The following is a 72089-nucleotide window of genomic DNA, read 5'->3' as shown; positions in this document are numbered from 1 at the left end:
GGCCTTTTCAAGATGGCGTGCCCCACGCTTCCGGTCGCCTCCACGGGTCTCAGCTCTGCAGGGACTGTGGATCGGGCAGGTAGAAGGCAGGCAAGCTTGATCTCGTCGATCTCTGTCGCTCGAGTTCCGGCGGGAACTGCAACAAAGCAAGGGTCGAGGGCTGGATGGTGCCTGTTTGCACAGGGTGGTCACTCCTTGACCACAAGGGAGATTCTTCAGTCTTCTCACGTCGTGTAGAAAGTCGAAGGGTCCAGATTTCGTTTCTTATGTTTCTTCAGGATGATCTGAGGTCCGTTGGGACTGCTCCCCCTCTTATTCGAATCTAGGGGGTTGGACATCCTGCTAGGTCCCCTCCTATGGGTGGGACCCAGGAAGGGGGTGGTTACACCCCTCTCCTTTGATCCGGGCCGCGCTGGGACAGGGGCTGGGAGGCCCCAGAACCGGTTTGGCCGGATCCTGCAAGGGGCAGCCTTGTGCTCCCCAGGCAGTGTCTGGTTTCATTGAAACCTCCCTACTCCAATCCACTATCTCCTGTCTGGGGTGGTTTGACACCGCCCTGTGACAGGAAACTCTTTGTCCAGGCCTCCTCTGCCGGGTTTCGGTCAGCAGCAGGAGGTCAGACCCGTGTCTGTGGCAGGGGCATCCATTTTGTGGATCTGAGGCTCATTTTAAATCAACCGCGTTTCAGTAAAGTAACATGTCTTCTCCCTCTAGAAGGGTGGAATGCTATCCCCGTCGCCAGAACTGGCGAGGGGATAGTATTCCAATTCGTATGACACCTTACACGACATGTTTTGATAAAGCCAAACCAAAGTTGCTATATAACCGCGAGGATTATAATGCGCTTAAGAGTATATGGTATGGCATTATCCCGGATCAGCTTAGGGAGTTGTTCCCGACAGCTGCAGACAGGCTCAGCTCACGCCAGAGCACCATCTCACATAAAACCACGCACTCTGCCTCCAGGATTGATGAGGCCTTCCATAGGAGTGGCTTACAGGCTATATATGTGTCCAGATATAGGTTTAGATATAGGTATACGATATCTAAGCAAGGGGTGATTACACCCACTTGCCCCAGCTGAGTGATCAGCCAGTTGTGTCAATTTAGATAGCCAGCCAGGGGTGGCAAAAGATATGCTGCAGCCCCTGGTAGGCCTTGGATGCACCTATGCCCTGGGCACCTATAGTGCTCTGTACAGGGGCTGATAAGGTGACCCAAGCCAATCTAGTTATGCACCTAGGGTACATGGAATCCATTTTACAGAGAGAGCAGATAGCCTGGGGCCCTGATTAGCAGGGAACCAGGCCAACTAAGTCGAAAACCAGCTAAACACAGGGCAAAAAATCTGGGGTAACCATAGTCAGGTAGCCACCTTCCTACACCTGGCCTGACAGAGCCTCTGATGGCAGTGGACCCTTCTCAGGTGGGATCCAGTCGGGAGCAGGTAACCTGCCCCTCTCTACCTTGCCTTAGTCAGCCCAGGGCTGCAGAGGACAAGAAGGACAGTGAGACCCAGAGGGCCCCCTGTCAAATAAAGCACCCCCATCAACAGATTAGGGGCACCAAAACTAGTAGGCCTAGTAAGGTGAAAACTTTAAAAACTCCTGAGGGAGCCCCCTTAAAAACAGTAAGGGACCTCCCACAGATGGATTCTGTTGGGCACAGCCAAACCTGGGACCCAAAGGGCCCAAACCTGAACTGTCCCTCCAGCAAGCCAAACAGAGGGACCCAGCCTCCAGCTTTAGGTAGCCAGAGGTTGACCCTGAGAGCTCAGTGCAACTCAGTTGAAGAAAGAAAGGCACACATGGTGGAAGATAATTGGAGGAAGTTGAGCCCAAAATTAGTGGAGCCTCACTTCAATACTCCATATCCAAACCAGCCTTTAACTTTGCATAAACACACCCAAGGTAGTGATTCCCTATGGTGGAGACCCTCTAATACCCCTAGGGTGAGGGACTGCTTAGTGGACCATGAGACAGGGGGTACCCATGCTAGTGCAGGTACTTCCTTATATGGCCACTCAGGCAATAAAGGCTTACCTGGCCAAGGATAGCCTTATCTCCTTTCGTTTGGGGGGGGGGTTATGTAGGAAGGTGGCTACCTGACTATGGTTACCCCAGATTTTTTGCCTTGTGTTTAGCTGGTTTTCGACTTAGTTGGCCTGGTTCCCTGCTAATCAGGGCCCCAGGCTATCTGCTCTCTCTGTAAAATGGATTCCATGTACCCTAGGTGCATAACTAGATTGGCTTGGGTCACCTTATCAGCCCCTGTACAGAGCACTATAGGTGCCCAGGGCATAGGTGCATCCAAGGCCTACCAGGGGCTGCAGCATATCTTTTGCCACCCCTGGCTGGCTATCTAAATTGACACAACTGGCTGATCACTCAGCTGGGGCAAGTGGGTGTAATCACCCCTTGCTTAGATATAGTATACCTATATCTAAACCTATATCTGGACACATATATAGCCTGTAAGCCACTCCTATGGAAGGCCTCATCAATCCTGGAGGCAGAGTGCGTGGTTTTATGTGAGATGGTGCTCTGGCATGAGCTGAGCCTGTCTGCAGCTGTCGGGAACAACTCCCTAAGCTGATCCGGGATAACGCCATACCATATACTCTTAAGCGCCTTATAATCCTCGCGGTTATATAGCAACTTTGGTTTGGCTTTATCAAAACATGTCGTGTAAGGTGTCATACGAATTGGAATACTATCCCCTCGCCAGTTCTGGCGACGGGGATAGCATTCCACCCTTCTAGAGGGAGAAGACATGTTACTTTACTGAAACGCGGTTGATTTAAAATGAGCCTCAGATCCACAAAATGGATGCCCCTGCCACAGACACGGGTCTGACCTCCTGCTGCTGACCGAAACCCGGCAGAGGAGGCCTGGACAAAGAGTTTCCTGTCACAGGGCGGTGTCAAACCACCCCAGACAGGAGATAGTGGATTGGAGTAGGGAGGTTTCAATGAAACCAGACACTGCCTGGGGAGCACAAGGCTGCCCCTTGCAGGATCCGGCCAAACCGGTTCTGGGGCCTCCCAGCCCCTGTCCCAGCGCGGCCAGGATCAAAGGAGAGGGGTGTAACCACCCCCTTCCTGGGTCCCACCCATAGGAGGGGACCTAGCAGGATGTCCAACCCCCTAGATTCGAATAAGAGGGGGAGCAGTCCCAACGGACCTCAGATCATCCTGAAGAAACATAAGAAACGAAATCTGGACCCTTCGACTTTCTACACGACGTGAGAAGACTGAAGAATCTCCCTTGTGGTCAAGGAGTGACCACCCTGTGCAAACAGGCACCATCCAGCCCTCGACCCTTGCTTTGTTGCAGTTCCCGCCGGAACTCGAGCGACAGAGATCGACGAGATCAAGCTTGCCTGCCTTCTACCTGCCCGATCCACAGTCCCTGCAGAGCTGAGACCCGTGGAGGCGACCGGAAGCGTGGGGCACGCCATCTTGAAAAGGCCACGAGACGCTGACCGTGCGGCCCACGAGTGACCCTCGAAGCTGTACACCGGGGTTTGAGAAGCCCCAGCCCCGAGCTCCACTTGCACCAAAGCTCACCCCTCCACACTCGCTGAGTGCTGCGTGGGGCCCTTCTGCTTGTGTGCGCTCGACGCGTTGGCCCGGTCACTTGCCAGCTGGCTTGTGGCCCCTGTGCCGACGAACTTTGAAATCCGACTTGCTTTTCTGGTTGCTCCAGATCTGCACCAGCTCCTGTGAAAAGGAGCACCCACTCTGACCCTCCTGGTTCGAGTGATAAGCAATCTCCCGGTTCCGCGTGGATTGCTTTTGCCAAGTGCTGTTTGCTACAATCTTCAAGCCGACGGTGCTGACGGCGAGAGCCTACATGGGACAGATCGTGACCTGCTCCTGGACGTCGCAGATGCCCCAGAGCCCACGTGACAGCGGAGAGAAGCCTATCGACAACCGCCTGATTGCGCCCGACATTGCCTGGTTCCGTCCTGGTTCCACCCTGGTCACTGCTGAGTGACCCAGACTCTGTCCCCTCTGCTTTCAGGTACTTTTCTACATCGATCCACCCTTGGATCGCACCGGACACTTCTGCTTCACAGCGCCTGCAGCTGCAACAGCTCCAAGCACCCAGAACCTGCGTGACAGAACCCGACGCCACTTCGACCCTGTGCACCCACGGCCTGTGGGTGAGGTAACTTTGCAACGCCGGTGTCTTTACACTGGTACACACCTCTAGGGTCTGTGTCTAAAGTTTTGTGTTCCTAGGTTCAGCGGAAGTATCTTTTTATTCACTTTAATTGACTTTTACGCACCATTGACAGTGCATTGGTGCGCGCCGCACTTTCCGTGCTGCACCCGTCTCCTGTGGGCTACTCCCGACTTCTTCATTGCTTGTCCTGACTGCTCCCAGCGAATCTCTAGGCCCTAGGCCTAACCATTGTTCGTAAAGTGTTACTTATACCACTTTTTTGATATATGGTCTGAGTGGCCACCCGCCCTCATCCATAAACGTGCAACTTTATATGTGTAACAGTGCTTTTGATTTAACGCTTGTGCCCCTTTCCTCATAAAGAGTACTGGGGAGTAATTTAGAAATAAATACATATATTTTTATAATATATACTTGTGTGGTGTCCTTTCATTTGATTACAGGATTGTATGTGGTAAAACAAGCTCGCTTAACACGACCTCTTAAGTTAAGCCTTTAAGGCTGCTTAGTCCATGCTACCACTAGGATAGCTTGTCTACAAGGTTGACTTACAACCTGACATCTTTGGGGTTTGTTTGGACTGATAACCAGTGGTTCCAGAATTGGAAACACTACCTATCAGGCCAACTTCTCACAACACCAGATGACTCCACATGATACATGACAAAACATGACACCACTTGACACATGATGACACATGACACCACATGACACCACATGACTCCACATGACACCACATGACTCCACAGGACACCACATGACGACAAATGACACCACATGATGACACATGACACCACATGACACCACATTAAACCACATGACACCACATGACACATGACACATAACACATGACACATGATGACACATAACACACGACACCACATAACACCACATGACGACACATGACAACACATGATGACACATGACGACACATGACGACACATGACGACACATGATGACACATGACAACACATGACACATGATGACACATGATGACACATAACACATGACTCCACATGACACCACATGATGACAAATGACACCACATGACACCACATGACACATGAAACCACATGACACCACATGACACATGACACCACATGACACCACATGACACTACATGACACATGACACCACATGACACATGACAACACATGACACCATATGATACATGACACCACATGACACTTGACACCACATGACACCACATGACACCACATGATACCACATGACACCACATGACAACACATGACACCACATGACAACACATGACACCACGACACATGACACCACATGACACATGACAATACATGATGACACATGATTACACATGATGACACATGACACCACATGACCCACATGACCCACATGACACCACATGACCCACTTGACCCACATGACCCACATGACCCACATGACACCACATGACACATGACGCATGATGACACATAACACATGACACCACATGACACCACATGATGACATATGACAACACATGATGACACATGACGACACATGATGACACATGACGATACATTTTGACACATGACAACAGATGACTCCACATGATACATGACAACACATGACACCACTTGACACATGATGGCACATGATGACACATGACACCACATGACAACACATGATGACACATGATGACACATGACACCACTTGATACATGATAACACATGATGACACATAACACATGGCACATTATGACACACACCACATGACACCACATGACACCACTTGGGGACACATGGCGACACATGGCGACACATGATGACACATGATACATAACAACACATGGCAACATATGATGACACATGATGATGCATGGCAAATGACACCACATGACACATGACACCACATGATACATGACACCACATGACGACACATGACACCACATGACTCATGAAACCACATGACACCACATGACACATGACACCACATGACACCACATGACACCACATGACACATGACACTACATGACACATGGCACCACATGACACATGACACATGACACCACATGACACCATATGACACACACCACATGACACCACATGGGGACACATGGCGACACATGGCGACACATGATGACACATGATACATGACAACACATGACAACACATGATGACACATGATGACACATGACACCACATGACACATGAAACCACATGACACCACAAGACACATGACACCACACGACACATGACACTACATGACACCACATGACACATGACACCACATGACACCACATGATGACATATGACAACACATGATGACACATGACGACACATGATGACACATGACAACACATTTTGACACATGACACCAGATGACTCCACATGATACATGACAAAACATGACACCACTTGACACATGATGACACATGACACCACATGACACCACATGACTCCACATGACACCACATGATGACACATGACACCACATGATGACACATGACACCACATGATGACACATGACACCACATGACACCACATTAAACCACATGACACCACATGACACATGACACATAACACATGACACATGATGACACATAACACACGACATCACATAACACCACATGACGACACATGACAACACATGATGACACATGACGACACATGACAACACATGACGACACATGACGACACATGATGACACATGACAACACATGACACATGATGACACATGATGACACATAACACATGACTCCACATGACACCACATGACGACAAATGACACCACATGACACCACATGATGACACATAACACATGACACATGATGACTGTAGGAAGGTGGCTACCTGACTATGGTTACCCCAGATTTTTTTGCCTTGTGTTTAGCTGGTTTTCGACTTAGTTGGCCTGGTTCCCTGCTAATCAGGGCCCCAGGCTATCTGCTCTCTCTGTAAAATGGATTCCATGTACCCTAGGTGCATAACTAGATTGGCTTGGGTCACCTTATCAGCCCCTGTACAGAGCACTATAGGTGCCCAGGGCATAGGTGCATCCAAGGCCTACCAGGGGCTGCAGCATATCTTTTGCCACCCCTGGCTGGCTATCTAAAATTGACACAACTGGCTGATCACTCAGCTGGGGCAAGGTGGTGTAATCACCCCTTGCTTAGATATAGTATGCCTATATCTAAACCTATCTGGACACATATAAACCTGTGAGCCACTCCTATGGCAGGCCTTAACAATCCTGAAGGCAGAGTGCGTGGTTTAATGTGAGATGGTGCTCTAGCATGAGCTGAGCCTGTCTGCAGCTGTCGGGACCAATTCCCTTAGCTGTTCCGGGATAATGCCAAACCATATACTATTAAGTGCATTATAATCCTTGCGGTTATATGTTAACTTTGGTTTGGCTTTATCAAAACATGTCGTGTAAGGTGTCATACGAATTGGAATACTACCCCCTCGCCAGTCCTGGCGACGGGGGTAGCATTCCACCCCTCTAGAGGGGACGACATGTTACTTTTGCTAAAATGCGGTTGATTTTTAAAAGAGCCTCAGATCTACAAAATGGATGCTTCTGCCACAGACACATGTCTGACCTCCTGCTGCTGACCGAAACTCAGCAGAGGAGGACTGGACAAAGGATTTCCTATCACAGGGAGGTGTGACACCACCCCAGACAGGAGATAGTGGATTGTAGCAGGGAGGTTTGAATGAAACCAGACAGTGCCTGGGGAGCACAAGGCTTCCCCTTGCATAATCCTGTCAAACCGGTTCTGGGGCAGCCCAGCCCCAGCTCCAGTGAGACCTGGACAAAGGAAAGGGGGTGTAACCACCCCCCTTCCTGGTCCCACCCATAGGGGAGGGACCTAGCAGGAGATCCACCCCTCAGATTGGAATAAGAGGGGGAGCAGTGCCAATGCAACTCAGATCATCCTGAAATCAACTTTAAACTAAGAAGACGACTGGACTTCGACATTCTGATGACAGAAGACTGAAGAGCATCTCCCTTGTGGCCTAGGAGGGGCCACCCTGTGAACACAGGCATCACCCAGCACCTCGACGTCTGCTTTGCCGCCGCCTCCCGCCGGAGTCCGAGTGCAGAGCCTGACAAGACCCAGCTTCCTAGACTTCTCCCAGCCCGATCCACAGTCCCTGCAAAGAAGGGACCCGTGGAGGCACCGAGAGACGTGGGAGCGGCCATCTTGGAAGACCCCCGAGACGCTGACTGCGCAGCACCCGAGGCACCCTCGACTCTGTGCTTTGGGGTTTGAGAAGCCCCACAACCGAGCAGCATTTGCACCAAAGACCAGCCCTCCAGCATCTCCACGATCTGCGTGGGGCCCTTTTGCTTTTTGCCACTCGACTCGCCATCCCGGCCGCTTGTCACGTGGTCAGCGGCCATCTTGGCGACGAATCCTACGATTTACACTGTGGGTCTGGTTGCTCCAGACCTGCCCTCGCTCCTGTAGAAAGGAGTACCCGCTCTGACCTTGCTGGCCCGAGTAATAAGCCTTTTTCCTTTTCCCCGTGGCTTGCATTAGCCAAGGCTTGTTTGCTTCAATCGAGTTGCCGACACCGCCATCAGCTAGAGCCTTCGAGGGACAGCTCGTGATCGACTCCTGGACGTCCTTGACCTCTTCGTGTCCACGTGGCTGCTGAGAGAAGCAACCCCTGATCACCTGTTTGCACCCGACTTTGCCTGGTTCCAATCTGGTTCCACGGTGGTCACTGGTCAGTGACTTTGAACATTGTCCCCTCTGCTTTCAGGTCTTCACCACTTCAGATCCACCCTTGGATCGCACCGGACACTTCTGCTTCACAGCGCCTGCAGCTGCAACAGCTCCAAGCACCAAGAACCTGCGTGACAGAACCCGACGCCACTTCGACCCTGTGCACCCACGGCCTGTGGGTGAGGTAACTTTGCAACGCCAGTGTCTTTACACTGGTACACACCTCTAGGGTCTGTGTCTAAAGTTTTGTGTTCCTAGGTTCAGCGGAAGTATCTTTTTATTCACTTTAATTGACTTTTACGCACCATTGACAGTGCATTGGTGCGCGCTGCACTTTCCGTGCTGCACCCGTCTCCTGTGGGCTACTCCCGACTTCTTAATTGCTTGTCCTGACTGCTCCCAGCGAATCTCTAGGCCCTAGGCCTAACCATTGTTCGTAAAGTGTTACTTATACCACTTTTTTGATATATGGTCTGAGTGGCCACCCGCCCTCATCCATAAACGTGCAACTTCATATGTGTAACAGTGCTTTTGATTTAACGCTTGTGCCCCTTTCCTCATAAAGAGTACTGGGGAGTAATTTAGTAATAAATACATATATTTTTATAATATATACTTGTGTGGTGTCCTTTCATTTGATTACAGGATTGTATGTGGTAAAACAGCTCGCTTAACACGACCTCTTAAGTTAAGCCTTTAAGGCTGCTTAGTCCATGCTACCACTAGGATAGCTTGTCTACAAGGTTGACTTACAACCTGACATCTTTGGGGTTTGTTTGGACTGATAACCAGTGGTTCCAGAATTGGAAACACTACCTATCAGGCCAACTTCTCACATTGGTGTGCAGCGGTGCGGATTTGAGCTTGCTGTTTGTTTTACCATTGCAATCTTTATCAAATTGAAAGATCACATCAAGTACCTCTAGGTACATATAAATCAAAAGCTTAGCATATTAAGTTCTACTGAACTTAGTAGTTGTAGATTAAAGGGATTAGCACACCCTGACTACAACTCACTAGCAAGGTACAGTAGGAAACCACTTAGTGTAGGTAAGTGCACCACTTACACCTCACTAGCAGTCATGTCTGATACAGGTAGAGCCTCAGGCTCTGCTCCTGTAGAAGTTGATCCTATAGGGACAACATCCAGATATGACAACCTTAGCCACAAAGACCTGAGTGCCTTGTGCACAGCCAGGGGGCTAAAAAAGGGCAGAGGCCCTACCATTCCTTCCCTAGTAGCTCTCCTAGAAAAGGATGACCTAGATAAGGTGAGTCAGGCTCCCTTAGAATCAGGTGAAGGGATACACTCCCCTGAGAATGAGAATCTTCCAGAGGAGGAAGAGGAAGAGGAAGGCTCTGATTTAGAAGAGCCTGAAGATCAGGATCAGAGGGGAAACCAGGTACAGGTTGCCAGGCTTAACCAGGCCAACTTGGACCTACATGAGAATGGAGAGGGCCAGCACCACTCCAGATCTCATAACCAAATTCTCCCAGGTAACAGGAGGGTGAGATCTCAATCAAGGGACTCTCATCTTTCTAGTGCCTCAAGAGAATCTCAAAGAGGGATGACTCCCTCCCAGAGAAAAGAGCATAGGGCCAGGATGAGGGCTGTCCAACTCCAAATAGAAAGGGAAGAGGTAGCCTTGGCTCAAGCTAAACTTGCTTTAGCAAGAGAAAGAAAATTGTGTGGCTTAGATGCCACTGGTGGCAGCAAAGTTCCTAAAGAGAAACCCAGGTCCTATGATAGTAGAAACCTGACAAAGATTGTGCCCCCCTATCAGGAAGGGGATGACATCCACAAATGGATGACTGCTCTGGAGAGAGCCTGCATGGTACAGCAGGTTCCTGAGGAACAGTGGGCAGCAATCTTATGGTACTCCTTTTCAGAGAAAGGGAGGGATAGGCTCCTCACTGTCAGACATGAGGATGCCAGCAATTACAAAATCCTGAAGAGTGTTCTGATAGATGGGTTTGGCTTAACCACTGAACAGTACAGGTTAAAGTTCAGAGATACCCAGAAGACACAGACTCAGGACTGGACTGATTTTGTTGATTGTGCAACTAAGGCTCTGGAGGGTTGGCTGAATGGCAGCAAAGTACATGACTTCACAGGATTGTATAATTTGATTATGAGGGAGCAGATCCTTAGTAATTGTCAGAACCAGCTCTTACATCAGCACCTGGTGGACTCAGATTTGACCTCTCCCCAAGAATTGGGAAAGAGGGCAGATAAGTGGGTCAGAACCAGGATTAGGCCTAAGAATCAGGACAATAACCAGAAGAAGGAGTCTACCAAGCCTCAAGATAAGGGTGGGGATAAAAGTAAAGAAAACACTTCCCCAGGGCCCCAAAACTCCAAGAAGGGGGGTGGGTCCCAAGACACTTCTTCAACAGAGAAAAAGCCTTATTGCCATGCCTGTAAACAGGTTGGGCATTACAAAACAGACAGCTGTTGTCCCAAGAATGGCAATAAAGAAAACATACCTCCAAAGCCAGCTCCAACACCTCCTGTTACTGTCAGCAGTAATCCCCCAGGAAGTGGGAGCACACCCAGGAATCTGGGTGGGTTTACTTTTGGAGCCCAAGGAGACCCTGGCCTATCCAGGTCTCCATCCCCAAATAATCTTGTTTATGAGACTGGCATGGGGTTTGCCAACTTCTCTGTTTGCCCAAATACCTTGAGCAAATATAGACAAGAACCCATCATCAATGGTTTGAAAGTTGAGGCTTTTAGAGACACAGGGGCTAGCATCACCATGGTGGCTGACTGTATAGTCCCCTCTAAGCAACTTTTACCAGGTGCCACATACCAGGTAACAAACATTGATGGTATCCAAACAAATCATCCCATGGCAGTAGTAAGTCTCAGCTGGGGAGGTGTCATTGGCCCAAAGAGAGTGGCAGTGTCACCAAACTTGCCTGTAGACTGTCTACTGGGTAATGATTTGGAAATCTCAGCCTGGGCTGAGGTTGAACAGAAAATCCATTCTAGAATGGTAAATTCCAATGGAAAGGTTAGTGGGGCTGTACTGGCTATAGCCCCAATTCAAGATGTCCTTCCTGAAAAGGTTGGTAGGGCTGAGCAACTCTCTGCCCCATCTTTACCAGAAGCTCTTCCAAGACAGAATAGCAAAGCTGTTATGATAACAGCAGAAACCCAAACTGAGTCTCCTCCTGAAAAGGTTGGTGGGGCTGTGATGGCCACAGCCCAAACTCAAACAGATATGTGTGTTGTGAAGCCTGAAATGATGGATCACTCCACCCAAACTGAGAGCATGGAGGAGGAAGAGAAATCTCCCCCTCACCAGACAGTAGGACAGGATCAGCCTCCTCAGGGAACTGATCTTACCCCTGATGAAGGAACTGCCCCAGAGGTTGTTAGGCCTGGCCTGACAGAGCCTCTGATGGCAGTGGACCCTTCTCAGGTGGGATCCAGTCTGGAGCAGGTAACCTGCCCCTCTCTACCTTGCCTTAGTCAGCCCAGGGCTGCAGAGGACGAGAAGGACAGTGAGACCCAGCGGGCCCCCTGTCAAATAAAGCACCCCCATCAACAGATTAGGGGCACCAAAGCTAGTAGGCCTAGTAAGGTGAAAACTTTAAAAACTCCTGAGGGAGCCCCCTTAAAAACAGTTAGGGACCTCCCACAGATGGATGCTGTTGGGCACAGCCAAACCTGGGACCCAAAGGGCCCAAACCTGAACTGTCCCTCCAGCAAGCCACACAGAGGGACCCAGCCTCCAGCTTTAGGTAGCCAGAGGTTGACCCTGAGAGCACAGTGCAACTCAGTTGAAGAGAGAAGGGCACACATGGTGGAAGATAATTGGAGAAAGCTGAGTCCTAAATTAGTGGAGCCTCACTTCAAAACTCCATATCCAAACCAGCCTTCTAACTTGCAAAGACACACCCAAGGTAGTGATTCCCTATGGTGGAGACCCTCTGATACCCCAAGGGTGAGGGACTGCTTAGTGGACCATGAGACAGGGGGTACCCATGCTAGTGCAGGTACTTCCTTATATGGCCACTCAGGCAATAAAGGCTTACCTGGACAAGGATAGCCTTATCTCCTTTCGTTTGGGGGGGGGGTTATGTAGGAAGGTGGCTACCTGACTATGGTTACCCCAGATTTTTTTGCCTTGTGTTTAGCTGGTTTTCGACTTAGTTGGCCTGGTTCCCTGCTAATCAGGGCCCCAGGCTATCTGCTCTCTCTGTAAAATGGATTCCATGTACCCTAGGTGCATAACTAGATTGGCTTGGGTCACCTTATCAGCCCCTGTACAGAGCACTATAGGTGCCCAGGGCATAGGTGCATCCAAGGCCTACCAGGGGCTGCAGCATATCTTTTGCCACCCCTGGCTGGCTATCTAAAATTGACACAACTGGCTGATCACTCAGCTGGGGCAAGGTGGTGTAATCACCCCTTGCTTAGATATAGTATGCCTATATCTAAACCTATCTGGACACATATAAACCTGTGAGCCACTCCTATGGCAGGCCTTAACAATCCTGAAGGCAGAGTGCGTGGTTTAATGTGAGATGGTGCTCTAGCATGAGCTGAGCCTGTCTGCAGCTGTCGGGACCAATTCCCTTAGCTGTTCCGGGATAATGCCAAACCATATACTATTAAGTGCATTATAATCCTTGCGGTTATATGTTAACTTTGGTTTGGCTTTATCAAAACATGTCGTGTAAGGTGTCATACGAATTGGAATACTACCCCCTCGCCAGTCCTGGCGACGGGGGTAGCATTCCACCCCTCTAGAGGGGACGACATGTTACTTTTGCTAAAATGCGGTTGATTTTTAAAAGAGCCTCAGATCTACAAAATGGATGCTTCTGCCACAGACACATGTCTGACCTCCTGCTGCTGACCGAAACTCAGCAGAGGAGGACTGGACAAAGGATTTCCTATCACAGGGAGGTGTGACACCACCCCAGACAGGAGATAGTGGATTGTAGCAGGGAGGTTTGAATGAAACCAGACAGTGCCTGGGGAGCACAAGGCTTCCCCTTGCATAATCCTGTCAAACCGGTTCTGGGGCAGCCCAGCCCCAGCTCCAGTGAGACCTGGACAAAGGAAAGGGGGTGTAACCACCCCCCTTCCTGGTCCCACCCATAGGGGAGGGACCTAGCAGGAGATCCACCCCTCAGATTGGAATAAGAGGGGGAGCAGTGCCAATGCAACTCAGATCATCCTGAAATCAACTTTAAACTAAGAAGACGACTGGACTTCGACATTCTGATGACAGAAGACTGAAGAGCATCTCCCTTGTGGCCTAGGAGGGGCCACCCTGTGAACACAGGCATCACCCAGCACCTCGACGTCTGCTTTGCCGCCGCCTCCCGCCGGAGTCCGAGTGCAGAGCCTGACAAGACCCAGCTTCCTAGACTTCTCCCAGCCCGATCCACAGTCCCTGCAAAGAAGGGACCCGTGGAGGCACCGAGAGACGTGGGAGCGGCCATCTTGGAAGACCCCCGAGACGCTGACTGCGCAGCACCCGAGGCACCCTCGACTCTGTGCTTTGGGGTTTGAGAAGCCCCACAACCGAGCAGCATTTGCACCAAAGACCAGCCCTCCAGCATCTCCACGATCTGCGTGGGGCCCTTTTGCTTTTTGCCACTCGACTCGCCATCCCGGCCGCTTGTCACGTGGTCAGCGGCCATCTTGGCGACGAATCCTACGATTTACACTGTGGGTCTGGTTGCTCCAGACCTGCCCTCGCTCCTGTAGAAAGGAGTACCCGCTCTGACCTTGCTGGCCCGAGTAATAAGCCTTTTTCCTTTTCCCCGTGGCTTGCATTAGCCAAGGCTTGTTTGCTTCAATCGAGTTGCCGACACCGCCATCAGCTAGAGCCTTCGAGGGACAGCTCGTGATCGACTCCTGGACGTCCTTGACCTCTTCGTGTCCACGTGGCTGCTGAGAGAAGCAACCCCTGATCACCTGTTTGCACCCGACTTTGCCTGGTTCCAATCTGGTTCCACGGTGGTCACTGGTCAGTGACTTTGAACATTGTCCCCTCTGCTTTCAGGTCTTCACCACTTCAGATCCACCCTTGGATCGCACCGGACACTTCTGCTTCACAGCGCCTGCAGCTGCAACAGCTCCAAGCACCAAGAACCTGCGTGACAGAACCCGACGCCACTTCGACCCTGTGCACCCACGGCCTGTGGGTGAGGTAACTTTGCAACGCCAGTGTCTTTACACTGGTACACACCTCTAGGGTCTGTGTCTAAAGTTTTGTGTTCCTAGGTTCAGCGGAAGTATCTTTTTATTCACTTTAATTGACTTTTACGCACCATTGACAGTGCATTGGTGCGCGCTGCACTTTCCGTGCTGCACCCGTCTCCTGTGGGCTACTCCCGACTTCTTAATTGCTTGTCCTGACTGCTCCCAGCGAATCTCTAGGCCCTAGGCCTAACCATTGTTCGTAAAGTGTTACTTATACCACTTTTTTGATATATGGTCTGAGTGGCCACCCGCCCTCATCCATAAACGTGCAACTTCATATGTGTAACAGTGCTTTTGATTTAACGCTTGTGCCCCTTTCCTCATAAAGAGTACTGGGGAGTAATTTAGTAATAAATACATATATTTTTATAATATATACTTGTGTGGTGTCCTTTCATTTGATTACAGGATTGTATGTGGTAAAACAGCTCGCTTAACACGACCTCTTAAGTTAAGCCTTTAAGGCTGCTTAGTCCATGCTACCACTAGGATAGCTTGTCTACAAGGTTGACTTACAACCTGACATCTTTGGGGTTTGTTTGGACTGATAACCAGTGGTTCCAGAATTGGAAACACTACCTATCAGGCCAACTTCTCACAATGACACACACCACATGACACCACATGACACCACATGGTGACACATGGCGACACATGGTGACACATGATGAAACATGACGACACATTATACATGACAACACATGGCAACATATGATGATGCATGGCACATGACACCACATGACACCACATGACACCACATGACACATGACACCACATGATTCCACATGACACCACATGACGACACATGACACCACATGACACCAAATGACACATAACTGATGATACATGATGACACATAACACATGACACCACATGACAACACATGACGACACATGACAACACATGATGACACATGATGACACATGACACCACATGACACATGAAACCACATGACACCACAAGACACATGACACCACATGACACATGACACTACATGACACATGACACCACATGACACCATATGATACATGACACCACATGACACTTGACACCACATGACACTACATGACACCACATGATACCACATGACACCACATGACAACACATGACACCACATGACAACACATGACACCACGACACATGACACCACATGACACATGACAATACATGATGACACATGATTACACATGATGACACATGACATCACATGACCCACATGACCCACATGACCCACATGACACCACATGACCCACATGATCCACATGACCCACATGACACCACATGACACATGACGCATGATGACACATAACACATGACACCACATGACACCACATGATGACATATGACAACACATGATGACACATGACGACACATGATGACACATGACGACACATTTTGACACATGACACCAGATGACTCCACATGATACATGACAACACATGACACCACTTGACACATGATGACACATGACACCACATGACACCACATGACTCCACATGACACCACATAATGACACATGACACCACATGACGACACATGACACCACATGATGACACATGACACCACATGACACCACATTAAACCACATGACACCACATGACACATGACACATAACACATGACACATGATGACACATAACACATGACACCACATGACACCACACAACGACACATGACGACACATGACGACACATGACGACACATGACGACACATGATGACACATGACGACACATGACACATGATGACACATGATGACACATAACACATGACTCCACATGACACCACATGACGACAAATGACACCACATGACACCACATGATGACACATAACACATGACACATGATGACACACGCCACATGACACCACATGACACCATATGGTGACACATGGTGACACATGGTGACACATGATGACACATGACACCACATGACACTTGACACATGATGACACACGACACCACATGACACCACATGATGACATATGACAACACATGATGACACATGATGACACATGACAACACATTTTGACACATGACACCAGATGACTCCACATGATACATGACAAAACATGACACCACTTGACACATGATGACACATGACACCACATGACACCACATGACTCCACATGACACCACATGATGACACATGACACCACATGATGACACATGACACCACATGATGACACATGACACCACATGACACCACATTAAACCACATGACACCACATGACACATGACACATAACACATGACACATGATGACACATAACACACGACATCACATAACACCACATGACGACACATGACAACACATGATGACACATGACGACACATGACAACACATGACGACACATGACGACACATGATGACACATGACAACACATGACACATGATGACACATGATGACACATAACACATGACTCCACATGACACCACATGACGACAAATGACACCACATGACACCACATGATGACACATAACACATGACACATGATGACACACACCACATGACACCACATGACACCACATGGTGACACATGGCGACACATGGTGACACATGATGAAACATGACGACACATTATACATGACAACACATGGCAACATATGATGATGCATGGCACATGACACCACATGACACCACATGACACCACATGACACATGACACCACATGATTCCACATGACACCACATGACGACACATGACACCACATGACACCAAATGACACATAACTGATGATACATGATGACACATAACACATGACACCACATGACAACACATGACGACACATGACAACACATGATGACACATGATGACACATGACACCACATGACACATGAAACCACATGACACCACAAGACACATGACACCACATGACACATGACACTACATGACACATGACACCACATGACACCATATGATACATGACACCACATGACACTTGACACCACATGACACTACATGACACCACATGATACCACATGACACCACATGACAACACATGACACCACATGACAACACATGACACCACGACACATGACACCACATGACACATGACAATACATGATGACACATGATTACACATGATGACACATGACATCACATGACCCACATGACCCACATGACCCACATGACACCACATGACCCACATGATCCACATGACCCACATGACACCACATGACACATGACGCATGATGACACATAACACATGACACCACATGACACCACATGATGACATATGACAACACATGATGACACATGACGACACATGATGACACATGACGACACATTTTGACACATGACACCAGATGACTCCACATGATACATGACAACACATGACACCACTTGACACATGATGACACATGACACCACATGACACCACATGACTCCACATGACACCACATAATGACACATGACACCACATGACGACACATGACACCACATGATGACACATGACACCACATGACACCACATTAAACCACATGACACCACATGACACATGACACATAACACATGACACATGATGACACATAACACATGACACCACATGACACCACACAACGACACATGACGACACATGACGACACATGACGACACATGACGACACATGATGACACATGACGACACATGACACATGATGACACATGATGACACATAACACATGACTCCACATGACACCACATGACGACAAATGACACCACATGACACCACATGATGACACATAACACATGACACATGATGACACACGCCACATGACACCACATGACACCATATGGTGACACATGGTGACACATGGTGACACATGATGACACATGACACCACATGACACTTGACACATGATGACACACGACACCACATGACACCACATGATGACATATGACAACACATGATGACACATGACGACACATGACACATGACACATTTTGACACATGACACCAGATGACTCCACATGATACATGACAAAACATGACACCACTTGACACATGATGACACATGACACCACATGACACCACATGACTCCACATGACACCACATGATGACACATGACACCACATGACGACACATGACACCACATGATGACACATGACACCACATGACACCACATTAAACCACATGACACCACATGACACATGACACATAACACATGACACATGATGACACATAACACACGACACCACATAACACCACATGACGACACATGACAACACATGATGATACATGACGACACATGACGGCACATGACAACACATGATGACACATGACAACACATGACACATGATGACACATGATGACACATAACACATGACTCCACATGACACCACATGACGACAAATGACACCACATGACACCACATGATGACACATAACACATGACACATGATGACACACACCACATGACACCACATGACACCACATGGTGACACATGGCGACACATGGTGACACATGATGACACATGACGACACATGATACATGACAACACATGGCAACATATGATGATGCATGGCACATGACACCACATGACACCACATGACACATAACTGATGATACATGATGACACATAACACATGACACCACATGACAACACATGACGACACATGACAACACATGATGACACATGATGACACATGACACCACATGACACATGAAACCACATGACACCACAAGACACATGACACCACATGACACATGACATTACATGACACCACATGACACATGACACCACATGACACCACATGACACCACATGATGACATATGACAACACATGATGACACATGACGACACATGATGACACATGACGACACATTTTGACACATGACACCAGATGACTCCACATGATACATGACAAAACATGACACCACTTGACACATGATGACACATGACACCACATGACACCACATGACTCCACATGACACCACATGATGACACATGACACCACATGACGACACATGACACCACATGATGACACATGACACCACATGACACCACATTAAACCACATGACACCACATGACACATGACACATAACACATGACACATGATGACACATAACACACGACACCACATAACACCACATGACGACACATGACAACACATGATGACACATGACGACACATGACGACACATGATGACACATGACAACACATGACGCATGATGACACATGATGACACATAACACATGACTCCACATGACACCACATGACGACAAATGACACCACATGACACCACATGATGACACATAACACATGACACATGATGACACACACCACATGACACCACATGACACCACATGGTGACACATGGCGACACATGATGACACATGACGACACATTATACATGACAACACATGGCAACATATGATGATGCATGGCACATGACACCACATGACACCACATGACACCACATGACACATGACACCACATGACAACACATGACGACACATGACAACACATGATGACACATGATGACACATGACACCACATGACACATGAAACCACATGACACCACAAGACACATGACACCACATGACACATGACACTACATGACACATGACACCACATGACACCATATGATACATGACACCACATGACACTTGACACCACATGACACCACATGACACCACATGATACCACATGACACCACATGACAACACATGACACCACATGACACCACGACACATGACACCACATGACACATGACAATACATGATGACACATGATTACACATGATGACACATGACACCACATGACCCACATGACCCACATGACACCACATGACCCACATGATCCACATGACCCACAGGACACCACATGACAGATGACGCATGATGACACATAACACATGACACCACATGACACCACATGATGACATATGACAACACATGATGACACATGACGACACATGATGACACATGACGACACATTTTGACACATGACACCAGATGACTCCACATGATACATGACAACACATGACACCACTTGACACATGATGACACATGACACCACATGACACCACATGACTCCACATGACACCACATGATGACACATGACACCACATGACGACACATGACACCACATGATGACACATGACACCACATGACACCACATTAAACCACATGACACCACATGACACATGACACATAACACATGACACATGATGACACATAACACATGACACCACATGACACCACATGACGACACATGACAACACATGATGACACATGACGACACATGACGACACATGACGACACATGATGACACATGACAACACATGACACATGATGACACATGATGACACATAACACATGACTCCACATGACACCACATTACGACAAATGACACCACATGACACCACATGATGACACATAACACATGACACATGATGACACACACCACATGACACCACATGACACCACATGGTGACACATGGCGACACATGGTGACACATGATGACACATGACGACAATTGATACATGACAACAAATGGCAACATATGATGATGCATGGCACATGACACCACATGACACCACATGACGACACATGACAACACATGATGACACATGACACATGACGCCACTTGACACATGTTGACACATGATGACACATAACACATGGCACATTATGACACACACCACATGACACCACATGGTGACACATGGCGACACATGGCGACACATGACACCACATGACACCACATGATGACATATGACAACACATGATGACACATGACGACACATGATGACACATGATGACACATGTGTCATCATGTGTCATCATGTGTCATGTGGTGTCATGTGTTGTCATATGTCATCATATGTTGCCATGTGTTGTCATGTATCATGTGTCGTCATGTTTCATCATGTGTCGCCATGTGTTGCCATGTGTCACCATGTGGTGTCATGTGGTGTCATGTGGTGTGTGTCATCATGTGTCATGTGTTATGTGTCATCATGTGGTGTCATGTGGTGTCATTTGTCGTCATGTGGTGTCATGTGGAGTCATGTGTTATGTGTCATCATGTGTCATTATGTGTCATCATGTGTCATCATATGCCGTCATGTGTCGTCATGTGTTGTCATGTGTCGTCATGTGTCGTCATGTGTTGTCATGTGTTGTCATGTGGTGTCATGTGTTATGTGTCATCATGTGTCATGTGTTATGTGTCATGTGTCACTTGGTGTCATGTGGTTTAATGTGGTGTCATGTGTCATCATGTGGTGTCATGTGTCATCATGTGGTGTCATGTGTCATCATGTGGTGTCATGTGGAATCATGTGGTGTCATGTGGTGTCATGTGTCATCATGTGCCATCATGTGTCAAGTGGTGACATGTGTTGTCATGTATCATGTGGAGTCATCTGGTGTCATGTGTCACAATGTGTCATCATGTGTCATCATGTGTCGTCATGTGTCATCATGTGTTGTCATAAGTCATCATGTGGTGTCATGTGGTGTCATGTGTTATGTGCCATCATGCGTCATGTGTCATGTGGTGTCATGTGGGTCATGTGGTGTCATGTGCTATGCATCATCATGTGTCATCATATGTTGCCATGTGTTGTCATGTATCATGTGTCATCATGTGTTGTCATGTGTCGCCATGTGTCGCCATGTGTCACCATGTGGTGTCATGTGGTGTGTGTCATAATGTGCCATGTTGTGAGAAGTTGGCCTGATATGTAGTGTTTCCAATTCTGGAACCACTGGGTATCAGTCCAAACAAACCCCAAAGATGTCAGGTTGTAAGTCAACCTTGTTAGACAAGCTATCCTAGTGGTAGCATGGACTAAGCAGCCTTAAAGGCTTAACTTAAGAGGTCGTGTTAAGCGAGCTGTTTTACCACATACAATCCTGTAATCAAATGAAAGGACACCACACAAGTATATATTATAAAAATATATGTATTTATTTCTAAATTACTCCCCAGTACTCTTTATGAGGAAAGGGGCACAAGCGTTAAATCAAAAGCACTGTTAAACATATAAAGTTGCACAATTATGGATGAGGGCGGGTGGCCACTCAGACCATATACTAAAAAAGTGGCATAAGTAACACTTCTCAAACAATGGTTAGGCCTAGGGCCTAGAGATTCGCTGGGAGCAGTCAGGACTAGCAATGCTGAAGTCGGGAGTAGCCCACAGGAGACGGGTGCAACACGGAAAGTGCGGCTCGCACCAATGCAAAGTCAATGGTGCGTAAAAGTTGGATAAAGTGAATTAAAAGATACTTCCGCTGAACCTAGGAACACAAAACTTTAGACACAGACCCTAGAGGTGTGTACCAGTGTAAGGACACCGGCGTTGCAAAGTTACCTCACCCACAGGCCGTGGGTGCACAGGGTCGAAGTGGCGTTGGGTTCTGTCACGCAGGTTCTTGGTGCTTGAAGCTGTTGCAGCTGCAGGCGCTGTGAAGCAGAAGTGTCCGGTGCGATCCAAGGGTGGATCGAAGTAGAAAAGTACCTGAAAGCAGAGGGGACAGAGTCTGGGTCACTCAGCAGTGACCAGGGTGGAACCAGGATGGAACCAGGCAATGTCAGGCGCAATCAGGCGGTTGTTGATAGGCTTCTCTCCGCTGTCACGTGGGCTCTGGGGCATCTGCGACATCCAGGAGCAGGTCACGATCTGTCCCATGTAGGCTCTCACCGTCAGCACCGTCGGCTTCAAGATTGCAGCAAACAGCACTTGGCAAAAGCAATCCACGCGGAACCGGGAGATTGCTTATCACTCGAACCAGGAGGGTCAGAGTGGGGGCTCCTTTTCACAGGAGCTGGTGCAGATCTGGAGCAACCAGAAAAGCAAGTTGTATTTCAAGTTTCGTCGGCACAGGGGCCACAAGCCAGCTGGCAAGTGACCGGGCCAACGCGTCGAGCACACACAGGCAGAAGGGCCCCACGCAGCACTCGTCGAGTGTGGAGGGGTGAGCTTTGATGCAAGTGGAGCTCGGGGCTAGGGCTTCTTAAACCCCGGTGCACAGCTTCGAGGGTCACTCGTGGGCTGCACGGTCAGCGTCTTGTGGCCTTTTCAAGATGGCGTGCCCCACGCTTCCGGTCGCCTCCACGGGTCTCAGCTCTGCAGGGACTGTGGATCGGGCAGGTAGAAGGCAGGCAAGCTTGATCTCGTCGATCTCTGTCGCTCTAGTCCTGGCGGGAACTGCAACAAAGCAAGGGTCGAGGGCTGGATGGTGCCTGTTTGCACAGGGTGGTCACTCCTTGACCACAAGGGAGATTCTTCAGTCTTCTCACGTCGTGTAGAAAGTCGAAGGGTCCAGAATTCGTTTCTTATGTTTCTTCAGGATGATCTGAGTTGCATTGGGACTGCTCCCCCTCTTATTCGAATCTGGGGGGTTGGACATCCTGCTAGGTCCCCTCCTATGGGTGGGACCCAGGAAGGGGGTGGTTACACCCCTCTCCTTTGATCCTGGCCGCGCTGGGACAGGGGCTGGGAGGCCCCAGAACCAGTTTGGCCGGATTATGCAAGGGGCAGCCTTGTGCTCCCCAGGCAGTGTCTGGTTTCTTTGAAACCTCCCTACTCTAATCCACTATCTCCTGTCTGGGGTGGTTTGACACCGCCCTGTGACAGGAAACTCTTTGTCCAGGCCTCCTCTGCCGGGTTTCGGTCAGCAGCAGGAGGCCAGACCCGTGTCTGTGGCAGGGGCATCCATTTTGTGGATCTGAGGCTCATTTTAAATCAACCGCGTTTCAGTAAAGTAACATGTCTTCTCCCTCTAGAAGGGTGGAATGCTACCCCCGTCGCCAGAACTGGCGAGGGGGTAGTATTCCAATTCGTATGACACCTTACACGACATGTTTTGATAAAGCCAAACCAAAGTTGCTATATAACCGCGAGGATTATAAGGCGCTTAAGAGTATATGGTATGGCATTATCCCGGATCAGCTTAGGGAGTTGTTCCCGACAGCTGCAGACAGGCTCAGCTCATGCCAGAGCACCATCTCACATAAAACCACGCACTCTGCCTCCAGGATTGATGAGGCCTTCCATAGGAGTGGCTTACAGGCTATATATGTGTCCAGATATAGGTTTAGATATAGGTATACTATATCTAAGCAAGGGGTGATTACACCCACTTGCCCCAGCTGAGTGATCAGCCAGTTGTGTCAATTTAAGAACTAGCCAGGGGTGGCAAAAGCTATGCTTCAGCCCCTGGAAGGCCTTGGTGGCACCTATGCCCTGAGCACCTATAGTGCATGGTACAGGGGCTGACAAGGAGTCCATTTCCAATTGTGGTATGTACCTATAGCACATGTATTATAAATTTAGAGAGAGAACAGCAGGCTGGGGGTCTGATTAGCAGGCCCACAGCCTCAGTAAGTCGAAAACCAGTGAAGCAAAAAGCAAAAATTGGGGTGACCATAGGATAGCAGACCCTACTCTCCTACACAACCCCCCCCAAACGCAGGGACATTAAACTTAACCTTGACCAGATAAGTCTTCATGTTCTAAGTGGAAGTACCTGGAGAGACCATCTGCATTACCATGGTCAGTCCCTGGGCGGTGCTCCACTGTAAAGTCCATCCCCTGTAGGGAAATGGACCACCTGAGCAGTTTGGGATTTTCACCCTTCATCTGATTTAGCTAAGCATGAGCGAATTTTGCGGATCTCGCGTTCGTGAATTTTGCGGATTTGCGGATTCGCAATCCGCAAAATCCGCGAATTCCCGCGAATTTGCGGATTTTTTTTTTTGTGTTCGCCCGTGTTTCTGCCAGTTCGCGAGGGTTTTGTACACTTTCGCAAATTGAGAACTTACCTGTCGGGTCGCAAGTTTCGCGAACTTGTTGTTTCTACGTGTCCAGCCTGTTTGGGACACTCTTCTTCATCACTGCCACTCTCTGTCACCACTGCCACTCTCTGACTACTCATGCCACCCTCTGGCCCACCCATGCCACCCTCTGTTTCATCACCACACCCTCTGGTTGTCCAGTGTACATTATTTTCGGCAAAGCAAATGACACCTTCCCTGCCTCAAGTGACCTGAATTAATTTGGGGCTGATTAATGTGTCACAGAATATTTTTTTAGCTGGCACCTGCTTCCTTAGTGCGCCCTGATTAGTGATCTTTTGCACTTGCTAAGTGCTTTCATTGTTGCAAAATTAGTTACAACACCTGCCCTGCCCCAACTGACAATAATGAATTAGGGGCTGATTAATGGATGTTAACTTCCAGCCTGGCTCCTGCTTGTCTCCCTTAGCTGTAATTCAGGACCTTTGTGGCATATGTGTAACTATTCTGAGGTTCAGAGCAGGGTCACATAATAGTTTCAACTGGCAACTGAACTCTGGAGGGGCCCCTCAGGAAGCACTACAGGAAATGGCTACTAATGATGAGCCTGAACTTTTGAACCTGGTAAGTAGTTACTTTCAGTTTTGCTAAAATCGTATTTCTGCAATTTTGCACTTATTCGCGGGGCGCGAACTCACGCGAACTCACGCGAACAGTGCGAGCAGTGCGAGCAAAATCCACTGCTCGCGGATTTGCGGATTTTGCGGGAGATTCGCAAATCTCGCGGATTGCGGATTTCCCGAAAATCCGCAAAATCCGCGAGCGGAACGGATTTTCCGCCCATGCCTAGATTTAGCCACAAGAGGGGCTTATGGTCTGTCTGAATTAGGAAGTGAGTACCAAACAAGTATGGCCTCAACTTCTTCAGGGCCCAAACCACAGCAAAGGCCTCCCTCTCAATAGCTGACCAACGTTTCTCCCTGGGGGTCAGCCTTCTGCTAATAAAAGCAATGGGCTGGTGTAGGAGAGTAGGGTCTGCTATCCTATGGTCACCCCAATTTTTGCTTTTTGCTTCACTGGTTTTCGACTAACTGAGGCTGTGGGCCTGCTAATCAGACCCCCAGCCTGCTGTTCTCTCTCTAAATTTGTAATACATGTGCTATAGGTACATACCACAATTGGAAATGGACTCCTTGTCAGCCCCTGTACCATGCACTATAGGTGCCCAGGGCATAGGTGCCACCAAGGCCTACCAGGGGCTGAAGCATAGCTTTTGCCACCCCTGGCTGGTTCTTAAATTGACACAACTGGCTGATCACTCAGTTGGGGCAAGTGGGTGTAATCACCCCTTGCTTAGATATAGTATACCTATATCTAAACCTATATCTGGACACATATATAGCCTGTAAGCCACTCCTATGGAAGGCCTCATCAATCCTGGAGGCAGAGTGCGTGGTTTTATGTGAGATGGTGCTCTGGCGTGAGCTGAGCCTGTCTGCAGCTGTCGGGAACAACTCCCTAAGCTGATCCGGGATAATGCCATACCATATACTCTTAAGCGCATTATAATCCTCGCGGTTATATAGCAACTTTGGTTTGGCTTTATCAAAACATGTCGTGTAAGGTGTCATACGAATTGGAATACTATCCCCTCGCCAGTTCTGGCGACGGGGATAGCATTCCACCCTTCTAGAGGGAGAAGACATGTTACTTTACTGAAACGCGGTTGATTTAAAATGAGCCTCAGATCCACAAAATGGATGCCCCTGCCACAGACACGGGTCTGACCTCCTGCTGCTGACCGAAACCCGGCAGAGGAGGCCTGGACAAAGAGTTTCCTGTCACAGGGCGGTGTCAAACCACCCCAGACAGGAGATAGTGGATTGGAGTAGGGAGGTTTCAATGAAACCAGACACTGCCTGGGGAGCACAAGGCTGCCCCTTGCAGGATCCGGCCAAACCGGTTCTGGGGCCTCCCAGCCCCTGTCCCAGCGCGGCCAGGATCAAAGGAGAGGGGTGTAACCACCCCCTTCCTGGGTCCCACCCATAGGAGGGGACCTAGCAGGATGTCCAACCCCCTAGATTCGAATAAGAGGGGGAGCAGTCCCAACGGACCTCAGATCATCCTGAAGAAACATAAGAAACGAAATCTGGACCCTTCGACTTTCTACACGACGTGAGAAGACTGAAGAATCTCCCTTGTGGTCAAGGAGTGACCACCCTGTGCAAACAGGCACCATCCAGCCCTCGACCCTTGCTTTGTTGCAGTTCCCGCCGGAACTCGAGCGACAGAGATCGACGAGATCAAGCTTGCCTGCCTTCTACCTGCCCGATCCACAGTCCCTACAGAGCTGAGACCCGTGGAGGCGACCGGAAGCGTGGGGCACGCCATCTTGAAAAGGCCACGAGACGCTGACCGTGCGGCCCACGAGTGACCCTCGAAGCTGTACACCGGGGTTTGAGAAGCCCCAGCCCCGAGCTCCACTTGCACCAAAGCTCACCCCTCCACACTCGCTGAGTGCTGCGTGGGGCCCTTCTGCTTGTGTGCGCTCGACGCGTTGGCCCGGTCACTTGCCAGCTGGCTTGTGGCCCCTGTGCCGACGAACTTCGAAATACGACTTGCTTTTCTGGTTGCTCCAGATCTGCACCAGCTCCTGTGAAAAGGAGCACCCACTCTGACCCTCCTGGTTCGAGTGATAAGCAATCTCCCGGTTCCGCGTGGATTGCTTTTGCCAAGTGCTGTTTGCTACAATCTTCAAGCCGACGGTGCTGACGGCGAGAGCCTACGTGGGACAGATCGTGACCTGCTCCTGGACGTCGCAGATGCCCCAGAGCCCACGTGACAGCGGAGAGAAGCCTATCGACAACCGCCTGATTGCGCCCGACATTGCCTGGTTCCGTCCTGGTTCCACCCTGGTCACTGCTGAGTGACCCAGACTCTGTCCCCTCTGCTTTCAGGTACTTTTCTACATCGATCCACCCTTGGATCGCACCGGACACTTCTGCTTCACAGCGCCTGCAGCTGCAACAGCTCCAAGCACCCAGAACCTGCGTGACAGAACCCGACGCCACTTCGACCCTGTGCACCCACGGCCTGTGGGTGAGGTAACTTCGCAACGCCGGTGTCTTTACACTGGTACACACCTCTAGGGTCTGTGTCTAAAGTTTTGTGTTCCTAGGTTCAGCGGAAGTATCTTTTTATTCACTTTAACTGACTTTTACGCACCATTGACAGTGCATTGGTGCGCGCCGCACTTTCCGTGCTGCACCCGTCTCCTGTGGGCTACTCCCGACTTCTTCATTGCTTGTCCTGACTGCTCCCAGCGAATCTCTAGGCCCTAGGCCTAACCATTGTTCGTAAAGTGTTACTTATACCACTTTTTTGATATATGGTCTGAGTGGCCACCCGCCCTCATCCATAAACGTGCAACTTTATATGTGTAACAGTGCTTTTGATTTAACGCTTGTGCCCCTTTCCTCATAAAGAGTACTGGGGAGTAATTTAGAAATAAATACATATATTTTTATAATATATACTTGTGTGGTGTCCTTTCATTTGATTACAGGATTGTATGTGGTAAAACAAGCTCGCTTAACACGACCTCTTAAGTTAAGCCTTTAAGGCTGCTTAGTCCATGCTACCACTAGGATAGCTTGTCTACAAGGTTGACTTACAACCTGACATCTTTGGGGTTTGTTTGGACTGATAACCAGTGGTTCCAGAATTGGAAACACTACCTATCAGGCCAACTTCTCACATTGGTGTGCAGCGGTGCGGATTTGAGCTTGCTGTTTGTTTTACCATTGCAATCTTTATCAAATTGAAAGATCACATCAAGTACCTCTAGGTACATATAAATCAAAAGCTTAGCATATTAAGTTCTACTGAACTTAGTAGTTGTAGATTAAAGGGATTAGCACACCCTGACTACAACTCACTAGCAAGGTACAGTAGGAAACCACTTAGTGTAGGTAAGTGCACCACTTACACCTCACTAGCAGTCATGTCTGATACAGGTAGAGCCTCAGGCTCTGCTCCTGTAGAAGTTGATCCTATAGGGACAACATCCAGATATGACAACCTTAGCCACAAAGACCTGAGTGCCTTGTGCACAGCCAGGGGGCTAAAAAAGGGCAGAGGCCCTACCATTCCTTCCCTAATAGCTCTCCTAGAAAAGGATGACCTAGACAAGGTGAGTCAGACTCCCTTAGAAACAGAGGAAGGGATAAACTCCCCTGAGAATGAGGATCTTCAAGATGATGTAGTGGAGGAGGAAGAAGAAGAGGAAGGCTCTGATGTAGATGAGCCTGAAGATCAGGATCAGGTGGGAAACCAGGTACAGGTTGCCAGGCTTAACCAGGCCAACTTGGACCTACATGGGAATGGAGGGGGCCAGCACCACTCCAGATCTCATAACCAAATTCTCCCAGGTAATAGAAGGGAGAGATCTCTGTCAAGGGACTCTCACCTTTCTAGTGCCTCAAGAGAATCTCAAAGAGGGATGACTCCCTCCCAGAGAAAAGAGCATAGGGCCAGGATGAGGGCTGTCCAACTCCAAATAGAAAGGGAAGAGGTAGCCTTGGCTCAAGCTAAACTTGCTTTAGCAAGAGAGAAAAAATTGTGTGGCTTAGATGCCACTGGTGGCAGCAAAGTTCCTAAAGAAAAAGACAGGGCCTATGACAATAGAAACCTGACAAAAATTGTGCCCCCCTACAAGGAAGGGGATGATATCCACAAATGGATGACTGCTCTTGAGAGGGCCTGCATGGTACAGCAGGTCCCTGAGGATCAGTGGGCAGCAATTTTATGGTACTCCTTTTCTGAGAAAGGGAGGGACAGGCTCCTCACTGTTAGACCTGAGGATGCCAAAAACTACTCTGTTCTGAAGAGTGCTCTTATTGAAGGGTTTGGCCTAACCACTGAGCAATACAGGTTGTTGTTCAGAGACACCCAAAAAGCACAGACTCAGGACTGGACTGATTTTGTAGATTGTGCCACTAAGGCTCTGGAGGGTTGGCTGCAGGGAAGTAAAGTTTCAGACTATACAGGATTGTACAATCTTATGATGAGAGAACAGATCCTTAATAACTGTCAGAACCAGCTGTTGCATCAATACCTTGTTGACTCTGATTTGACCTCTCCCCAAGAATTGGGAAAGAAGGCAGACAAATGGGTCAGGACAAGGATTAAGCAGAAAAACCAGAACCAAGGTGACCAGAAGAAAACAGACCAGAAGGGTGGGAATCAGAAAGATAAAGAAAAGGACCAGAAGTCTTCAGGCCCCCAAACTAGCAATAAGGAGGGGGGTTCCCAAAATGGAAACAAGAAAAAGAAGAACGATGGCCCAAAGAAACCTTGGTGTAATACCTGCAAATCAGTTTCACACTGGGGCAGTGAATGCACTAAGAAAAATCCAGCGCCCACCACTGCAGCTCCTAAAGCAACTGCACCCCCTAGTACAGTCAGCAGTGGTGGTACACAGCCAAAGGGTTTAGTAGGGTTGACCCTGGGTACTGAGGTGGAATCTGGCCTAGTCAGAATCCCCACACAGGCAGTTCTCCTATATGATGTGGACATATCTTTGCCCACTGCAGTAAGCCCCAGTAACCTGGGCAAATATAGGCAGACTCCCTTAATTAATGAGAAACTGGCTCAGGCCTACAGGGACACTTGTGCCAGTGTCACAATGGTGGCACCTGGCTTTGTGGACCCTGGACAAATTGTACTAGGTGAAAGTTACCTAGTGACCAATGCAAGCAACTCCACTACTTCCCATAGTGTGGCTGTTGTGAACTTCTCCTGGGGAGGGGTAGATGGCCTAAAGAAAGTTGTTGTGAGTGCAGACCTCCCAGTAGACTGTCTGTTAGGCAATGATCTTGAAAGCTCAGTTTGGTCAGAAGTGGAGTACAGGACTCATGCAGAAATGCTAGGGATTTCAGCTCATGTCCTTGCAGTGACAAGGTCTCAGGCTAAGAAGTGCCTTCCTGAACCAGTGGTGGATCTTGAAACAATAGACCAACCACAACCCAAGAGAAGGAGCAATAGGGTTAAGGCTGTGCCTTCCCACTTGCCCCAGGGTGAGGATCAGGTTTCACAGGAAACTGATTCTGCAGTCCAAGAGGAGACTGTCTCTGAGGAGCTTGAACCTGATCAGGTTGAGTTTCTGGGGACAGGGGGACCCTCAAGGGCAGACCTGGGGCAGGCTCAATTAGATTGCCCTTCACTTGAACCCCTCAGACAGCAAGCTGCTGCTGAGGCTGCAGGGAATGCTCAAGGTACCCATAAGGTGTATTGGGATGAAGGACTCCTTTATTCAGAGGCTAGAGACCCCAAGCCTGGCACCACCAGGAGGTTGGTTATACCTTTGAAGTTTAGGGGCTTCCTTCTTACCTTGGCCCATGATATTCCCCTTGCAGGACACTTAGGCCAGAATAAGACTTGGGACAGGCTTGTTCCACACTTTCACTGGCCTCACATGTCAGAAAATGTCAAGGAGTTTTGTCGCTCCTGTGTCACTTGCCAAGCCAGTGGTAAGTCAGGTGGCACAACAAAGGCCCCCCTGATACCACTACCTGTGGTGGGGGTACCCTTTGAAAGAGTTGGAATAGACATTGTGGGTCCCATGGATCCTCAAACAGCATCTGGGCACAGATTTATACTGGTGGTAGTGGATCATGCCACCAGGTACCCAGAAGCAATTCCCCTAAGGACCACCACAGCTCCTGTGGTGGCAAAAGCCCTCATTGCAGTTTTCTCAAGAGTGGGCTTTCCAAAGGAGGTTCTTTCAGACAGAGGTACCAACTTCATGTCTGGATACTTAAAAGCAATGTGGAAAGAGTGTGGAGTAAACTATAAGTTTACCACCCCCTACCATCCACAGTGCAATGGGCTTGTGGAAAGGTTCAACAAGACCCTAAAGGGAATGATAAAAGGGTTACCAGAGAAGCTTAGGCGGAAATGGGACATCCCTTTACCCTGCTTGCTCTTTGCTTACAGAGAGGTCCCACAGAAGGGGGTTGGCTACAGCCCTTTTGAACTTTTGTTTGGCCACCCTGTAAGAGGTCCATTGAGTTTGGTGAAGGAAGGATGGGAGTTACCTCTCAAAAAGCCTAAACTAGACATTGTGGATTATGTACTTGGTCTCCGCTCCAGGATGGCTGAATACATGGAGAGAGCATCCAAAAACCTGGAGGCCAGTCAGGAATTACAGAAAGCCTGGCATGACCAAAAGGCTGTTCTGGTTGAGTACCAGCCAGGGCAGAAGGTGTGGGTGTTGGACCCAGTGGGGCCAGCAGCTCTCCAGGACCAATGGACTGGACCCTACCCTATCATTGAAAAGAAGGGAGAAGTCACCTACCTGGTTGACTTTGGCACCCCTAGGAGCCCCCACAGGGTGCTCCATGTCAATCGTTTGAAAGCATTTGTTGACAGGGAGGACATGAGTCTCCTCATGGCCACAGATGGGGAACAGGAGGAAGAGAGTGACCCTCTCCCAGACCTGCTTTCCCAGAACCCTGATGATGGTTCAGTTGATGGAGTAGCCTTGGCAGGCAGCCTCACTGAGCAGCAACAGGTGGACTGCAAACAGGTGTTGCAGGCCCACAGACAATTGTTTTCACTCACACCCAGTCAGACTAACTGGTGCACCCATGAGGTGGATACTGGTGACAATCTGCCTGTGAAGAATAAAATCTACAGGCAACCTGACCATGTCAGGGATTGTATAAAGGCTGAGGTGCAAAAGATGTTGGAGCTTGGAGTGATTGAGCCATCAGAGAGCCCATGGGCTAGCCCAGTGGTCCTTGTGCCAAAACCTCATACCAAAGATGGGAAGAGAGAAATGAGGTTTTGTGTGGACTACAGAGGTCTCAATGCTGTCACTAGGACAGATGCTCATCCCATTCCAAGAGCAGATGAGCTCATTGATAAATTGGCTTCTGCCAAGTTTCTGAGCACATTTGATTTGACAGCTGGCTACTGGCAAATCAGACTAGCTGAGGAGTCAAAAGCCAAAACAGCATTCTCTACCCCTAGTGGGCATTATCAGTTTGTGGTAATGCCCTTTGGTTTGAAGAATGCACCTGCCACTTTCCAAAGGTTGGTGAACCAAGTCCTTGCTGGGTTGGATGACTTTTGCGCAGCATATCTAGATGATATTGCTGTCTTTAGCTCCACCTGGGAGGATCACCTGATCCACCTGAAGAAGGTTCTGGAGGCCCTGCAAAAGGCAGGCCTGACTATCAAGGCTACTAAGTGCCAGATAGGGCAGAGCAAGGTTGTGTACTTGGGCCACCTAGTAGGTGGGGGTCAAGTTCAACCACTGGAGAGCAAGATCCAGACCATACAGGACTGGACTCCTCCAACTACCCAGACACAAGTCAGAGCCTTCTTGGGCCTGACTGGGTATTACAGAAAATTTGTAAAGAACTATGGGTCCATTGTGACACCATTGAATGACTTGACATCCAAGAAGATGCCCAAAAAGGTTCAGTGGACAGTTAGCTGTCAAAAGGCATTTGATGACCTGAAGAAGGCCATGTGCTCTGCACCTATCCTGAAGAGTCCTGACTACTCCAAACAGTTCATTGTACAGACAGATGCTTCTGAGTTGGGGGTGGGAGCTGTGCTTTCACAACTTAATCAAGATGGTCAAGACCAGCCCATTGCTTTTATTAGCAGAAGGCTGACCCCCAGGGAGAAACGTTGGTCAGCTATTGAGAGGGAGGCCTTTGCTGTGGTTTGGGCCCTGAAGAAGTTGAGGCCATACTTGTTTGGTACTCACTTCCTAATTCAGACAGACCATAAGCCCCTCTTGTGGCTAAATCAGATGAAGGGTGAAAACCCCAAACTGCTCAGGTGGTCCATTTCCCTACAGGGGATGGACTTTACAGTGGAGCACCGCCCAGGGACTGACCATGGTAATGCAGATGGTCTCTCCAGGTACTTCCACTTAGAACATGAAGACTTATCTGGTCAAGGTTAAGTTTAATGTCCCTGCGTTTGGGGGGGGGTTATGTAGGAGAGTAGGGTCTGCTATCCTATGGTCACCCCAATTTTTGCTTTTTGCTTCACTGGTTTTCGACTAACTGAGGCTGTGGGCCTGCTAATCAGACCCCCAGCCTGCTGTTCTCTCTCTAAATTTGTAATACATGTGCTATAGGTACATACCACAATTGGAAATGGACTCCTTGTCAGCCCCTGTACCATGCACTATAGGTGCCCAGGGCATAGGTGCCACCAAGGCCTACCAGGGGCTGAAGCATAGCTTTTGCCACCCCTGGCTGGTTCTTAAATTGACACAACTGGCTGATCACTCAGTTGGGGCAAGTGGGTGTAATCACCCCTTGCTTAGATATAGTATACCTATATCTAAACCTATATCTGGACACATATATAGCCTGTAAGCCACTCCTATGGAAGGCCTCATCAATCCTGGAGGCAGAGTGCGTGGTTTTATGTGAGATGGTGCTCTGGCGTGAGCTGAGCCTGTCTGCAGCTGTCGGGAACAACTCCCTAAGCTGATCCGGGATAATGCCATACCATATACTCTTAAGCGCATTATAATCCTCGCGGTTATATAGCAACTTTGGTTTGGCTTTATCAAAACATGTCGTGTAAGGTGTCATACGAATTGGAATACTATCCCCTCGCCAGTTCTGGCGACGGGGATAGCATTCCACCCTTCTAGAGGGAGAAGACATGTTACTTTACTGAAACGCGGTTGATTTAAAATGAGCCTCAGATCCACAAAATGGATGCCCCTGCCACAGACACGGGTCTGACCTCCTGCTGCTGACCGAAACCCGGCAGAGGAGGCCTGGACAAAGAGTTTCCTGTCACAGGGCGGTGTCAAACCACCCCAGACAGGAGATAGTGGATTGGAGTAGGGAGGTTTCAATGAAACCAGACACTGCCTGGGGAGCACAAGGCTGCCCCTTGCAGGATCCGGCCAAACCGGTTCTGGGGCCTCCCAGCCCCTGTCCCAGCGCGGCCAGGATCAAAGGAGAGGGGTGTAACCACCCCCTTCCTGGGTCCCACCCATAGGAGGGGACCTAGCAGGATGTCCAACCCCCTAGATTCGAATAAGAGGGGGAGCAGTCCCAACGGACCTCAGATCATCCTGAAGAAACATAAGAAACGAAATCTGGACCCTTCGACTTTCTACACGACGTGAGAAGACTGAAGAATCTCCCTTGTGGTCAAGGAGTGACCACCCTGTGCAAACAGGCACCATCCAGCCCTCGACCCTTGCTTTGTTGCAGTTCCCGCCGGAACTCGAGCGACAGAGATCGACGAGATCAAGCTTGCCTGCCTTCTACCTGCCCGATCCACAGTCCCTACAGAGCTGAGACCCGTGGAGGCGACCGGAAGCGTGGGGCACGCCATCTTGAAAAGGCCACGAGACGCTGACCGTGCGGCCCACGAGTGACCCTCGAAGCTGTACACCGGGGTTTGAGAAGCCCCAGCCCCGAGCTCCACTTGCACCAAAGCTCACCCCTCCACACTCGCTGAGTGCTGCGTGGGGCCCTTCTGCTTGTGTGCGCTCGACGCGTTGGCCCGGTCACTTGCCAGCTGGCTTGTGGCCCCTGTGCCGACGAACTTCGAAATACGACTTGCTTTTCTGGTTGCTCCAGATCTGCACCAGCTCCTGTGAAAAGGAGCACCCACTCTGACCCTCCTGGTTCGAGTGATAAGCAATCTCCCGGTTCCGCGTGGATTGCTTTTGCCAAGTGCTGTTTGCTACAATCTTCAAGCCGACGGTGCTGACGGCGAGAGCCTACGTGGGACAGATCGTGACCTGCTCCTGGACGTCGCAGATGCCCCAGAGCCCACGTGACAGCGGAGAGAAGCCTATCGACAACCGCCTGATTGCGCCCGACATTGCCTGGTTCCGTCCTGGTTCCACCCTGGTCACTGCTGAGTGACCCAGACTCTGTCCCCTCTGCTTTCAGGTACTTTTCTACATCGATCCACCCTTGGATCGCACCGGACACTTCTGCTTCACAGCGCCTGCAGCTGCAACAGCTCCAAGCACCCAGAACCTGCGTGACAGAACCCGACGCCACTTCGACCCTGTGCACCCACGGCCTGTGGGTGAGGTAACTTCGCAACGCCGGTGTCTTTACACTGGTACACACCTCTAGGGTCTGTGTCTAAAGTTTTGTGTTCCTAGGTTCAGCGGAAGTATCTTTTTATTCACTTTAACTGACTTTTACGCACCATTGACAGTGCATTGGTGCGCGCCGCACTTTCCGTGCTGCACCCGTCTCCTGTGGGCTACTCCCGACTTCTTCATTGCTTGTCCTGACTGCTCCCAGCGAATCTCTAGGCCCTAGGCCTAACCATTGTTCGTAAAGTGTTACTTATACCACTTTTTTGATATATGGTCTGAGTGGCCACCCGCCCTCATCCATAAACGTGCAACTTTATATGTGTAACAGTGCTTTTGATTTAACGCTTGTGCCCCTTTCCTCATAAAGAGTACTGGGGAGTAATTTAGAAATAAATACATATATTTTTATAATATATACTTGTGTGGTGTCCTTTCATTTGATTACAGGATTGTATGTGGTAAAACAAGCTCGCTTAACACGACCTCTTAAGTTAAGCCTTTAAGGCTGCTTAGTCCATGCTACCACTAGGATAGCTTGTCTACAAGGTTGACTTACAACCTGACATCTTTGGGGTTTGTTTGGACTGATAACCAGTGGTTCCAGAATTGGAAACACTACCTATCAGGCCAACTTCTCACAGCTGGTCTTGACCATCTTGATTAAGTTGTGAAAGCACAGCTCCCACCCCCAACTCAGAAGCATCTGTCTGTACAATGAACTGTTTGGAGTAGTCAGGACTCTTCAGGATATGTGCAGAGCACATGGCCTTCTTCAGGTCATCAAATGCCTTTTGACAGCTAACTGTCCACTGAACCTTTTTGGGCATCTTCTTGGATGTCAAGTCATTCAATGGTGTCACAATGGACCCATAGTTCTTTACAAATTTTCTGTAATACCCAGTCAGGCCCAAGAAGGCTCTGACTTGTGTCTGGGTAGTTGGAGGAGCCCAGTCCTGTATGGTCTGGATCTTGCTCTCCAGTGGTTGAACTTGACCCCCACCTACTAGGTGGCCCAAGTACACAACCTTGCTCTGCCCTATCTGGCACTTAGTAGCCTTGATAGTCAGGCCTGCCTTTTGCAGGGCCTCCAGAACCTTCTTCAGGTGGATCAGGTGATCCTCCCAGGTGGAGCTAAAGACAGCAATATCATCTAGATATGCTGCACAAAAGTCATCCAACCCAGCAAGGACTTGGTTCACCAACCTTTGGAAAGTGGCAGGTGCATTCTTCAAGCCAAAGGGCATTACCACAAACTGATAATGTCCACTAGGGGTAGAGAATGCTGTTTTGGCTTTTGACTCCTCAGCTAGTCTGATTTGCCAGTAGCCAGCTGTCAAATCAAATGTGCTCAGAAACTTGGCAGAAGCCAATTTATCAATGAGCTCATCTGCTCTTGGAATGGGATGAGCATCTGTCCTAGTGACAGCATTGAGACATCTGTACTCCACACAAAACCTCATTTCTCTCTTCCCATCTTTGGTATGAGGTTTTGGCACAAGGACCACTGGGCTAGCCCATGGGCTCTCTGATGGCTCAATCACTCCAAGCTCCAACATCTTTTGCACCTCAGCCTTTATACAATCCCTGACATGGTCAGGTTGCCTGTAGATCTTATTCTTCACAGGCAGATTGTCACCAGTGTCCACCTCATGGGTGCACCAGTTAGTCTGACTGGGTGTGAGTGAAAACAAATGTCTGTGGGCCTGCAACACCTGTCTGCAGTCCACCTGTTGCTGCTCAGTGAGGCTGCCTGCCAAGGCTACTCCATCAACTGAACCATCATCAGGGTTCTGGGAAAGCAGGTCTGGGAGAGGGTCACTCTCTTCCTCCTGTTCCCCATCTGTGGCCATGAGGAGACTCATGTCCTCCCTGTCAACAAATGCTTTCAATCTGTTCACATGGAGCACCCTGTGGGGGCTCCTAGGGGTACCAAAGTCAACCAAGTAGGTGACTTCTCCCTTCTTTTCAATGACAGGGTAGGGTCCAGTCCATTGGTCCTGGAGAGCTGCTGGCCCCACTGGGTCCAACACCCACACCTTCTGCCCTGGCTGGTACTCAACCAGAACAGCCTTTTGGTCATGCCAAGCTTTCTGTAATTCTTGACTTGCCTCAAGGTTTTTGGATGTTCTCTCCATGTATTCAGCCATCCTGGAGCGGAGACCAAGTACATAGTCCACAATGTCTAGTTTAGGCTTTTTGAGAGGTAACTCCCATCCTTCCTTCACCAAACTCAATGGACCTCTTACAGGGTGGCCAAACAAAAGTTCAAAAGGGCTGTAGCCAACCCCCTTCTGTGGGACCTCCCTGTAAGCAAAGAGCAAGCAGGGTAAAAGGATGTCCCATTTCCGCCTAAGCTTCTCTGGTAAACCTTTTATCATTCCCTTTAGGGTCTTGTTGAATCTTTCCACAAGCCCATTGCACTGTGGATGGTAGGGTGTGGTAAACTTATAGTTTACTCCACACTCTTACCACATTGCTTTTAAGTATCCAGACATAAAGTTAGTACCTCTGTCTGAAAGAACCTCCTTTGGAAAGCCCACTCTTGAGAAAACTGCAATGAGGGCTTTTGCCACCACAGGAGCTGTGGTGGTCCTCAGGGGAATTGCCTCTGGATACCTGGTGGCATGATCCACTACCACCAGTATAAATCTGTGCCCAGATGCTGTTGGAGGATCCATGGGACCCACAATGTCTATTCCAACTCTTTCAAAGGGTACCCCCACCACAGGTAGTGGTATCAGGGGGGCCTTTGTTGTGCCACCTGACTTACCACTGGCTTGGCAAGTGACACAGGAGCGACAAAACTCCTTGACATTTTCTGACATGTGAGGCCAGTGAAAGTGTGGAACAAGTCTGTCCCAAGTCTTATTCTGGCCTAAGTGTCCTGCAAGGGGAATATCATGGGCCAAGGTAAGAAGGAAGCCCCTAAACTTCAAAGGTATAACCAACCTCCTGGTTGTGCCAGGCTTGGGGTCTCTAGCCTCTGAATAAAGGAGTCCTTCATCCCAATACACTTTATGGGTACCTTGAGCATTCCCTGCAGCCTCAGCAGCAGCTTGCTGTCTGAGGGGTTCAAGTGAAGGGCAATCTAATTGGGCCTGCCCCAGGTCTGCCCTTGAGGGTCCCCCTGTCCCCAGAAACTCAACCTGATCAGGTTCAAGCTCCTCTGAGACAGTCTCCTCTTGGACTGCAGAATCAGTTTCCTGTGAAACTTGATCCTCAACCTGGGGCAAGTGGGAAGGCACAGCCTTAACCCTCTTGCTCCTCCTCTTGGGTTGTGGTTGGTCTATTGTTTCAAGATCCACCACTGGTTCAGGAAGGCACTTCTTAGCCTGAGACCTTGTCACTGCAAGGACATGAGCTGAAATCCCTAGCATTTCTGCATGAGTCCTGTACTCCACTTCTGACCAAACTGAGCTTTCAAGATCATTGCCTAACAGACAGTCTACTGGGAGGTCTGCACTCACAACAACTTTCTTTAGGCCATCTACCCCTCCCCAGGAGAAGTTCACAACAGCCACACTATGTGAAGTAGTGGAGTTGCTTGCATTGGTCACTAGGTAACTTTCACCTAGTACAATCTGACCAGGGTCCACAAAGCCAGGTGTTACCATAGTGACACTGGCACAAGTGTCCCTGTAGGCCTGAGCCAGTTTCTCATTGATTAAGGGAGTCTGCCTATATTTGCCCAGGTTACTGGGGCTTACTGCAGTGGGCAAAGATAAGTCCACATCATATAGGAGAACTGCCTGTGTGGGGATTCTGACTAGGCCAGATTCCACCTCAGTACCCAGGGTCAACCCTACTAAACCCTTTGGCCACCACTGTTAACTGTACTAGGGGGTGCAGGTGCTTTAGGAGCTGCAGTGGTGGGGACTGGATTTTTCTTAGTGCATTCACTGCCCCAGTGTGAAACTGATTTGCAGGTATTACACCAAGGTTTCTTTGGGCCATCATTCTTCTTTTTCTTGTTTCCATTTTGGGAACCCCCCTCCTTATTGCTAGTTTGGGGGCCTGAAGACTTCTGGTCCTTTTCTTTATCTTTCTGATTTCCACCCTTCTGGTCTGTTTTCTTCTGGTCACCTTGGTTCTGGTTTTTCTGCTTAATCCTTGTTCTGACCCATTTGTCTGCCTTCTTTCCCAATTCTTGGGGAGAGGTCAAATCAGAGTCAACAAGGTATTGATGCAACAGCTGGTTCTGACAGTTATTAAGGATCTGCTCTCTCATCATAAGATTGTACAATCCTGTATAGTCTGAAACTTTACTTCCCTGCAGCCAACCCTCCAGAGCCTTAGTGGCACAATCTACAAACTCAGTCCAGTCCTGAGTCTGTGCTTTTTGGGTGTCTCTGAACAACAACCTGTATTGTTCAGTGGTTAGGCCAAACCCTTCAATAAGAGCACTCTTCAGAACAGTGTAGTTTTTGGCATCCTCAGGTCTAACAGTGAGGAGCCTGTCCCTCCCTTTCTCAGAAAAGGAGTACCATAAAATTGCTGCCCACTGATCCTCAGGGACCTGCTGTACCATGCAGGCCCTCTCAAGAGCAGTCATCCATTTGTGGATATCATCCCCTTCCTTGTAGGGGGGCACAATTTTTGTCAGGTTTCTATTGTCATAGGCCCTGTCTTTTTCTTTAGAAACCAAAGTTGCTATATAACCGCGAGGATTATAAGGCGCTTAAGAGTATATGGTATGGCATTATCCCGGATCAGCTTAGGGAGTTGTTCCCGACAGCTGCAGACAGGCTCAGCTCATGCCAGAGCACCAGCTCACATAAAACCACGCACTCTGCCTCCAGGATTGATGAGGCCTTCCATAGGAGTGGCTTACAGGCTATATATGTGTCCAGATATAGGTTTAGATATAGGTATACTATATCTAAGCAAGGGGTGATTACACCCACTTGCCCCAGCTGAGTGATCAGCCAGTTGTGTCAATTTAAGAACCAGCCAGGGGTGGCAAAAGCTATGCTTCAGCCCCTGGTAGGCCTTGGTGGCACCTATGCCCTGAGCACCTATAGTGCATGGTACAGGGGCTGACAAGGAGTCCATTTCCAATTGTGGTATGTACCTATAGCACATGTATTATAAATTTAGAGAGAGAACAGCAGGCTGGGGGTCTGATTAGCAGGCCCACAGCCTAAGTAAGTCGAAAACCAGTGAAGCAAAAAGCAAAAATTGGGGTGACCATAGGATAGCAGACCCTACTCTCCTACACATGTGTTATGTGTCATCATGTGTCATCATGTGTCAAGTGGCGTCATGTGTCATGTGTCATCATGTGTTGTCATGTGTCGTCATGTGTTGTCATGTGGTGTCATGTGTTATGTGTCATCATGTATCATCAGTTAGTCAAGTCAAGTCAAAAAGATTTATATAGCGCGCTACATACCCGGAGGGTCTCAAGGCGCTTGAAGAAGGGTGGGGAGTTACTTGTCGAATATCCAAGTTTTTAGTTGCTTTCTGAATGCTAGAACTGCAGGCGATGTCTGGCAGTGAATAGCAGGAGTGTTTCCATGTGGTGTCATGTGGTGTCATGTGCCATGCATCATCATATGTTGCCATTTGTTGTCATGTATCAATTGTCGTCATGTGTCATCATGTGTCACCATGTGTCGCCATGTGTCACCATGTGGTGTCATGTGGTGTCATGTGGTGTGTGTCATCATGTGTCATGTGTTATGTGTCATCATGTGGTGTCATGTGGTGTCATTTGTCGTAATGTGGTGTCATGTGGAGTCATGTGTTATGTGTCATCATGTGTCATCATGTGTCATGTGTCGTCATGTGTCATCATGTGTCGTCATGTGTCGTCATGTGTCATCATGTGTTGTCATGTGTCGTCATGTGGTGTCATGTGGTGTCATGTGTTATGTGTCATCATGTGTCATGTGTTATGTGTCATGTCATGTGGTGTCATGTGGTTTAATGTGGTGTCATGTGGTGTCATGTGTCATCATGTGGTGTCATGTGTCGTCATGTGGTGTCATGTGTCATCATGTGGTGTCATGTGGAGTCATGTGGTGTCATGTGGTGTCATGTGTCATCATGTGTCAAGTGGTGTCATGTGTTGTCATGTATCATGTGGAGTCATCTGGTGTCATGTGTCATGTGGTGTCATGTGGGTCATGTGGATCATGTAGGTCATGTGGTGTCATGTGGGTCATGTGGGTCATGTGGTGTCATGTGTCATCATGTGTAATCATGTGTCATCATGTATTGTCATGTGTCATGTGGTGTCATGTGTCGTGGTGTCATGTGTTGTCATGTGGTGTCATGTGTTGTCATGTGGTGTCATGTGGTATCATGTGGTGTCATGTGGTGTCATGTGGTGTCAAGTGTCATGTGGTGTCATGTATCATATGGTGTCATGTGGTGTCATGTGTCATGTAGTGTCATGTGTCACGTGGTGTCATGTGTCTTGTGGTGTCATGTGGTTTCATGTGTCATGTGGTGTCATGTGTCATCATGTGTCATCATGTTTTGTCATGTGTCGTCATGTGTTGTCATCTGGTGTCATGTGTTATGTGTCATCATGTATCATCAGTTATGTGTCATGTGGTGTCATGTGGTGTCATGTGTTGTCATGTGGTGTCATGTGGAATCATGTGGTGTCATGTGTCATGTGGTGTCATGTGGTGTCATATGGTGTCATGTGCCATGCATCATCATATGTTGCCATGTGTTGTCATGTATAATGTGTCGTCATGTGTCATCATGTGTCACCATATGTCGCCATGTGTCACCATGTGGTGTCATGTGGTGTCATGTGGTGTGTGTCATCATGTGTCATGTGTTATGTGTCATCATGTGGTGTCATGTGGTGTCATTTGTCGTCATGTGGTGTCATGTGGAGTCATGTGTTGTCATGTGTCGTCATGTGTCATCATGTGTTGTCATGTGTCGTCATGTGGTGTTATGTGGTGTCGTGTGTCATCATGTGTCGTCATGTGTCGTCATGTGTCGTCATGTGTCATCATGTGTTGTCATGTGTCGTCATGTGGTGTTATGTGGTGTCGTGTGTTATGTGTCATCATGTGTCATGTGGTGTCATGTGGTTTAATGTGGTGTCATGTGGTGTCATGTGTCATCATGTGGTGTCATGTGTCGTCATGTGGTGTCATGTGTCATCATGTGGTGTCATGTGGAGTCATGTGGTGTCATGTGGTGTCATGTGTCATCATGTGTTGTCATGTGTCGTCATGTGTCGTCATGTGTCATCATGTGTTGTCATGTGTTGTCATGTGGTGTTATGTGGTGTCGTGTGTTATGTGTCATCATGTGTCATGTGTTATGTGTCATGTGTCATGTGGTGTCATGTGGTTTAATGTGGTGTCATGTGTCATCATGTGGTGTCATGTGTCGTCATGTGGTGTCATGTGTCATCATGTGGTGTCATGTGGAGTCATGTGGCGTCATGTGGTGTCATGTGTCATCATGTGTCAAGTGGTGTCATGCTTTGTCATGTATCATGTGGAGTCATCTGGTGTCATGTGTCAAAATGTGTCGTCATGTGTCATCATGTGTCGTCATGTGTCATCATGTGTTGTCATATGTCATCATGTGGTGTCATGTGGTGTCATTTGGTGTCATGTGTCATGTGGTGTCATGTAGTGTCATGTGTCATGTGGTGTCATGTGTCTTGTGGTGTCATGTGGTTTCATGTGTCATGTGTCATCATGTGTCATCATGTGTTGTCATGTGTCGTCATGTGTTGTCATGTGGTGTCATGTGTTATGTGTCATCATGTATCATCAGTTATGTGTCATGTGGTGTCATGTGGTGTCATGTGTCGTCATGTGGTGTCATGTGGAATCATGTGGTGTCATGTGTCATGTGGTGTCATGTGGTGTCATGTGGTGTCATGTGCCATGCATCATCATATGTTGCCATGTGTTGTCATGTATCATGTGTCGTCATGTGTCATCATGTGTCACCATGTGTCGCCATGTGTCACCATGTGGTGTCATGTGGTGTCATGTGGTGTGTGTCATCATGTGTCATGTGTTATGTGTCATCATGTGGTGTCATATGTCGTCATGTGGTGTCATGTGTCATCATGTGGTGTCATGTGGAGTCATGTGGTGTCATGTGGTGTCATGTGTCATCATGTGTCAAGTGGTGTCATGTTTTGTCATGTATCATGTGGAGTCATCTGGTGTCATGTGTCAAAATGTGTCGTCATGTGTCATCATGTGTCGTCATGTGTCATCATGTGTTGTCATATGTCATCATGTGGTGTCATGTGGTGTCATGTGTCATGTGGTGTCATGTAGTGTCATGTGTCATGTGGTGTCATGTGTCTTGTGGTGTCATGTGGTTTCATGTGTCATGTGGTGTCATGTGTCATCATGTGTCATCATGTGTTGTCATGTGTCGTCATGTGTTGTCATGTGGTGTCATGTGTTATGTGTCATCATGTATCATCAGTTATGTGTCATGTGGTGTCATGTGGTGTCATGTGTCGTCATGTGGTGTCATGTGGAATCATGTGGTGTCATGTGTCATGTGGTGTCATGTGGTGTCATGTGGTGTCATGTGCCATGCATCATCATATGTTGCCATGTGTTGTCATGTATCATGTGTCGTCATGTGTCATCATGTGTCACCATGTGTCGCCATGTGTCACCATTTGGTGTCATGTGGTGTCATGTGGTGTGTGTCATCATGCGTCATGTGTCATGTGGTGTCATGTGGGTCATGTGGGTCATGTGGGTCATGTGGTGTCATGTGGGTCTTGTGGGTTGTAGGAGAGTAGGGTCTGCTATCCTATGGTCACCCCAATTTTTGCTTTTTGCCTCACTGGTTTTCGACTTACCGAGGCTGTGGGCCTGCTAATCAGACCCCCAGCCTGCTGTTCTCTCTCTAAATTTATGATACATGTGCTATAGGTACATACCACAATTGGAAATGGACTCCTTGTCAGCCCCTGTACCATGCACTATAGGTGCTCAGGGCATAGGTGCCACCAAGGCCTACCAGGGGCTGAAGCATAGCTTTTGCCACCCCTGGCTGGTTCTTAAATTGACACAACTGGCTGATCACTCAGCTGGGGCAAGTGGGTGTAATCACCCCTTGCTTAGATATAGTATACCTATATCTAAACCTATATCTGGACACATATATAGCCTGTAAGCCACTCCTATGGAAGGCCTCATCAATCCTGGAGGCAGAGTGCGTGGTTTTATGTGAGATGGAGCTCTGGCATGAGCTGAACCTGTCTGCAGCTGTCGGGAACAACTCCCTAAGCTGATCCGGGAAAATGCCATACCATAAACTCTTAAGCGCCTTATAATCCTCGCGGTTATATAGCAACTTTGGTTTGGCTTTATCAAAACATGTCGTGTAAGGTGTCATACGAATTGGAATACTACCCCCTCGCCAGTTCTGGCGACGGGGGTAGCATTCCACCCTTCTAGAGGGAGAAGACATGTTACTTTACTGAAACGCGGTTGATTTAAAATGAGCCTCAGATCCACAAAATGGATGCCCCTGCCACAGACACGGGTCTGGCCTCCTGCTGCTGACCGAAACCCGGCAGAGGAGGCCTGGACAAAGAGTTTCCTGTCACAGGGCGGTGTCAAACCACCCCAGACAGGAGATAGTGGATTGGAGTAGGGAGGTTTCAAAGAAACCAGACACTGCCTGGGGAGCACAAGGCTGCCCCTTGCAGGATCCGGCCAAACCGGTTCTGGGGCCTCCCAGCCCCTGTCCCAGCGCGGCCAGGATCAAAGGAGAGGGGTGTAACCACCCCCTTCCTGGGTCCCACCCATAGGAGGGGACCTAGCAGGATGTCCAACCCCCTAGATTCGAATAAGAGGGGGAGCAGTCCCAATGGAACTCAGATCATCCTGAAGAAACATAAGAAACGAATTCTGGACCCTTCGACTTTCTACACGACGTGAGAAGACTGAAGAATCTCCCTTGTGGTCAAGGAGTGACCACCCTGTGCAAACAGGCAACATCCAGCCCTCGACCCTTGCTTTGTTGCAGTTCCCGCCGGAACTCGAGCGACAGAGATCGACGAGATCAAGCTTGCCTGCCTTCTCCTGCCCGATCCACAGTCCCTGCAGAGCTGAGACCCGTGGAGGGGACCGGAAGCGTGATGCACGCCATCTTGAAAAGGCCACGAGACGCTGACCGTGCAGCCCACGAGTGACCCTCGAAGCTGTGCACCAGGGTTTGAGAAGCCCCAGCCCCGAGCTCCACTTGCACTAAAGCTCACCCCTCCACACTCGACGAGTGCTGCGTGGGGCCCTTCTGCCTGTGTGTGCTCGACGCGTTGGCCCGGTCACTTGCCAGCTGGCTTGTGGCCCCTGTGCCGACAAAACTTGAAATACGACTTGCTTTTCTGGTTGCTCCAGATCTGCACCAGCTCCTGTGAAAAGGAGCCCCCACTCTGACCCTCCTGGTTCGAGTGATAAGCAATCTCCCGGTTCCGCGTGGATTGCTTTTGCCAAGTGCTGTTTGCTGCAATCTTGAAGCCGACGGTGCTGACGGCGAGAGCCTACGTGGGACAGATCGTGACCTGCCCCTGGACGTCGCAGATGCCCCAGAGCCCACGTGACAGCGGAGAGAAGCCTATCGACAACCGCCTGATTGCGCCCGACATTGCCTGGTTCCGTCCTGGTTCCACCCTGGTCACTGCTGAGTGACCCAGACTCTGTCCCCTCTGCTTTCAGGTACTTTTCTATTTCGATCCACCCTTGGATCGCACCGGACACTTCTGCTTCACAGCGCCTGCAGCTGCAACAGCTCCAAGCACCAAGAACCTGCGTGCCAGAACCCGACGCCACTTCGACCCTGTGCACCCACGGCCTGTGGGTGAGGTAACATAGCAACGCCGGTGTTCCCACACTGGTACACACCTCTAGGGTCTGTGTCTAAAGTTTTGTGTTCCTAGGTTCAGCGGAAGTATCTTTTAATTCACTTTAACTGACTTTTACGCACCATTGACAGTGCATTGGTGCGCGCCGCACTTTCCGTGCTGCACCCGTCTCCTGTGGGCTACTCCCGACTTCATCATTGCTAGTCCTGACTGCTCCCAGCGAATCTCTAGGCCCTAGGCCTAACCATTGTTCGATAAGTGTTACTTATACCACTTTTTTAGTATATGGTCTGAGTGGCCACCCGCCCTCATCCATAATTGTGCAACTTTATATGTTTAACAGTGCTTTTGATTTAACGCTTGTGCCCCTTTCCTCATAAAGAGTACTGGGGAGTAATTTAGAAATAAATACATATATTTTTACAATATATACTTGTGTGGTGTCCTTTCATTTGATTACAGGATTGTATGTGGTAAAACAGCTCGCTTAACACGACCTCTTAAGTTTAGCCTTTAAGGCTGCTTAGTCCATGCTACCACTAGGATAGCTTGTCTAACAAGGTTGACTTACAACCTGACATCTTTGGGGTTTGTTTGGACTGATACCAAGTGGTTCCAGAATTGGAAACACTACATATCAGGCCAACTTCTCACATTGGTGTGCAGCGGTGCGGATTTGAGCTTGCTGTTTGTTTTACCATTACAATCTTTATCAAATTGAAAGATCACATCAAGTACCTCTAGGTACATATAAATCAAAAGCTTAGCATATTAAGTTCTACTGAACTTAGTAGTTGTAGATTAAAGGGATTAGCACACCCTGACTACAACTCACTAGCAAGGAACAGTAGGAAAACACTTAGTGTAGGTAAGTGCATCACTTACACCTCACTAGCAGTCATGTCTGATACAGGTAGAGCCTCAGGCTCTGCTCCTGTAGAAGTTGATCCTATAGGGACAACATCCAGATATGACAACCTTAGCCACAAAGACCCGAGTGCCTTGTGCACAGCCAGGGGGCTAAAAAAGGGCAGAGGCCCTACCATTCCTTCCCTAATAGCTCTCCTAGAAAAGGATGACCTAGATAAGGTGAGCCAGGCTCCCTTAGAATCAGGTGAAGGGATACACTCCCCTGAGAATGAGAATCTTCCAGAAGAAGAAGAGGAGGAGGAAGAGGAAGAGGAAGGCTCTGATGTAGAAGAGCCTGAAGATCAGGATCAGAGGGTGAACCAGGTACAGGTTGCCAGGCTTAACCAGGCCAACTTGGACCTACATGGGAATGGAGAGGGCCAGCACCACTCCAGATCTCATAACCAAATTCTCCCAGGTAACAGAAGGGAGAGATCTCTATCAAGGGACTCTCACCTTTCTAGTGCCTCAAGAGAATCTCAAAGAGGAATGACTTCCTCCCAGAGAAAAGAGCATAGGGCCAGGATGAGGGCTGTCCAACTCCAAATAGAAAGGGAAGAGGTAGCCTTGGCTCAAGCTAAACTTGCTTTAGCAAGAGAACGAAAATTGTGTGGCTTAGATGCCACTGGTGGCAGCAAAGTTCCTAAAGAAAAAGACAGGGCCTATGACAATAGAAACCTGACAAAAATTGTGCCCCCCTACAAGGAAGGGGATGATATCCACAAATGGATGACTGCTCTTGAGAGGGCCTGCATGGTACAGCAGGTCCCTGAGGATCAGTGGGCAGCAATTTTATGGTACTCCTTTTCTGAGAAAGGGAGGGACAGGCTCCTCACTGTTAGACCTAAGGATGCCAAAAACTACTCTGTTCTGAAGAGTGCTCTTATTGAAGGGTTTGGCCTAACCACTGAGCAATACAGGTTGTTGTTCAGAGACACCCGAAAAGCACAGACTCAGGACTGGACTGATTTTGTAGATTGTGCCACTAAGGCTCTGGAGGGTTGGCTGCAGGGAAGTAAAGTTTCAGACTATACAGGATTGTACAATCTTATGATGAGAGAACAGATCCTTAATAACTGTCAGAACCAGCTGTTGCATCAATACCTTGTTGACTCTGATTTGACCTCTCCCCAAGAATTGGGAAAGAAGGCAGACAAATGGGTCAGAACAAGGATTAAGCAGAAAAACCAGAACCAAGGTGACCAGAAGAAAACAGACCAGAAGGGTGGGAATCAGAAAGATAAAGAAAAGGACCAGAAGTCTTCAGGCCCCCAAACTAGTAATAAGGAGGGGGGTTCCCAAAATGGAAACAAGAAAAAGAAGAATGATGGCCCAAAGAAACCTTGGTGTAATACCTGCAAATCAGTTTCACACTGGGGCAGTGAATGCACTAAGAAAAATCCAGTCCCCACCACTGCAGCTCCTAAAGCACCTGCACCCCCTAGTACAGTTAACAGTGGTGGTACACAGCCAAAGGGTTTAGTAGGGTTGACCCTGGGTACTGAGGTGGAATCTGGCCTAGTCAGAATCCCCACACAGGCAGTTCTCCTATATGATGTGGACTTATCTTTGCCCACTGCAGTAAGCCCCAGTAACCTGGGCAAATATAGGTAGACTCCCTTAATCAATGAGAAACTGGCTCAGGCCTACAGGGACACTTGTGCCAGTGTCACAATGGTGACACCTGGCTTTGTGGACCCTGGACAGATTGTACTAGGTGAAAGTTACCTAGTGACCAATGCAAGCAACTCCACTACTTCCCATAGTGTGGCTGTTGTGAACTTCTCCTGGGGAGGGGTAGATGGCCTAAAGAAAGTTGTTGTGAGTGCAGACCTCCCAGTAGACTGTCTGTTAGTGTGAGAAGTTGGCCTGATATGTAGTGTTTCCAATTCTGGAACCACTTGGTATCAGTCCAAACAAACCCCAAAGATGTCAGGTTGTAAGTCAACCTTGTTAGACAAGCTATCCTAGTGGTAGCATGGACTAAGCAGCCTTAAAGGCTTAACTTAAGAGGTCGTGTTAAGCGAGCTGTTTTACCACATACAATCCTGTAATCAAATGAAAGGACACCACACAAGTATATATTATAAAAATATATGTATTTATTTCTAAATTACTCCCCAGTACTCTTTATGAGGAAAGGGGCACAAGCGTTAAATCAAAAGCACTGTTAAACATATAAAGTTGGCACAATTATGGATGAGGGCGGGGGGCCACTCAAACCATATACTAAAAAAATGGTATAAGTTACACTTATCGAACAATGGTTAGGCCTAGGGCCTAGAGATTCGCTGGGAGCAGTCAGGACTAGCAATGATGAAGTCAGGAGTAGCCCACAGGAGACGGGTGCAGCACGGAAAGTGCGGCGCGCACCAATGCACTGTCAATGGTGCGTAAAAGTCAGTTAAAGTGAATTAAAAGATACTTCCGCTGAACCTAGAAACACAAAACTTTAGACACAGACCCTAGAGGTGTGTACCAGTGTAAGGACACCGGCGTTGCAAAGTTACCTCACCCACAGGCCGTGGGTGCACAGGGTCGAAGTGGCGTCGGGTTCTGTCACGCAGATTCTTGGTGCTTGGAGCTGTTGCAGCTGCAGGCGCTGTGAAGCAGAAGTGTCCGGTGCGATCCAAGGGTGGATCGAAGTAGAAAAGTACCTGAAAGCAGAGGGGACAGAGTCTGGGTCACTCAGCAGTGACCAGGGTGGAACCAGGACGGAACCAGGCAATGTCGGGCGCAATCAGGCGGTTGTCGATAGGCTTCTCTCCGCTGTCACGTGGGCTCTGGAGCATCTGCGACGTCCAGGAGCAGGTCACGATCTGTCCCACGTAGGCTCTCGCCGTCAGCACCGTCGGCTTCAAGATTGCAGCAAACAGCACTTGGCAAAAGCAATCCACGCGGAACCGGGAGATTGCTTATCACTCGAACCAGGAGGGTCAGAGTGGGGGCTCCTTTTCACAGGAGCTGGTGCAGATCTGGAGCAACCAGAAAAGCGAGTCGTATTTCAAGTTTCGTCGGCACAGGGGCCACAAGCCAGCTGGCAAGTGACCGGGTCAACGCGTCGAGTCCACACAAGCAGAAGGGCCCCACGCAGCACTCGTCGAGTGTGGAGGGGTGAGCTTTGGTGCAAGTGGAGCTCGGGGCTGGGGCTTCTCAAACCCCGGTGCACAGCTTCGAGGGTCACTCGTGGGCTGCACGGTCAGCGTCTCGTGGCCTTTTCAAGATGGCGTGCCCCACGCTTCCGGTCGCCTCCACGGGTCTCAGCTCTGCAGGGACTGTGGATCGGGCAGGTAGAAGGCAGGCAAGCTTGATCTCGTCGATCTCTGTCGCTCGAGTTCCGGCGGGAACTGCAACAAAGCAAGGGTCGAGGGCTGGATGGTACCTGTTTGCACAGGGTGGTCACTCCTTGACCACAAGGGAGATTCTTCAGTCTTCTCACGTCGTGTAGAAAGTCGAAGGGTCCAGATTTCGTTTCTTATGTTTCTTCAGGATGATCTGAGGTCCGTTGGGACTGCTCCCCCTCTTATTCGAATCTAGGGGGTTGGACATCCTGCTAGGTCCCCTCCTATGGGTGGGACCCAGGAAGGGGGTGGTTACACCCCTCTCCTTTGATCCTGGCCGCGCTGGGACAGGGGCTGGGAGGCCCCAGAACCGGTTTGGCCGGATCCTGCCAGGGGCAGCCTTGTGCTCCCCAGGCAGTGTCTGGTTTCATTGAAACCTCCCTACTCCAATCCACTATCTCCTGTCTGGGGTGGTTTGACACCGCCCTGTGACATGAAACTCTTTGTCCAGGCCTCCTCTGCCGGGTTTCGGTCAGCAGCAGGAGGCCAGACCCGTGTCTGTGGCAGGGGCATCCATTTTGTGGATCTGAGGCTCATTTTAAATCAACCGCGTTTCAGTAAAGTAACATGTCTTCTCCCTCTAGAAGGGTGGAATGCTACCCCCGTCGCCAGAACTGGCGAGGGGGTAGTATTCCAATTCGTATGACACCTTACACGACATGTTTTGATAAAGCCAAACCAAAGTTGCTATATAACCGCGAGGATTATAAGGCGCTTAAGAGTATATGGTATGGCATTATCCCGGATCAGCTTAGGGAGTTGTTCCCGACAGCTGCAGACAGGCTCAGCTCATGCCAGAGCACCATCTCACATAAAACCACGCACTCTGCCTCCAGGATTGATGAGGCCTTCCATAGGAGTGGCTTACAGGCTATATATGTGTCCAGATATAGGTTTAGATATAGGTATACTATATCTAAGCAAGGGGTGATTACACCCACTTGCCCCAGCTGAGTGATCAGCCAGTTGTGTCAATTTAGATAGCCAGCCAGGGGTGGCAAAAGATATGCTGCAGCCCCTGGTAGGCCTTGGATGCACCTATGCCCTGGGCACCTATAGTGCTCTGTACAGGGGCTGATAAGGTGACCCAAGCCAATCTAGTTATGCACCTAGGGTACATGGAATCCATTTTACAGAGAGAGCAGATAGCCTGGGGCCCTGATTAGCAGGGAACCAGGCCAACTAAGTCGAAAACCAGCTAAACACAAGGCAAAAAATCTGGGGTAACCATAGTCAGGTAGCCACCTTCCTACATAACCCCCCCCCCCCAAACGAAAGGAGATAAGGCTATCCTTGGCCAGGTAAGCCTTTATTGCCTGAGTGGCCATATAAGGAAGTACCTGCACTAGCATGGGTACCCCCTGTCTCATGGTCCACTAAGCAGTCCCTCACCCTAGGGGTATTAGAGGGTCTCCACCATAGGGAATCACTACCTTGGGTGTGTTTAGGCAAAGTTAAAGGCTGGTTTGGATATGGAGTATTGAAGTGAGGCTCCACTATTTTTGGGCTCAACTTCCTCCAATTATCTTCCACCATGTGTGCCTTTCTTTCTTCAACTGAGTTGCACTGAGCTCTCAGGGTCAACCTCTGGCTACCTAAAGCTGGAGGCTGGGTCCCTCTGTTTGGCTTGCTGGAGGGACAGTTCAGGTTTGGGCCCTTTGGGTCCCAGGTTTGGCTGTGCCCAACAGAATCCATCTGTGGGAGGTCCCTAACTGTTTTTAAGGGGGCTCCCTCAGGAGTTTTTAAAGTTTTCACCTTACTAGGCCTACTAGTTTTGGTGCCCCTAATCTGTTGATGGGGGTGCTTTATTTGACAGGGGGCCCTCTGGGTCTCACTGTCCTTCTTGTCCTCTGCAGCCCTGGGCTGACTGAGGCAAGGTAGAGAGGGGCAGGTTACCTGCTCCAGACTGGGTCCCACCTAAGAAGGGTCCACTGCCATCAGAGGCTCTGTCAGGCCAGGCCTAACAACCTCTGGGGCAGTTCCTTCATCAGGGGTAAGATCAGTTCCCTGAGGAGGCTGATCCTGTCCTAATGTCTGTTGAGGGGGAGATTTCTCTTCCTCCTCCATGCTCTCAGTTTGGGTGGAGTGATCCATCATTTCAGGCTTCACAACACACATATCTGTTTGAGTTTGGGCTGTGGCCATCACAGCCCCACCAACCTTTTCAGGAGGAGACTCAGTTTGGGTTTCTGCTGTTATCATAACAGCTTTGCTATTCTGTTTGGGAAGAGCTTCTGGTAAAGATGGGGCAGAGAGTTGCTCAGCCCTACCAACCCTTTCAGGAAGGACATCTTGAATTGGGGCTATAGCCAGTACAGCCCCACTAACCTTTCCATTGGAATTTACCATTCTAGAATGGATTTCCTGTTCAACCTCAGCCCAGGCTGAGATTTCCAAATCATTACCCAGTAGACAGTCTACAGGCAAGTTTGGTGACACTGCCACTCTCTTTGGGCCAATGACACCTCCCCAGCTGAGACTTACTACTGCCATGGGATGATTTGTTTGGATGCCATCAATGTTTGTTACCTGGTATGTGGCACCTGGTAAAAGTTGCTTAGAGGGGACTATACAGTCAGCCACCATGGTGATGCTAGCCCCTGTGTCTCTAAAAGCTTCAACTTTCAAACCATTGATGATGGGTTCTTGTCTATATTTGCTCAAGGTATTTGGGCAGAGAAGTTGGCAAACCCCATGCCAGTCTCATAGACAAGATCATTTGGGGATGGGGACCTGGATAGGCCAGGGTCCCCTTGGGCTCCAAAAGTAAACCCACCCAGATTCCTGGGTGTGCTCCCACTTCCTGGGGGATTACTGCTGACAGTAACAGGAGGTGTTGGAGCTGGCTTTGGAGGTATGTTTTCTTTATTGCCATTCTTGGGACAACAGCTGTCTGTTTTGTAATGCCCAACCTGTTTACAGGCATGACAATAAGGCTTTTTGTCAGTTGATGAAGTGTCTTGGGACCCACCCCCATTCTTGGAGTTTTGGGGCCCTGGGGAAGTCTTTTCTTTACTTTTATCCCCACCCTTATCTTGAGGCTTGGTAGACTCCTTCGTCTGGTTATTGTCCTGATTCTTAGGCCTAATCCTGGTTCTGACCCACTTATCTGCCCTCTTTCCCAATTCTTGGGGAGAGGTCAAATCTGAGTCCACCAGGTGCTGGTGTAAGAGCTGGTTCTGACAATTATTTAGGATCTGCTCCCTCATAATCAAATTATACAATCCAGTGAAGTCATGTACTTTGCTGCCATTTAGCCAACCCTCCAGAGCCTTAGTTGCACAATCAACAAAATCAGTCCAGTCCTGAGTCTGTGTCTTCTGGGTATCTCTGAACTTTAACCTGTACTGTTCAGTGGTTAAGCCAAACCCATCTATTAGGACACTCTTCAGGATTTTGTAATTGCTGGCATCCTCATGTCTGACAGTGAGGAGCCTATCCCTCCCTTTCTCTGAAAAGGAGTACCATAAGATTGCTGCCCACTGTTCCTCAGGAACCTGCTGTACCATGCAGGCTCTCTCCAGAGCAGTCATCCATTTGTGGATGTCATCCCCTTCCTGATAGGGGGGCACAATCTTTGTCAGGTTTCTACTATCATAGGACCTGGGTTTCTCTTTAGGAACTTTGCTGCCACCAGTGGCATCTAAGCCACTTAATTTCTGTTCCCTAGCCAAGGTAAGTTTAGCTTGAGCTAAGGTAAGTTTAGCTTGAGCCAGAGCTACCTCCTCCCTCTCTATCTGGAGTTGGACAGCCCTCATTCTGGCCCTATGCTCTTTCCTCTGGGAGGGAGTCATCCCTCTCTGAGATTCTCTTGAGGCACTAGAAAGGTGAGAGTCCCTTGATAGAGATCTCTCCCTTCTGTTACCTGGGAGAATTTGGTTATGAGATCTGGGGAGGTGCTGGCCCTCTCCATTCCCATGTAGGTCCAAGTTGGCCTGGTTAAGCCTGGCAACCTGTACCTGGTTCACCCTCTGATCCTGATCTTCAGGCTCTTCTACATCAGAGCCTTCCTCTTCCTCTTCCTCCTCCTCTTCTTCTTCTGGAAGATTCTCATTCTCAGGGGAGTTTATCCCTTCACCTGATTCTAAGGGAGCCTGACTCACCTTATCTAGGTCATCCTTTTCTAGGAGAGCTATTAGGGAAGGAATGGTAGGGCCTCTGCCCTTTTTTAGCCCCCTGGCTGTGCACAAGGCACCCAGGTCTTTGTGGCTAAAGTTGTCATATCTGGATGTTGTCCCTATAGGATCAACTTCTACAGGAGCAGAGCCTGAGGCTCTACCTGTATCAGACATGACTGCTAGTGAGGTGTAAGTGGTGCACTTACCTACACTAAGTGGTTTCCTACTGTACCTTGCTAGTGAGTTGTAGTCAGGGTGTGCTAATCCCTTTAATCTACAACTACTAAGTTCAGTAGAACTTAATATGCTAAGCTTTTGATTTATATGTACCTAGAGGTACTTGATGTGATCTTTCAATTTGATATAAAGATTGCAATGGTAAAACAAACAGCAAGCTCAAATCCGCACCGCTGCACACCAATGTGAGAAGTTGGCCTGATATGTAGTGTTTCCAATTCTGGAACCACTTGGTATCAGTCCAAACAAACCCCAAAGATGTCAGGTTGTAAGTCAACCTTGTTAGACAAGCTATCCTAGTGGTAGCATGGACTAAGCAGCCTTAAAGGCTTAACTTAAGAGGTCGTGTTAAGCGAGCTGTTTTACCACATACAATCCTGTAATCAAATGAAAGGACACCACACAAGTATATATTATAAAAATATATGTATTTATTTCTAAATTACTCCCCAGTACTCTTTATGAGAAAAGGGGCACAAGCGTTAAATCAAAAGCACTGTTAAACATATAAAGTTGGCACAATTATGGATGAGGGCGGGGGGCCACTCAAACCATATACTAAAAAAATGGTATAAGTTACACTTATCGAACAATGGTTAGGCCTAGGGCCTAGAGATTCGCTGGGAGCAGTCAGGACTAGCAATGATGAAGTCGGGAGTAGCCCACAGGAGATGGGTGCAGCACGGAAAGTGCGGCGCGCACCAATGCACTGTCAATGGTGCGTAAAAGTCAGTTAAAGTGAATTAAAAGATACTTCCGCTGAACCTAGAAACACAAAACTTTAGACACAGACCCTAGAGGTGTGTACCAGTGTAAGGACACCGGCGTTGCAAAGTTACCTCACCCACAGGCCGTGGGTGCACAGGGTCGAAGTGGCGTCGGGTTCTGTCACGCAGATTCTTGGTGCTTGGAGCTGTTGCAGCTGCAGGCGCTGTGAAGCAGAAGTGTCCGGTGCGATCCAAGGGTGGATCGAAGTAGAAAAGTACCTGAAAGCAGAGGGGACAGAGTCTGGGTCACTCAGCAGTGACCAGGGTGGAACCAGGACGGAACCAGGCAATGTCGGGCGCAATCAGGCGGTTGTCGATAGGCTTCTCTCCTCTGTCACGTGGGCTCTGGGGCATCTGCGACGTCCAGGAGCAGGTCACGATCTGTCCCACGTAGGCTCTCGCAGTCAGCACCGTCGGCTTCAAGATTGCAGCAAACAGCACTTGGCAAAAGCAATCCACGCGGAACCGGGAGATTGCTTATCACTCGAACCAGGAGGGTCAGAGTGGGGGCTCCTTTTCACAGGAGCTGGTGCAGATCTGGAGCAACCAGAAAAGCGAGTCGTATTTCAAGTTTCGTCGGCACAGGGGCCACAAGCCAGCTGGCAAGTGACCGGGCAACGCGTCGAGTCCACACAAGCAGAAGGGCCCCACGCAGCACTCGTCGAGTGTGGAGGGGTGAGCTTTGGTGCAAGTGGAGCTCGGGGCTGGGGCTTCTCAAACCCCGGTGCACAGCTTCGAGGGTCACTCGTGGGCTGCACGGTCAGCGTCTCGTGGCATTTTCAAGATGGCGTGCCCCACGCTTCCGGTCGCCTCCACGGGTCTCAGCTCTGCAGGGACTGTGGATCGGGCAGGTAGAAGGCAGGCAAGCTTGATCTCGTCGATCTCTGTCGCTCGAGTTCCGGCGGGAACTGCAACAAAGCAAGGGTCGAGGGCTGGATGGTACCTGTTTGCACAGGGTGGTCACTCCTTGACCACAAGGGAGATTCTTCAGTCTTCTCATGTCGTGTAGAAAGTCGAAGGGTCCAGATTTCGTTTCTTATGTTTCTTCAGGATGATCTGAGGTCCGTTGGGACTGCTCCCCCTCTTATTCGAATCTAGGGGGTTGGACATCCTGCTAGGTCCCCTCCTATGGGTGGGACCCAGGAAGGGGGTGGTTACACCCCTCTCCTTTGATCCTGGCCGCGCTGGGACAGGGGCTGGGAGGCCCCAGAACCGGTTTGGCCGGATCCTGCCAGGGGCAGCCTTGTGCTCCCCAGGCAGTGTCTGGTTTCATTGAAACCTCCCTACTCCAATCCACTATCTCCTGTCTGGGGTGGTTTGACACCGCCCTGTGACAGGAAACTCTTTGTCCAGGCCTCCTCTGCCGGGTTTCGGTCAGCAGCAGGAGGCCAGACCCGTGTCTGTGGCAGGGGCATCCATTTTGTGGATCTGAGGCTCATTTTAAATCAACCGCGTTTCAGTAAAGTAACATGTCTTCTCCCTCTAGAAGGGTGGAATGCTACCCCCGTCGCCAGAACTGGCGAGGGGGTAGTATTCCAATTCGTATGACACCTTACACGACATGTTTTGATAAAGCCAAACCAAAGTTGCTATATAACCGCGAGGATTATAAGGCGCTTAAGAGTATATGGTATGGCATTATCCCGGATCAGCTTAGGGAGTTGTTCTCGACAGCTGCAGACAGGCTCAGCTCATGCCAGAGCACCATCTCACATAAAACCACGCACTCTGCCTCCAGGATTGATGAGGCCTTCCATAGGAGTGGCTTACAGGCTATATATGTGTCCAGATATAGGTTTAGATATAGGTATACTATATCTAAGCAAGGGGTGATTACACCCACTTGCCCCAGCTGAGTGATCAGCCAGTTGTGTCAATTTAGATAGCCAGCCAGGGGTGGCAAAAGATATGCTGCAGCCCCTGGTAGGCCTTGGATGCACCTATGCCCTGGGCACCTATAGTGCTCTGTACAGGGGCTGATAAGGTGACCCAAGCCAATCTAGTTATGCACCTAGGGTACATGGAATCCATTTTACAGAGAGAGCAGATAGCCTGGGGCCCTGATTAGCAGGGAACCAGGCCAACTAAGTCGAAAACCAGCTAAACACAAGGCAAAAAATCTGGGGTAACCATAGTCAGGTAGCCACCTTCCTACAGTTAGGCAATGATCTTGAAAGCTCAGTTTGGTCAGAAGTGGAGTACAGGACTCATGCAGAAATGCTAGGGATTTCAGCTCATGTCCTTGCAGTGACAAGGTCTCAGGCTAAGAAGTGCCTTCCTGAACCAGTGGTGGATGTTGAAACAATAGACCAACCACAACCCAAGAGAAGGAGCAAGAGGGTTAAGGCTGTGCCTTCCCACTTGCCCCAGGTTGAGGATCAAGTTTCACAGGAAACTGATTCTGCAGTCCAAGAGGAGACTGTCTCTGAGGAGCTTGAACCTGATCAGGTTGAGTTTCTGGGGACAGGGGGACCCTCAAGGGCAGACCTGGGGCAGGCTCAATTAGATTGCCCTTCACTTGAACCCCTCAGACAGCAAGCTGCTGCTGAGGCTGCAGGGAATGCTCAAGGTACCCATAAAGTGTATTGGGATGAAGGACTCCTTTATTCAGAGGCTAGAGACCCCAAGCCTGGCACGACCAGGAGGTTGGTTATACCTTTGAAGTTTAGGGGCTTCCTTCTTACCTTGGCCCATGATATTCCCCTTGCAGGACACTTAGGCCAGAATAAGACTTGGGACAGGCTTGTTCCACACTTTCACTGGCCTCACATGTCAGAAAATGTCAAGGAGTTTTGTCGCTCCTGTGTCACTTGCCAAGCCAGTGGTAAGTCAGGTGGCACAACAAAGGCCCCCCTGATACCACTACCTGTGGTGGGGGTACCCTTTGAAAGAGTTGGAATAGACATTGTGGGTCCCATGGATCCTCCAACAGCATCTGGGCACAGATTTATACTGGTGGTAGTGGATCATGCCACCAGGTATCCAGAGGCAATTCCCCTGAGGACCACCACAGCTCCTGTGGTGGCAAAAGCCCTCATTGCAGTTTTCTAAAGAGTGGGCTTTCCAAAGGAGGTTCTTTCAGACAGAGGTACAAACTTTATGTCTGGATACTTAAAAGCAATGTGGAAAGAGTGTGGAGTAAACTATAAGTTTACCACACCCTACCCTCCACAGTGCAATGGGCTTGTGGAAAGATTCAACAAGACCCTAAAGGGAATGATAAAAGGTTTACCAGAGAAGCTTAGGCGGAAATGGGACATCCTTTTACCCTGCTTGCTCTTTGCTTACAGAGAGGTCCCACAGAAGGGGGTTGGCTACAGCCCTTTTGAACACGGAACCGGGCCCGGGAGAAGCAACACGAGCTGGATTGACGCCGCACACGGCCTCTATACTTATTCGATTTGGAACCGCACCAAGGTTTCCTACCAATCTTGTAATATGGTATACTTCTGAACCTTGGAAGTATCGCTATTCTGGTGAAAGACACCACGTGATTCCCGAGCCCGTACCTCTAGCGCACAAGCTGTATTAACAAGTATACCAGGACTCACACTACGTTTGGACGCACTGACATTAGTGCCACTAGAGAAGGCCCGGCTGGGTTGGAATTATCACCAGCTAAGCGACCTTTGGATATTGACACGGCCATCTAGCCCTGATGAGTCGCTAAGGCGATGAAACACGTGTCGGCTGGCTGTAATCATCATTAAAAAGACTCAAGATTTACTCATCTTGTGAAATTGTCAACTTCTGTCAAATTGGTTATCTGGAATATGCTTGTATCTTGTCATTGTACATAACGTCTTCACTTATTGAGTGCTGCGGCAAACCATTTAAGTATTAAGGAGTAGTATTTATGCTCACAGGAGTGGTTTGGGTTTGACCACTCGCCGTACAGCACCAGCTAACTCTTGTTTCCCTATAACCATATGCGTATAAACAGGCAGTGCACCCTCCTACTGAGAAAAAACCTTCGTTCTTCCAATACAGCCCTTTTGAACTTTTGTTTGGCCACCCTGTAAGAGGTCCATTGAGTTTGGTGAAGGAAGGATGGGAGTTACCTCTCAAAAAGCCTAAACTAGACATTGTGGACTATGTACTTGGTCTCCGCTCCAGGATGGCTGAATACATGGAGAGAGCATCCAAAAACCTTGAGGCAAGTCAAGAATTACAGAAAGCTTGGCATGACCAAAAGGCTGTCCTGGTTGAGTACCAGCCAGGGCAGAAGGTGTGGGTGTTGGACCCAGTGGGGCCAGCAGCTCTCCAGGACCAATGGACTGGACCCTACCTATCATTGAAAAGAAGGGAGAAGTCACCTACTTGGTTGACTTTGGTACCCCTAGGAGCCCCCACAGGGTGCTCCATGTAAATCGTTTGAAAGCATTTGTTGACAGGGAGGACATGAGTCTCCTCATGGCCACAGATGGGGAACAGGAGGAAGAGAGTGACCCTCTCCCAGACCTGCTTTCCCAGAACCCTGATGATGGTTCAGTTGATGGAGTAGCCTTGGCAGGCAGCCTCACTGAGCAGCAACAGGTGGACTGCAGACAGGTGTTGCAGGCCCACAGACATTTGTTTTCACTCACACCCAGTCAGACTAACTGGTGCACCCATGAGGTGGACACTGGTGACAATCTGCCTGTGAAGAATAAGATCTACAGGCAACCTGACCATGTCAGGGATTGTATAAAGGCTGAGGTGCAAAAGATGTTGGAGCTTGGAGTGATTGAGCCATCAGAGAGCCCATGGGCTAGCCCAGTGGTCCTTGTGCCAAAACCTCATACCAAAGATTGGAAGAGAGAAATGAGGTTTTGTGTGGACTACAGAGGTCTCAATGCTGTCACTAGGACAGATGCTCATCCCATTCCAAGAGCAGATGAGCTCATTGATAAATTGGCTTCTGCCAAGTTTCTGAGCACATTTGATTTGACAGCTGGCTACTGGCAAATCAGACTAGCTGAAGAGTCAAAAGCCAAAACAGCATTCTCTACCCCTAGTGGACATTATCAATTTGTGGTAATGCCCTTTGGTTTGAAGAATGCACCTGCCACCTTCCAAAGGTTGGTGAATCAAGTCCTTGCTGGGCTGGATGACTTTTGTGCAGCATATCTAGATGATATTGCTGTCTTTAGCTCCACCTGGGAGGATCACCTGATCCACCTGAAGAAGGTTCTGGAGGCCCTGCAAAAGGCAGGCCTGACTATCAAGGCTACTAAGTGCCAGATAGGGCAGAGCAAGGTTGTGTACTTGGGCCACCTAGTAGGTGGGGGTCAAGTTCAACCACTGGAGAGCAAGATCCAGACCATACAGGACTGGGCTCCTCCAACTACCCAGACACAAGTCAGAGCCTTCTTGGGCCTGACTGGGTACTACAGAAAATTTGTAAAGAACTATGGGTCCATTGTGACACCATTGAATGACTTGACATCCAAGAAGATGCCCAAAAAGGTTCAGTGGACAGTTAGCTGTCAAAAGGCATTTGATGACCTGAAGAAGGCCATGTGCTCTGCACCTATCCTGAAGAGTCCTGACTACTCCAAACAGTTCATTGTACAGACAGATGCTTCTGAGTTGGGGGTGGGAGCTGTGCTTTCACAACTTAATCAAGATGGTCAAGACCAGCCCATTGCTTTTATTAGCAGAAGGCTGACCCCCAGGGAGAAACGTTGGTCAGCTATTGAGAGGGAGGCCTTTGCTGTGGTTTGGGCCCTGAAGAAGTTGAGGCCATACTTGTTTGGTACTCACTTCCTAATTCAGACAGACCATAAGCCCCTCTTGTGGCTAAATCAGATGAAGGGTGAAAATCCCAAACTGCTCAGGTGGTCCATTTCCCTACAGGGGATGGACTTTACAGTGGAGCACCGCCCAGGGACTGACCATGGTAATGCAGATGGTCTCTCCAGGTACTTCCACTTAGAACATGAAGACTTATCTGGTCAAGGTTAAGTTTAATGTCCCTGCGTTTGGGGGGGGGGTTATGTAGGAGAGTAGGGTCTGCTATCCTATGGTCACCCCAATTTTTGCTTTTTGCTTCACTGGTTTTCGACTTACCGAGGCTGTGGGCCTGCTAATCAGACCCCCAGCCTGCTGTTCTCTCTCTAAATTTATGATACATGTGCTATAGGTACATACCACAATTGGAAATGGACTCCTTGTCAGCCCCTGTACCATGCACTATAGGTGCTCAGGGCATAGGTGCCACCAAGGCCTACCAGGGGCTGAAGCATAGATTTTGCCACCCCTGGCTGGTTCTTAAATTGACACAACTGGCTGATCACTCAGCTGGGGCAAGTGGGTGTAATCACCCCTTGCTTAGATATAGTATACCTATATCTAAACCTATATCTGGACACATATATAGCCTGTAAGCCACTCCTATGGAAGGCCTCATCAATCCTGGAGGCAGAGTGCGTGGTTTTATGTGAGATGGTGCTCTGGCATGAGCTGAGCCTGTCTGCAGCTGTCGGGAACAACTCCCTAAGCTGATCCGGGATAATGCCATACCATATACTCTTAAGCGCCTTATAATCCTCGCGGTTATATAGCAACTTTGGTTTGGCTTTATCAAAACATGTCGTGTAAGGTGTCATACGAATTGGAATACTACCCCCTCGCCAGTTCTGGCGACGGGGGTAGCATTCCACCCTTCTAGAGGGAGAAGACATGTTACTTTACTGAAACGCGGTTGATTTAAAATGAGCCTCAGATCCACAAAATGGATGCCCCTGCCACAGACATGGGTCTGGCCTCCTGCTGCTGACCGAAACCCGGCAGAGGAGGCCTGGACAAAGAGTTTCCTGTCACAGGGCGGTGTCAAACCACCCCAGACAGGAGATAGTGGATTGGAGTAGGGAGGTTTCAAAGAAACCAGACACTGCCTGGGGAGCACAAGGCTGCCCCTTGCAGGATCCGGCCAAACCGGTTCTGGGGCCTCCCAGCCCCTGTCCCAGCGCGGCCAGGATCAAAGGAGAGGGGTGTAACCACCCCCTTCCTGGGTCCCACCCATAGGAGGGGACCTAGCAGGATGTCCAACCCCCTAGATTCGAATAAGAGGGGGATGTGAGAAGTTGGCCTGATAGGTAGTGTTTCCAATTCTGGAACCACTGGTTATCAGTCCAAACAAACCCCAAAGATGTCAGGTTGTAAGTCAACCTTGTAGACAAGCTATCCTAGTGGTAGCATGGACTAAGCAGCCTTAAAGGCTTAACTTAAGAGGTCGTGTTAAGCGAGCTTGTTTTACCACATACAATCCTGTAATCAAATGAAAGGACACCACACAAGTATATATTATAAAAATATATGTATTTATTTCTAAATTACTCCCCAGTACTCTTTATGAGGAAAGGGGCACAAGCGTTAAATCAAAAGCACTGTTACACATAGAAAGTTGCACGTTTATGGATGAGGGCGGGTGGCCACTCAGACCATATATCAAAAAAGTGGTATAAGTAACACTTTACGAACAATGGTTAGGCCTAGGGCCTAGAGATTCGCTGGGAGCAGTCAGGACAAGCAATGAAGAAGTCGGGAGTAGCCCACAGGAGACGGGTGCAGCACGGAAAGTGCGGCGCGCACCAATGCACTGTCAATGGTGCGTAAAAAGTCAATTAAAGTGAATAAAAAGATACTTCCGCTGAACCTAGGAACACAAAACTTTAGACACAGACCCTAGAGGTGTGTACCAGTGTAAAGACACCGGCGTTGCAAAGTTACCTCACCCACAGGCCGTGGGTGCACAGGGTCGAAGTGGCGTCGGGTTCTGTCACGCAGGTTCTTGGTGCTTGGAGCTGTTGCAGCTGCAGGCGCTGTGAAGCAGAAGTGTCCGGTGCGATCCAAGGGTGGATCGATGTAGAAAAGTACCTGAAAGCAGAGGGGACAGAGTCTGGGTCACTCAGCAGTGACCAGGGTGGAACCAGGACGGAACCAGGCAATGTCGGGCGCAATCAGGCGGTTGTCGATAGGCTTCTCTCCGCTGTCACGTGGGCTCTGGGGCATCTGCGGCGTCCAGGAGCAGGTCACGATCTGTCCCACGTAGGCTCTCGCCGTCAGCACCGTCGGCTTGAAGATTGTAGCAGACAGCACTTGGCAAAAGCAATCCACGCGGAACCGGGAGATTGCTTATCACTCGAACCAGGAGGGTCAGAGTGGGTGCTCCTTTTCACAGGAGCTGGTGCAGATCTGGAGCAACCAGAAAAGCAAGTCGGATTTCAAAGTTCGTCGGCACAGGGGCCACAAGCCAGCTGGCAAGTGACCGGGCCAACGCGTCGAGCGCACACAAGCAGAAGGGCCCCACGCAGCACTCAGCGAGTGTGGAGGGGTGAGCTTTGGTGCAAGTGGGGCTCGGGGCTGGGGCTTCTCAAACCCCGGTGTACAGCTTCGAGGGTCACTCGTGGGCCGCACGGTCAGCGTCTCGTGGCCTTTTCAAGATGGCGTGCCCCACGCTTCCGGTCGCCTCCACGGGTCTCAGCTCTGCAGGGACTGTGGATCGGGCAGGTAGAAGGCAGGCAAGCTTGATCTCGTCGATCTCTGTCGCTCGAGTTCCGGCGGGAACTGCAACAAAGCAAGGGTCGAGGGCTGGATGGTGCCTGTTTGCACAGGGTGGTCACTCCTTGACCACAAGGGAGATTCTTCAGTCTTCTCACGTCGTGTAGAAAGTCGAAGGGTCCAGATTTCGTTTCTTATGTTTCTTCAGGATGATCTGAGGTCCGTTGGGACTGCTCCCCCTCTTATTCGAATCTAGGGGGTTGGACATCCTGCTAGGTCCCCTCCTATGGGTGGGACCCAGGAAGGGGGTGGTTACACCCCTCTCCTTTGATCCTGGCCGCGCTGGGACAGGGGCTGGGAGGCCCCAGAACCGGTTTGGCCGGATCCTGCAAGGGGCAGCCTTGTGCTCCCCAGGCAGTGTCTGGTTTCATTGAAACCTCCCTACTCCAATCCACTATCTCCTGTCTGGGGTGGTTTGACACCGCCCTGTGACAGGAAACTCTTTGTCCAGGCCTCCTCTGCCGGGTTTCGGTCAGCAGCAGGAGGTCAGACCCGTGTCTGTGGCAGGGGCATCCATTTTGTGGATCTGAGGCTCATTTTAAATCAACCGCGTTTCAGTAAAGTAACATGTCTTCTCCCTCTAGAAGGGTGGAATGCTATCCCCGTCGCCAGAACTGGCGAGGGGATAGTATTCCAATTCGTATGACACCTTACACGACATGTTTTGATAAAGCCAAACCAAAGTTGCTATATAACCGCGAGGATTATAATGCGCTTAAGAGTATATGGTATGGCATTATCCCGGATCAGCTTAGGGAGTTGTTCCCGACAGCTGCAGACAGGCTCAGCTCATGCCAGAGCACCATCTCACATAAAACCACGCACTCTGCCTCCAGGATTGATGAGGCCTTCCATAGGAGTGGCTTACAGGCTATATATGTGTCCAGATATAGGTTTAGATATAGGTATACTATATCTAAGCAAGGGGTGATTACACCCACTTGCCCCAGCTGAGTGATCAGCCAGTTGTGTCAATTTAGATAGCCAGCCAGGGGTGGCAAAAGATATGCTGCAGCCCCTGGTAGGCCTTGGATGCACCTATGCCCTGGGCACCTATAGTGCTCTGTACAGGGGCTGATAAGGTGACCCAAGCCAATCTAGTTATGCACCTAGGGTACATGGAATCCATTTTACAGAGAGAGCAGATAGCCTGGGGCCCTGATTAGCAGGGAACCAGGCCAACTAAGTCGAAAACCAGCTAAACACAGGGCAAAAAAATCTGGGGTAACCATAGTCAGGTAGCCACCTTCCTACAGGGGAGCAGTCCCAATGGAACTCAGATCATCCTGAAGAAACATAAGAAACGAATTCTGGACCCTTCGACTTTCTACACGACGTGAGAAGACTGAAGAATCTCCCTTGTGGTCAAGGAGTGACCACCCTGTGCAAACAGGCAACATCCAGCCCTCGACCCTTGCTTTTTTGCAGTTCCCGCCGGAACTCGAGCGACAGAGATCGACGAGATCAAGCTTGCCTGCCTTCTACCTGCCCGATCCACAGTCCCTGCAGAGCTGAGGCCCGTGGAGGCGACCGGAAGTGTGGGGCACGCCATCTTGAAAAGGCCACGAGACGCTGACCGTGCAGCCCACGAGTGACCCTCGAAGCTGTGCACCGGGGTTTGAGAAGCCCCAGCCCCGAGCTCCACTTGCACCAAAGCTCACCCCTCCACACTCGACGAGTGCTGCGTGGGGCCCTTCTGCCTGTGTGTGCTCGACGCGTTGGCCCGGTCACTTGCCAGCTGGCTTGTGGCCCCTGTGCCGACGAAACTTGAAATACGACTTGCTTTTCTGGTTGCTCCAGATCTGCACCAGCTCCTGTGAAAAGGAGCCCCCACTCTGACCCTCCTGGTTCGAGTGATAAGCAATCTCCCGGTTCCGCGTGGATTGCTTTTGCCAAGTGCTGTTTGCTGCAATCTTGAAGCCGACGGTGCTGACGGCGAGAGCCTACGTGGGACAGATCGTGACCTGCCCCTGGACGTCGCAGATGCCCCAGAGCCCACGTGACAGCGGAGAGAAGCCTATCGACAACCGCCTGATTGCGCCCGACATTGCCTGGTTCCGTCCTGGTTCCACCCTGGTCACTGCTGAGTGACCCAGACTCTGTCCCCTCTGCTTTCAGGTACTTTTCTATTTCGATCCACCCTTGGATCGCACCGGACACTTCTGCTTCACAGCGCCTGCAGCTGCAACAGCTCCAAGCACCAAGAACCTGCATGCCAGAACCCGACGCCACTTCGACCCTGTGCACCCACGGCCTGTGGGTGAGGTAACATTGCAATGCCGGTGTTCCCACACTGGTACACACCTCTAGGGTCTGTGTCTAAAGTTTTGTGTTCCTAGGTTCAGCGGAAGTATCTTTTAATTCACTTTAACTGACTTTTACGCACCATTGACAGTGCATTGGTGCGCGCCGCATTTTCTGTGCTGCACCCGTCTCCTGTGGGCTACTCCCGACTTCATCATTGCTAGTCCTGACTGCTCCCAGCGAATCTCTAGGCCCTAGGCCTAACCATTGTTCGATAAGTGTTACTTATACCACTTTTTTAGTATATGGTCTGAGTGGCCACCCGCCCTCATCCATAATTGTGCAACTTTATATGTTTAACAGTGCTTTTGATTTAACGCTTGTGCCCCTTTCCTCATAAAGAGTACTGGAGAGTAATTTAGAAATAAATACATATATTTTTACAATATATACTTGTGTGGTGTCTGTGAGAAGTTGGCCTGATATGTAGTGTTTCCAATTCTGGAACCACTGGGTATCAGTCCAAACAAACCCCAAAGATGTCAGGTTGTAAGTCAACCTTGTTAGACAAGCTATCCTAGTGGTAGCATGGACTAAGCAGCCTTAAAGGCTTAACTTAAGAGGTCGTGTTAAGCGAGCTGTTTTACCACATACAATCCTGTAATCAAAATGAAAGGACACCACACAAGTATATATTATAAAAATATATGTATTTATTTCTAAATTACTCCCCAGTACTCTTTATGAGGAAAGGGGCACAAGCGTTAAATCAAAAAGCACTGTTAGACATATAAAGTTGCACAATTATGGATGAGGGCGGGTGGCCACTCAGACCATATACTAAAAAAGTGGTATAAGTAACACTTATCGAACAATGGTTAGGCCTAGGGCCTAGAGATTCGCTGGGAGCAGTCAGGACTAGCAATGATGAAGTCGGGAGTAGCCCACAGGAGACGGATGCAGCACGGAAAGTGCGGCGCGCACCAATGCACTGTCAATGGTGCGTAAAAGTCAGTTAAAGTGAATTAAAAGATACTTCCGCTGAACCTAGGAACACAAAACTTTAGACACAGACCCTAGAGGTGTGTACCAGTGTAAGGACACCGGCGTTGCAAAGTTACCTCACCCACAGGCCGTGGGTGCACAGGGTCGAAGTGGCGTCGGGTTCTGTCACGCAGGTTCTTGGTGCTTGGAGCTGTTGCAGCTGCAGGCGCTGTGAAGCAGAAGTGTCCGGTGCGATCCAAGGGTGGATCGAAGTAGAAAAGTACCTGAAAGCAGAGGGGACAGAGTCTGGGTCACTCAGCAGTGACCAGGGTGGAACCAGGACGGAACCAGGCAATGTCGGGCGCAATCAGGCGGTTGTCGATAGGCTTCTCTCTGCTGTCACGTGGGCTCCGGGGCATCTGCGACGTCCAGGAGCAGGTCACGATCTGTCCCACGTAGGCTCTCGCCGTCAGCACCGTCGGCTTCAAGATTGCAGCAAACAGCACTTGGCAAAAGCAATCCACGCGGAACCGGGAGATTGCTTATCACTCGAACCAGGAGGGTCAGAGTGGGGGCTCCTTTTTCACAGGAGCTGGTGCAGATCTGGAGCAACCAGAAAAGCGAGTCGTATTTCAGGTTTCATCGGCACAGGGGCCACAAGCCAGCTGGCAAGTGACCGGGCCAACGCGTCAAGCGCACACAAGCAGAAGGGCCCCACGCAGCACTCGTCGAGTGTGGAGGGGTGAGCTTTGGTGCAAGTGGAGCTCGGGGCTGGGGCTTCTCAAACCCCGGTGCACAGCTTCGAGGATCACTCGTGGGCTGCACGGTCAGCGTCTCGTGGCCTTTTCAAGATGGCGTGCCCCACGCTTCCGGTCGCCTCCACGGGTCTCAGCTCTGCAGGGACTGTGGATCGGGCAGGTAGAAGGCAGGCAAGCTTGATCTCGTCGATCTCTGTCGCTCGAGTTCCGGCGGGAACTGCAGCAAAGCAAGGGTCGAGGGCTGGATGGTACCTGTTTGCACAGGGTGGGTACTCCTTGACCACAAGGGAGATTCTTCAGTCTTCTCACGTCGTGTAGAAAGTCGAAGGGTCCAGATTTCGTTTCTTATGTTTCTTCAGGATGATCTGAGTTCCATTGGGACTGCTCCCCCTCTTATTCGAATCTAGGGGGTTGGACATCCTGCTAGGTCCCCTCCTATGGGTGGGACCCAGGAAGGGGGTGGTTACACCCCTCTCCTTTGATCCTGGCCGCGCTGGGACAGGGACTGGGAGGCCCCAGAACCGGTTTGGCCGGATCCTGCCAGGGGCAGCCTTGTGCTCCCCAGGCAGTGTCTGGTTTCTTTGAAACCTCCCTACTCCAATCCACTATCTCCTGTCTTGGGTGGTTTGACACCGCCCTGTGACAGGAAACTCTTTGTCCAGGCCTCCTCTGCCGGGTTTCGGTCAGCAGCAGGAGGCCAGACCCGTGTCTGTGGCAGGGGCATCCATTTTGTGGATCTGAGGCTCATTTTAAATCAACCGCGTTTCAGTAAAGTAACATGTCTTCTCCCTCTAGAAGGGTGGAATGCTACCCCCGTCGCCAGAACTGGCGAGGGGGTAGTATTCCAATTCGTATGACACCTTACACGACATGTTTTGATAAAGCCAAACCAAAGTTGCTATATAACCGCGAGGATTATAAGGCGCTTAAGAGTATATGGTATGGCATTATCCCGGATCAGCTTAGGGAGTTGTTCCCGACAGCTGCAGACAGGCTCAGCTCATGCCAGAGCACCATCTCACATAAAACCACGCACTCTGCCTCCAGGATTGATGAGGCCTTCCATAGGAGTGGCTTACAGGCTATATATGTGTCCAGATATAGGTTTAGATATAGGTATACTATATCTAAGCAAGGGGTGATTACACCCACTTGCCCCAGCTGAGTGATCAGCCAGTTGTGTCAATTTAAGAACCAGCCAGGGGTGGCAAAAGCTATGCTTCAGCCCCTGGTAGGCCTTGGTGGCACCTATGCCCTGAGCACCTATAGTGCATGGTACAGGGGCTGACAAGGAGTCCATTTCCAATTGTGGTATGTACCTATAGCACATGTATTATAAATTTAGAGAGAGAACAGCAGGCTGGGGGTCTGATTAGCAGGCCCACAGCCTCAGTAAGTCGAAAACCAGTGAAGCAAAAAGCAAAAATTGGGGTGACCATAGGATAGCAGACCCTACTCTCCTACATAACCCCCCCCCCCAAACGCAGGGACATTAAACTTAACCTTGACCAGATAAGTCTTCATGTTCTAAGTGGAAGTACCTGGAGAGACCATCTGCATTACCATGGTCAGTCCCTGGGCGGTGCTCCACTGTAAAGTCCATCCCCTGTAGGGAAATGGACCACCTGAGCAGTTTGGGATTTTCACCCTTCATCTGATTTAGCCACAAGAGGGGCTTATGGTCTGTCTGAATTAGGAAGTGAGTACCAAACAAGTATGGCCTCAACTTCTTCAGGGCCCAAACCACAGCAAAGGCCTCCCTCTCAATAGCTGACCAACGTTTCTCCCTGGGGGTCAGCCTTCTGCTAATAAAAGCAATGGGCTGGTCTTGACCATCTTGATTAAGTTGTGAAAGCACAGCTCCCACCCCCAACTCAGAAGCATCTGTCTGTACAATGAACTGTTTGGAGTAGTCAGGACTCTTCAGGATAGGTGCAGAGCACATGGCCTTCTTCAGGTCATCAAATGCCTTTTGACAGCTAACTGTCCACTGAACCTTTTTGGGCATCTTCTTGGATGTCAAGTCATTCAATGGTGTCACAATGGACCCATAGTTCTTTACAAATTTTCTGTAATACCCAGTCAGGCCCAAGAAGGCTCTGACTTGTGTCTGGGTAGTTGGAGGAGCCCAGTCGTGTATGGTCTGGATCTTGCTCTCCAGTGGTTGAACTTGACCCCCACCTACTAGGTGGCCCAAGTACACAACCTTGCTCTGCCCTATCTGGCACTTAGTAGCCTTGATAGTCAGGCCTGCCTTTTGCAGGGCCTCCAGAACCTTTTTCAGGTGGATCAGGTGATCCTCCCAGGTGGAGCTAAAGACAGCAATATTGTAGGAAGGTGGCTACCTGACTATGGTTACCCCAGATTTTTTGCCCTGTGTTTAGCTGGTTTTCGACTTAGTTGG

The sequence above is a fragment of the Lissotriton vulgaris genome, chromosome 2_2 (assembly GCF_964263255.1).
Source record: "Lissotriton vulgaris chromosome 2_2, aLisVul1.2, whole genome shotgun sequence".
NCBI lineage: Eukaryota > Metazoa > Chordata > Amphibia > Caudata > Salamandridae > Lissotriton > Lissotriton vulgaris.
This window is presented reverse-complemented; position numbering follows the sequence as displayed.